At 44.0% G+C, this 72089-nt stretch overlaps 1 protein-coding gene across 1 annotated transcript; it reads left to right on the forward strand.

Moving 5' to 3' along the window:
* Nucleotides 1–7585: 7585 nt before the first annotated feature.
* On the forward strand, nucleotides 7586–49723 carry LOC147733541 (uncharacterized). The gene is made up of 4 exons (XM_086958980.1): nucleotides 7586–7655; nucleotides 19976–20040; nucleotides 34521–34671; nucleotides 48838–49723. Exons 2-4 carry the CDS (start codon nucleotides 19986–19988, stop codon nucleotides 49097–49099), a joined length of 468 nt encoding a protein of 155 aa, XP_086815106.1. The 5' UTR covers nucleotides 7586–7655; nucleotides 19976–19985; the 3' UTR covers nucleotides 49100–49723.
* The last annotated feature ends 22366 nt before the right edge of the window (nucleotides 49724–72089 follow it).

Below are 72089 nucleotides of genomic sequence, written 5' to 3' on the forward strand. Positions count from 1 at the left end.
CACTGTTGTTTGGGGGGTCTGAGAGACTCTGTACCGAAGCAGCGTACCTCATGGTCGGCGCTGTACTTTGGAATTATGCCTGTCACAACGTTGTAATAGCTTCAGGTGGGGCTATTTGTTAATACAAGTGCTATCTCTGAAAGTAATGTTTTTTATGTGCTATTTTAATATATGTATGTTGGATTTGTTTGGTTTTGATAAAGATACCTTATTTTTCTAAACTGGCGTGGTGTCCATTTGTGGTGTTTCCAATGTGTTACTGTGTGTTTTGATTACAAATACTTTATACATTGCCTTTGGGATAAGCCTGTCTGCTTGTGCCAAGCTACATAGGGTTGAGAAGGGGATATCTAAAGTGTGTATCCTCCTTACCCAGACTAGTAGCAAGGGTCCCTGCATGGACAAAGGCACACACCTCTGCCAATTAACAATGTCATTCTATGACTATATGCCTGATGGTTGCCTTGTGGGAAAGCTTACACACCGTACAGGATGACTCAGTTGGTCATGGTGATAATTCATTGATAACAGCTACTGGCCTCATTGGTTCACAAGAAAGAAATATTTATGTTGCTATGGGTCTGATGTATTATGAAAAGGTATTATAAACACACTAGACCTGACATTTTGATTGTGAAAAGCAAATGTTAAAATCAATATGCAATTAAGGGTGGATTGTTATTTCTCCATATTAAAACCTGCAAATAGTTATTTTGTTACATGAAATGTCCGAGATATTTTTTTGTAGTGAATATTTTTGTGTTGGTTACTGCCTCTGACAAACCCTATGAATCACTTAGCTGTTTGCCAGGATCCTATAAAAAATGAATAAATAATAAGTACATCCATATACATACTTATAAATTCAGAGATATATAGAGGACCTTTGGGTCACCTCTGTTCTGCTAGTGGTCTATATGAGTGTCATTTACACTCAGCCTCCATCCAAGGGTGGCGATTCACCAAAATGTTAAAAGATAGCAAAAGTGACATCATATATATGCTTTGACCTTAATGCCATCACATGAAATTACATCATATGACCCTTGAGCCTGTTTTTTCCAGGAAGCCATGTCACATGACCCTAACATCACAGCAATTCACATTGCTGTAGTTCCATCATGTTGGGAAACGAAGCAGCATCTGGAAGGCCTGCACAAATAACATGACTACATTTTTCCTTCACTCGGAACCAAGCACCCGAGTGCAGTGCCTGACTCTCAGAGGGTAGTGTTGCAGAGCAGTCTGAGGCTTACTCAAGGGAGGTGGGGTGGGCTGGTAACCACCATTACAGGTGTGCAGCAATAACAATTAATAATTGATTGTCCAGTCTGTACTTTGCTTTATAAAAGTAAGAGTACATTTATTAAACATACACACTACTCAATTCTATGCACCAATTTACAAATATACATAAGCTGTTGGAATTACTTTGTGACATTGTTACTAGACCCCACTCCCGCAGCGGGGGTGGGATCTAGTACCACCACTCTCATGTATGCACATCATCTTTTAGGAAAGATCTGAAAACATGGCTGTTTACTACCATATAGCCTTACCTGTAACTACAGGTCAAACTCCCTTTCTTCATACACCAGCGCCAAGACGCCATGGCAATCGAGCACTTTACAAACATATATCTTATTCTATCGTATCTTGCCCCCAAATGCAGTTGGTTGAACATAACCTGGAGCGAGGGCCCTGCCCACTGGCGTTATCCCAGTGGCGACTCACCCCATTACCTCAACAAGCATTTAAAATAGACACACCTTCCCTGGTGACACACAACCCTGACTGAGCATGTCCTACTGACCATGAAGTATACAACTCTACATCTTAAGGGCCAACAGTCTGGGTTCTTCACCTAAGCGCAGCAGCAAGAATACATGTTTAAGCATCACTCTAGAAACACAGTACTCATCACATTTGTGGATCATTAGAATGCGTTGCAATTACTGCCCCTACAGGCATCACAGATGAAATCACAGGATTAGGCATATACAGCCAGACACCCTAGCAGGAATGTCTGGAAACATAACCCCACTTTGCTTATGACATCACCTTACAAATGTACTTCACATTACACATGTGACCTTCAGTTCCTCTGAAAGAAATAACATTAGTAAATGCACTAGGGGTGCAATTACACCTCTTCACCTCCAGGAGATGCCCTTCTCCAGACATCCCCAACTCAGCCCTTCATCCCTTGGTGCACTTCTCAATACACCCCCAGCTGTAGAACAAAATTTCCAGCCCATGAGGTGTCAAAATGCTGGCTGAGCCCTTGAGGGGTTATTCTTTTCAAGTCCAAATGAGACTTAGGAAGGGACTCCTCTTCTTCGTGCTGGGGGAGGCTGCATTCTCCTGCAGTTCCCCCTGCACCTCGTCACACATGTGGTGGCCACCACAAGCAGAGAAAACACTGTTTGCCCTTGTAGGCCGGTTCGGGCCTGCAAAGCATTATGGGGTGCTTCCTCGTCTTCCCCGCGAATATTCTATTAGCGGCTACCCCACTGCATAGGGGAGAACCGCCTTTGTCGCCTCCTCAGCTGTTTGGGGGCACGGTCCCACCCGTACCCCCAGGTGAGGAAATCTACGGCTCGTCGGGGGTCCCGGTCCCACCCGGACCCCAGGTAAGGGTTGTCGACTCAGGGAGCAGACCCCCGGCCGCTGCTTGCTTCAGGGAGGCCCGGTCCCGCCCGGGCCCTCACGCATCACCAGACTGAAGGGCAGCTTGGGGCCCACCCCGACTGCTCCTGCTGGCTCCCCGCTCGGCCCACACCTCCGCGTGTGGCTGCGGGAGCCAGCACATCCATTCCGGTTTGCCCGCTCCGGCAGGCAGACACAGAGGCCACCTCAGCCTCGCCATACCTCAGGGGAGTGCATCGGCACTCCCCCTCCCCATCTTTTGCCTCTTCGTCGGGGGCCTGGGTGGGCTCTTGGCACCCCCTGGGGGAAATCTTCACGGGGAGCGTGACGGTGCTCCCCAGCTTTGCTTCAGGCCTGGGGATGGGGTCCCGGGTCCCTTGAGACCTCTTTGTGGGGGGGCACGATGGTGCTCCCCACTCCCTGCTCCTCACACGGGGCCTGGAGTTGGGATCCTGGGACCCTCCCCCTTCTTCATGAGGAACGTGATGATGCTCTCGGGCTTCATTTAAGGCGGGGGCCAGGGTGGGCCCCTAGTACCCCGCAGGGGCACCTTCACGGGGAGCGATGACATCCAACTTCGCCTACAGTGGTGCCCGGAGTTGGGATCCCAGGCCTTTTGGTCACCATCTTCATGGGGAGCGCCATCTTAGCTTGTGTTGGGGACAGCCCCTGGGACCTGACCCACCCTTGGGGTATATTCGAGATAGGCGGCGAAGCCCCACATGCTTTGTCATCGGTTTTCTTGGAGGTTAAAGGTCGCCTACCTTCTGGGGAGCATATCTCAGCCCCCAGGGTACCGATCTGCACCATTTTCACCTCCTCTTGCTCCTTGTGGTGCTCCCCAGCCACAATATGACTTTGGATTCTGCAGAATACTTCTTCTCAAACAAGTTACAGTGGACTTTAGTGCATGTCTGGAATTGGTAGGCCTTAGGAAAGTGAAACTGGCACATGGGCTCCACGTCCCCATAGGAGAATAATGAAGTGAAAACAGTAAAACACACTGACTTTCCCTGGCATGTTTCTTCCCAGTGCATAAAGCCTATTCTATGTCACCACCCAATTCTGCATAAGTCCTGCCATACCATTCACTTTGTAGCTGCTCCTGGGTTGGGCACGCCCATACAAGTGTGCAGCCCGTACACATGTGCACATGCATGTACACATGTGTCTGCATGTAACCAGCCCGGTGCCCCTTACTCCAGCTGCTTCGCAGCGGCCTAGACAAGCTAGGGTGACACCAGTAAAATCCAAATGCAGTCTCTTTCACCATGAATTCACTGTGGGTGAATCCCAACTTATGAGACTCTCACACAGTAAAAGCTCAACAAATAGGTGCTGAAAGGCGAAAGCTCCAGGTGGCTCAGAGTGTCAGAACCACCTTCTAACACATCATAACTGCATGATTAGTATAATAACATAACATAGATAAATGTCTATTTTAGATACCACCTATATTACGGTACAGAATTGAGCTTTGAAAGTTCTTGGGCATAATACTTGCAATGATTTGTAGTGAGCCATTGAAGCAAGTAAGCCAGCCTGAAATTTTTTTTTTTTAAAGGGGGTGAAATAGTTCATTTTCAAAGCACAATTTTCACATAAATTTGCTAGAATGCTATAGGGAGCACTCATTAACTATTCAAATCCATTAATGATGTGTCTAGCCAATGTAACCTTATGATCCCCAGGAGTTTACCCCATTTTTTAAAAATGTGGTATAAGGGCTGCCATCTGTCACAAACTACCTCTTTTGTTCCACGTCCAACATTCTGTCATGGGTGCAGTCCAAATTAGGGGTTGCCTTCTTTTTTATCAAAATGACATAAAATATGCCAGTGCCAGAATTGTGTTTTCAAAATGTGCTATGAGTCCCTCCATATGTCAATAATATCCTCTGCTGTGTCATGGCCAGCATTTTGTTACCAAAGGTCCTGTTCCAGCTAAATATGCTCTATTTTTATTACACTAATAGTGAAAATTAACATATTCTTCATTATTAGTATAATGAAAAAACTGCAGAAAATAGGAATTTCAGAGTCACCCTGTGTTATTGACACTAATTTTGCCAACTCTGAGGCCAGGGGTCGCAAAGGCAGTTCCAGGTGTCGCAATGGGTGAGCAAGGTGTCGCAACTGCGACCCCGGGTGACCCATAAATGATGTCGATGCTTCCTTGAGAGCAAACTTACTGAGATACTGGTTCAGTTCCCATCAGTCATTGTCTCTCTTGCCCAGTGAATGATTTTATTTTCTGATAACATGTGATCATCCACATGAAAATGTGTGAAATTCAGTGTTACGGCTGGTTGGCCAGTACTTTGATTTGGAATTTTCTCCTTTCCCCTTTAATTTCTTTCCTTCTCATCTTTTAATGTTTCTTAAGAGGATACTACAGGTCTAAAGACACTGCTAGCGGGTCACTTGCTTGCCGCCCATTCCATCTGCAGTGCACCACACCCCACATGGCCACTGCCTCTAAACAGATTATCCAAAGAGCATAGTTTTGCCATTCCAAGATGACAAACATTTTGGCTCTAAATGTTGCGCCATGCTTGAACTTTAAAACAATAGACTGTTTCCAATACCTTTGCTAAACAGATACCTGCTGCTATGTTTAGTTTTGTTATTGTAAGCTTATGCCTGCTGTGTTTAGACAGCAGTTTTTTTATACTTGTATTCTTTTAATTTATCTTGCCTATGTTGTTGAATTTGTGTGTGTTTTATTGCAGTGTTGTCAGAGATTTAATGTAAAAATGAGTCAGTGGATTAATGCATGAGTGTATGAATGAGAGACAAAGAGCTGGTATTGTACTGTATTATATTACATAATTTACATAGCGCTTCCTACCCCTTTTTGGGGCACTGAGGCACTTGCCTACATAAGAAGCATACTACACCTTGTAAGGTGTGTGGTTGGGAGGATATTTTCTTTGTTTTAATCCTAAGGGGGAAGTGTATCAATGTCGTGCATAATGATCACCAAGGGGCAGTTATCATGTTCTGGGATGTAGTGCATAGCAATGTAGTGGATGATGAAGTATGAGAGACAGACGCACAGCTTTATGGTTTTCAGTATGCCGTACATTCGTTTGGTGGCAATGTTACTCCATCATAATGATGACGGAGCACCCTCGCTGCCACAATGAAGGTTCACTTGCCTCATTTAGAGTTGGGTGAACCTTCAGCGTATCGACGGCGGAGACTGCACTATATCTGTCTCCGGCATACATCTCTAACAGATCGACAGAGTAAGGGGCTGTCGTAAGTTTGGCTAGTTGACTACGCACCCTATTTGACTGTGAAAACTAGTTGTCTAAACACTTTAGTCACCGCCAGGTTAAACCTGGCAGTAAGGGACAGTTAAAATTGTAAAATGGCCCCCACACCATAAGTGAAACTCCCATGGCGAGGAGGTCATTATTTACTTTATTTTCACAAATAAAATCCTAATTTGGGATTTTATTTATGAAAATGAAAAAAAAGCATTGAAAGTTTGTCACACAATTGCATCGTGTTGACTGAGTCATTCATCAAACTTTGCATGCATTCATTCACTGGAACTTTAGTGATGGCAATTACTGTAGTTGCAAGAGATGTCCACTGGGCCGGCGGACATCTAAAAAAATTGACAGGCAGGTACTCCCTGAGGGTCACAGGGTACTTTACTCTGTCACCCTGACGGAAAAAATGCCCGTCCGTTAAACTCTAAATTAGGACCATAGTCTGCTTAGCTGGTTACTGCACTGGGTTGGCCAGCCTGAGATTTTGCATACTGTTTTGGTCCAGAACTGGCATGTTTGGAGGGAGAGAGAAGTGGAGAAATCTGTTGGGATGGACATCTTTACTATCATCCCATATCTGAGTGTCTTTGTGAGATGGAAAGAAGCAGTCAGATTGTATAGATAATATTTGGGACCTGCAGTGGTGGACTATATACTGTACTATATTTGTAAACTTCTTTTTTTTAATAATAAAAAAACTTTGAATTAAAATTATCCAGCAGTGTGTGACAGATCTCTTCAGGTATTCCGTGGCCATTCATTTGATGACATTTGTTTTTTTTGGGCTGTACAGTGCTGGTGATCTACAACCTTCACAGCAGAAAGGTCTACGACACGGGTAACCTCAGACAGACTCATCCATCATTGACCGAGATGCCGTCAATGCTTCAGTCTAATAGAAATTACATTATTTACAAATAAATAGACCTAGTAGCGCAACGGAACATGCAAACATTACCCATACATGCCAACATTTTAGAAGGGGAAAATGGGAGAGTAAAAAATATCTCCCTTTGACAATTTCTGCGGAGACAGCCAAAATAAGGCAATATTTTGCTTACAAAATGGGGTGTCTCCCACCTGAATTGGGTGTATTGACATGTATGATTAATTGCATTTCAAAAGTGCACTTTCACTCCAAGGGGCCTTTTGTCCTTTGTTGCCCAGGTTAACTGTAATCATTGTATCCACTTAGGGAGGATTAAAGGTTGTTTGGACCCTCCATAGAAAACGACGTAGATATCTTCCCTTGATCCACTGCACACAATATGAGCCACAATTCAATAGGCCTTAAAATGATAAAACGGGCGAGTTATGTGGTGTGTTTCTGGTGTGCCTCTTAAAGCCACCGGACGAGGACCTAATGCAGCCCTGTCCCAAGATAGTCTCATGGGCGTGGCTTCCATTACTGCAACAGGTACTGTAACCGGGGCCCAGAGGCCGGGAGAGTCAATTGAAGTGATTGAACCCCGATATTCCCGTAATTCACAGTGTCAACAGCGGCCAGGGCCAGGGCCTTGCCCCAGGGCCTTTGACGCCACGCCCTTCTGTGCCTCGGTACGCACGCCATGCCTGGCACGCGCTGTCGTTTCGTCTCCGACAGGGGTTTGTGTACATTGCGGCTCAGTTGTATCTTAGAAACCAACAGGTAACAGGTGCCGTAGCAACGTTGAAAGCGGCGTTGAGGGCATACGGTGTCCAAACTTCAGTCCCGTGATACACAGTGAGTGAAGTTCACCTGAAGACCGTGTTAATTATTATTTCTTGCGATCGATCGTACAGAAAATTAAGCGAGTTTGTGGGAGGTTTGGGTGATAGTTTTGGCCGTTGAGTTGTTATTTGTTTGAAAAGTTGTGCTGCAGAAAATACTGTGGAAAGCCGTAATCAGCGTAGCGGGCTGGGGAGTTGAGCTCTTCGGGGAATGGAAGGCAAGGGCCTGATCTCTTGCAATGTGCCACTCCAGGTCGTGATTGCAGGTTCCGAGGCTCTTGGTGCCACCGCAGCCCTTTAGATTTGGAGATGCAGTATGTGTTTCCCTGCCAAGTTGATCCAAAAGTTGTGCAGGTCCTTTGCTCCTTGATGAAGCAGATCCATCTTTTCTGAGAGTCAAGTGCAAAAGCAGAAACACAGGAGAGAGACAGCCAATTGGAGACTGGGTGGGTAGAAGCAATATGGGGAGAGGGGGGCAGAATCACAGTGGGCATGGGTGAGGAAGCCATATGATGGCAAGGGGAAGCAACACCAATGACGGCACAGAAGCAACATGGGGCGCCGGTAATAAAAGCAGCATGGGGTGCATTGGGAGGGCCATAAACTAACAGGGAGAGAGAGCAACATAGAGCTGGGGAGGGAAAGTAAACAGGTGACAGCAACTGGAGTGGGTGAGGGAGAAGCACACAGGGGAGAGTGCTACAAAGAGCGTGGAGGGGGGAAGAGAAGCACACTAGAGAGACAGATGCAAAACACATGCACTCTTGTGGAATGCTTAAAAAATGTAGAAGAGTAACAGCTGAAAAATGAGGAGTGGAAGGACATAAGTAATTCATCCATGCTTCAGGGAGGAGCAAACACAAGAAAAGGAAGGAAAGCACAGACAAGCTAATCAATAAGAAGCAAGAAAATGATAGTGACAATGAAGCCATCCAATGGTATTTATTTCATTTATTTAAAGAGTTTTGTGTAGCGCAAACAAGACCCTTGGGTATCAGAGCGCTTTACATTACATGAGGTAGATTAGAGACAAGTCTTGTATAGTATAACTATACACAGTTATATGACGTAGGTAAGTATACAGTATACACAGTGACATGGGGTAGATTTGGGATATAACTATCTATATGGTTAAATTGGGACTTCCTGATTGCAAAAAGATTTTAAGTGTCTTTTCCTGTGCATTGGATAGATGCACAGCATTGAGTGGATTCTAAGCCCACTGTAAGCTAACAATACATCTCACAACAGACAGCGCATGCACTGTCTGGTAGGTGAGACCTGAAAAGTTGTTCGGACGATATTCCTGCATATTCTGACCACCGGTTTTAACCCTCCATCTCCTACATCCACCATTATTTCTGGCAGGCTAACTTTAAAAAAAGTGTGCATTACTTTGCAAATATGAAGGTACCAACATGTATATCGATAACATTTGAACATTTACAATATATTAAAACACTGATGCCGGAGGGCAAACTATCCCTACTACGGAAAATGAATAAACATAGCCATCTGAAACTTTCCTGACCTAAAACGATTGATTCTTGTCCCTAGCCCTCCTGGTGTAAACGCCCTTATCCTTTATTTAATGATCAAACCTCACCAGACATAACAGTCCTTCCTCCCGACTCAATGGCCCCCTTTTTTTTAGGAAAATTCACTGTATTGTGTATTCCCTGTAAATTCTGACCTACCTGTTACGGGGCTAACCTGTGAGTTGCTGGACATGGCTGCAAAATTCTACCACGTTTTCCCATATTCTAAAAATATTCTATCTCCCCACTAAAACCTGATGATGTTGTTGTCCCTAAGGACCTTTTACACATGTGAACCTTTCTTTAGGTGTTTTGTCATGTGAGCCACCCCAGCTTGATCATTAGTGTGTCCAAATACAGACAAATAATTAGGATAAAATACCACAGCTAAAAGTTGAATAGAAAAACAGGCAGGCAAGTAGAAAGGGGGAATTGCCAGCCAGACTGGCAAAAGACAATGGAGCACAGAGAGCAGGAGTATTGAAGCTAAAACGTCTCTCCTTCTACCTCCAGTCACCCAGATGTGAAGAGTACACAGTAGAAACAGGGGACATATGCTGTTCAGAAATGAACGTGCAATGAGGAGGCGGTGCTGAGAGAACCCCAACGTTGAGTGAATTCATCACTTTTGGAGAGAACTCTGGTGTACGAAAAAATTGAGGAAAATCCCAATTGTTCTCACTTACTGGGGCCGCTCTCCCTTGCCCCCTGGATTACCCAATAGAATGTTGCCAAGAAGAGATAAAGTTTCTAGGGTTCATGATCACCAGAGACAAAGCTGAGCTGATGTGCTTAAATTATGGCAAAACCATAACAGCGTTGACGGACTCCATCACAAGATGGATTACCATGCCTCTTTCCATGGCTGTTGAATATCGCTAATAAAAATGGTGATACTACCCAAATTGCTCTATCTATTTATTAAGATTCCTTATAATTCTGGAAAGCCAATCTTCATTTCCCTTAAGACACATATGGCATGATTAGTGTGTGGGGGTGAGGGGGTAAACAGCCCAGATTAAAATGGGAAATACTAACACGCCCCTTTATGTAGGGTGGGTTCAAGGTTCCTGACTTAGAATTGTACTATCTGTGCGCGCAACATACTGCGGAACATACTGGTTCTACCCCCCCACCCCCACGGCGCACTTAGTGGTGGAAATGGGCATATGGAACCAACACCATTGACAGGATTCATTACAGCCCAATCTAAAAAGAGGGAGGCTGATCCCACGACAGTTGCATGCACAGTGATGGCTTGGAGTCTTATAGCTTAAAAGCTTGACATACCGATGCTGTACTCACCCCTGCTGCCTCTTTCATGTCACCCTGATTTGAATGTGACCAAATAAACAAGCTGCAGGAAAATGCAGCAACATATCCAGGTACAGACATGGAGGGGTTTATATGTTGATGGGAAATTTCATACATACAAACAATTCTTTCAGGATACTGAGCGCACGTCACTAGAGCTGTTCTTATATGTATGGTTAAGGCACAGTGTACGAACAGTCACACCTGCATTCCCACAAGAATGGGCAATATTACCCCCACTGCACTTATTGTTACAATCCACATCTCCCTCCCACGTAGTTTCTCTACTATATCATAGCAGACAAACTTCTCTCAACGGATGCCAGATACCTGCACGCGCACATTGGGAGTGTGAGCTTGGAATAGTGCTCCAAGACAAGCAATAGGACTTCAGTTGTCGTCAAACTGGACACATTACCTCTAGTAGTTGATTACATATAATACATTTTAAATTTATACACAGGTTATATTATACACTGGCCAAAATGCATAGATTCCAATGGAGAGACACCCATCAATGTGATCGTTGTAGCTATGCACATGCAGGTTTTGTACACTTGACGTGGGAATGCAGCACAGTATATCAATATTGTCAGCAGATCGGCTTTCCAGGGATACACAGAGGAAATAGAAGCTGCATATAGAAATTGACATGGCTGCTAGCAAAGTGCCGGGGGGCTTGCAGTTGGGGTAGGAAAGAGACCCACATTTAAGGAGTGGATCCAAGATCTCACACTTTGGCAAGAACAGTCCCTAACATATGCAGAACTCCTACCAATGACGTCCCAGCTAAGGGATATCTGGGATCCATTTAGTGCCTTTTTCTTGTCTAACCCAGAGCAAGCCTAATTAACCTAGACTGGGAATGATACATGTGTAAGACGAATGACTGGGATTTAAGTCATGGACATATGATTGTCTACAATCTAGTATGAACATGGATAGTGATGCTGAATGATGGGGGTCTACAGATGTTAACAACTGTTTTCCTTGGAGTGAATATTGTCGTTTTTTAAATAATTCATATTTGTTCCAATGTAATATCAAGCCTGACAACAGACCTAATATAAGATGATATGGATTGCAGAATTCCTATGAGATGCAGGTATGTCACTATGTCATTCTTGATTGCAATGTATGTGAGTTCTTGATATTCCTGTATTCGACGTTAAATGACAATGCAAGCTGATGCCCCTGTTATTGGTAAACGTGTTACCCCAGTTTTATTATATGCAGATGATGCAGTACTAATATCTAAGACTGCAAATGGCCTCCACTTTTGATTGATCATTTTACAACCTTCATGACTGAAAATAATCTAAAAATAAACCTGAGCAAAACACTGGTCTTGACATGCGGGAAAATTAAATCAAAGAGTAGAAACCATAATGTTGGGGGAACCCTTATCAAAAGAACATTCACCTTTTCTTATCTGGGGTTACTTTTTAATGGCAAAGGACCATGGGATGCACATGTAAACTCTTCTAAACTGAAGTTTGTGAGATCTAGTGAGGCTATTTTTAGATTCTCTGAGAAAATACGGAATAAACCTATACGCGAGATATTAAAGTTATATGGGAGTAAGTGCATCACTGCTATGGTGGAGTACTTTGAGGCACGGCAGACATCTCCCCATTACAAATTCTTGAGAACAAATTCTTGAGACGGGTTTTATCGGTCCCAAACTCAACACCTACATAGTTCACAAGGAGCTAGAAGCACCGTATATAAGTGATCTGATTAATGTAGCTAAATTGTATTGTGTCATCGAATTTGGACTAAAGAAGAATCCCACTTTACCAAAGAAATAATCTTAGATTGCCTTAAATTAGATCCTCATAGGAACATACCATGGTTGCATTATATTCACAGTCTTATGGCCGAGTGCAACATGGAAACTAATCTTAAAAATCCAGTGAGCGTCCAGACATATAGTAAAATAGAGCTCAAGAGGAGATTTCTGAAATGCAGAAAAACTAAGATTTTAGCTGAATTTAGGACAAAATCAGGCATCAAATCCTGCTCTGAAAGACAGATTTTTCTTGGAACACAACCGTACCTCATTTTTACTAGAAATGTATAGCATAGATTTTACTTGACAAGATTAAGGCTGGGCACACACCACTTTCAAGTAGCATTCCCAGAGACGGGTAAGTGGAGCCGAAACCTACCTAAGTGCCCGTGTGATGGTAAAAGCCTCCAGAGTACTTTGCATTTTATACTTTTTTGTAACTTTTACAGGGACATCAGAAAATCATTTTTACAACCTCTTTTTATTAATAACAAATTGTATTCTTATAAGTCTGCTTTTTATCATGTTTGTAATTTGGAAAATGCATTGATATGTAATGCAGTCATTCTTTTTACTCAGATGTCATTTAAACGGAGAAAGGATCTTAGATATTTGGAATTGCTAAATTATGAATTTGATTAGATTGAATTTTTAATACATATTATTATTATACATTCTTGATATTAATGGTTTTATAGTTAACGTGCTGCTATTTCTTGAAGTCTGAACTAAATTTGTATGTACTCTCTTGAGACCTGTGAAGTTCTTTATAATCCATACTGTGTAAACTTTCAAACATTCAAGGATACCCTTGTACACTCATGATGAAATGTGTTCCCTTGAAAATTTGCAAAACTAACTGTACTTTTTTTTAATGTTATGATGAAATGTTATTTATATGTAGAATGCTTTCATGGTTATATACCTGTATACCGAATAAAGCTTGTTTGATTTGATTTGAAGATGGTTTTTAAATTGTGTGTTTAGAAACCATACTTTTAGAAGTGGCTGGTTTCTTGTCCTAACCATTCTGCATGCCTCTGCCTGGTTGTGTACAGACTGTCTGGGTTTGAATGTGACAGGTCTGGGGAGGTGTCCTGACACCAGGGAGGAGTAGGTAAGACAGCCACAGGCTTGCATGCATTTGGTGTGGTGGGAGGAGTAGCCTTGGATGTGAAGAGGGCGGTGCTGCTGCCACAAAAGGATGGCTCCACGTCCATACCCTCACTATCAAAGGAAGAGGGAGTGCACTGGCAGGAAGACACCCAGAACTAGTTGGACAGGGCTCAGAGCCCCCTGAACACAAAGACTTCAAAGGCATTTAGAGGTATAAATGTGATAGCTGAAACCCCTGAACTCAAGACTGAAAAAGGATTGAAACAACTTTGTAATCAAGAGGAACCTCTGCCAAAGAAGAACAGCTGAAGAGACTGAAGAGAAGAACTGCCCTTGCTGTGTGTTCTGGGGCTGTCCTGCAGTTTGCTGATTTGACTAAGGAGAGGACAAGGGACTTTGCTGTGTACTGTGTCCCCCTGCTTGAAAGAATTTTGCTGTGCGCTGAGTCCCGAAGTAACTTGTCTCCAAGGGCCAGAGAAGAGCTGGTCCCCTGTTGTGGAAACTCAGGAATATCAAAGTTTCCCACCATGGCTCAGCAACACTTGGTGAGTGTGCTTTTGCATGCCTGAGACTGCTGTGTGGTCTGTGACACTGTTTACGAAGTGCCAGGGAACCGCAGAGTGAAACATCATCCACGCTGCTGCAATGCTGTTTGTTGCCCGAGCCGACATTGTAACTGAGGCTGTGAGTAAGGATCGCCGCCGCCGGCCAGAGCCACAACGTGCTAAAGGATTTCTTGAAGCTAAGGAAGCTGCAAGGTGAAAAGGATTGTGATCGTTGTTCGCCAAGTGGAATCTGCCCAAGAACGTCAACGAAGGAGAAAGCAGCGCCGGAACCCGTCGTACAGCGTGGCCTAGCAACGAAGCTGCAACATCATCGGGACCGCCCAGCAGTACGTCCGATGAGTAGGGAGAGAGAGATGCAGCGCACCCCCCAGGTAAGGCTTGGACTCCGGTCTGGAGCCACAAGCTAGTGTGGCCTGGGGAGGCGAGCAGGAAGAGTACAGGAGTGCTCCGATCTTTCTCCCGCTGCACCGGGTTAGACACGCCGAGTCCCCGAGCGGCCCATACCTGCCCAGCAGTACAGGCCACCCCTTTAAGTTTACGACCATTGTCTCTGTTGTTGGGTCCTAATGGTGCCTGAGCTGACCGTGCAGATTGGCTTATAGCATTATTCTTGCTTCACGAACTGCATTATTCTTGCATTACGAACTGCATTATTCTTCAATCAATCAGGGAATTGTAAGCGTGCTACTCATCTGTAAGGGTCTCAAGGAGCTGAGGGGGGGTCCGCAGATCTGTTTAGCCGAAGAGCCAGGTCTTGAGGGTCTTCCTAATGCCTGCCGGTAGCTCGTTCCAGGTCTTGGCTGCAATGTGAGGGAAGTATCTTTCGCCTGCTCTGGCTCTGTGGATGCGCGGGGTTTCAGCCAGTGCGAGGTTGGAAGATCAGAGGTTTATTTTGGGTACGTGGAAGTTGATTCTATCGTTGAGGTATTTGAGTCTGTTGTTGTGTAGGCATTTGTAGGCGTGAGTGGGGATTTTGAAAGTGACTCTTTTCTCCACTGGAGCGAATCGAGACTTCTTAGGTGTTGACTGATGTGTTCGTGTCGGGGGATGCCGAGGAGGAGTCTGGCGGCGGTGTTCTGTACTGTCTGGAGTTTGCAGAGTAGGGACTTGTTGATGCCGGCGTAGAGTGCGTTTCCAATTCTTGCATTACAAACTGCATTATTCCTGCATTACGAACTGCATTAGTATTTGCATTAAGGACTGTCTTATTTCTACATTACGAACTGAATTACGAACTGCATAGAATTGCATTAGGACTGCATTAGATCATCGTGCACTTCTCATTAATACCGCAAGAGCCTAAAAGTGATTGTTGGCCTAATAACTGGCAAAGTGAAATATTACGAATACGCATATGTTGAATTTCTATCGTTTGGTCTCATTGTATTTCTTTTGATAAAGATGCCACTATTTTTATAAAAATCAGTGTGGTCTCCATTTGTGGTGTTATCACTGTGTTACTGGGAGTGTGGCTGCAAATACTTGATACACATTGCCTTGTATCTACAAACCTGGTTGCTCGTGCCAAGCTACCGGAGGGTGAGCAGGGGTTATCTAAGAGTGTGTTCCTCCTTTCCCTGACTAGAAACAAGGGTCCCTATTTGGACTAAGGTACGTACCTCAGCCAACTAGAGACCCCCAGTTCTAACAACCCTCCTAGAAAACAGTGGATGCATGCGATAAAGCTTACACTAAATTTAAAATCATGCAAAATCAGTTAAAATAATTCTAAATGTGTATATATATATATATAATGATCGATTTTAAACATGATTAAAACTAAGAAAACAAATAACTTCTTACCAAGTTTGTTACAGATTGAATAAAGATAAACATTCTTGTGCGTGTGAGTGATTTTAGTTTCAAAGTACTGATAAAAAATAATAATGAAAAATTGAGTGATATATTTAAATTAATTTACAATTTAATACAAAGTTATTTTGAGAAGATAATGTGTTGTATCTTTTTCTTTAATTATTCTTAGGTTAACATTAAATGTCTAACGTTATTTTACATTCATATTTTACATTAACTTTTTTGTATTTATTTTATTTTATGAATTTATAAACTTCATAACATGTTTCTATATTTTCCTATGGAGAGATCTCTGCCTCAGTGTCAGAGACCTCCACAAACAGGTGGAAACTTGCCAATAGAAACATTACACTAGTAAATTCATTCGTAGGAGTCTCCATTGCCTAATTTGGTGGGCTGAAGACTCTAAAGTCTATATCTAGGTGTAAATCTCCACTTGTAAATTGTGACTAGCAAACAAGTGTATGTTTACACCTAAGTGTAGGAGTACATTTACACATACATATGCAAAGTTAACTTTCTGAATCTGGCCGCAAATAATCTATGTATGGCTCCACCTGGGTTTAATCACAACAAATACAATATAAAAGAAGTATTAGGCGAGGTCGGGTAACTGTACTTTTTATATCTAGTTCAGGATGAAGTTAGAGGTTTGGCATCCCACATGGTAAAGCAAAAAAGCATTTCAAGAAACTGTATTCAAAAGACTCAGAACAGTTCAAATTCACCTGGTCCTACATCTCTGGGTTTCAATGACAAACAGGCACAGAAGGATGAAAAAGTGTTGCTTAGCAAAAGGATGCCTTATAACAGTCCTGACTTTGAGTGGGTGACTGGATTGTCAGCTGTGTCCATCCCTATGCCACCCACTGCATGCAGCAGCAGCTGAGGTACTTCGTCTCTGGTCAGACATCATGAGGGAAGAAAGAGAGGACTTTCTCCCAGACTACTTAATTATTCTCTGGCCCCAGGGGTGACTGTCAGGTACCCAGCCTACCTTGAAGAACATGTATAGTCTATGGTCCCCTGAGGGATCAAGAACATTTGGGATCCCTTCCAGGATCTATAAACTCTGAAAATCTTGGAAAGTCCTGATGAAACATCGAAACACCTGACTTCATAGGCATATAGCCTATATGGGAAAGACGGCTGGTACTCCTTTCCATGCACACGACAGTCTTTTCAGAGGCCTAGCTTTCAAAGGAAACTTTACGAAGGTAGTGTCTCAGTGCTATGATGCACTCAAGAGATGACCCTCAAGGGGAGGTCTCAGGATCAGTTGGATGGAATCAGAGGGCATAGCATCATTCTTAGTACATTTGGAAGTCCCCTAGACTTAAACCCATCGTATGGTGAAAGACAGCAGCCTCAACCCTATGAGCCTGCTCAAAACTAGAGGCACAGCACAGTCCATGCAACATGCACGTCCTACCATAAATTTTATGGCATTGATCGAATGGTGAACAAAGGCAAACTCCAGATAATCTAAGTTCTTACCCCCGCAGTCCCCTTCAGGATATTCAGTAGAATTTCTACGTTTCAACGATTTTTAAAATGGAGTTTAAAAGTTTTTCGGTGTGGCCTTTAGAACCCACCATGACAGTTCCTAAAATGACATATATTGTGCTTATTAACCCTGATATCAAACTTTCTTCCATCTCACCAAATAACAAAGGAAGTAATGGCTAGCTTTTACTCTTCAAAGGGATTTCCAATGTTCGGCACACTTGCTCCCTGTGACTTGACACTTTTGTGAAGATTTTGTTGAGCTATCCTTATTACTTTTAAGAAATCACTGTTAGTAAATGTATTTCCTTTTAATGATTGCCATTGTTTACTGATATTGAATTGATATTTTTAGCAGTATATTTCTTAATGGATAAGTTTTACTGTTTTCGTCTGAAGATGTCACTGAGGTTGTGTTTTTCCTTCAGCAAGCCCATCAATCACAGACATTTATAGAGCGCACTACTTACCCGGAGGGTCTCAAGGCGCTTGAGGGGGGGGGGTGTGCTGCTACTGCTCGAATAGCCAGGTCTTGAGCTTCTTCCTGAAGGAGAGGTGGTCTTGGGTCAGGCGCAGGTCGGTCGGGAGGGAGTTCCAGGTCTTGGCGGCCAGGTAGAAGGACCTTCCTCCTGTTGTCGTTCTTCGGATGCGGGGGACGGCGGCGAGGGCGTGGCTGGCTGATCGGAGATGACGTTTGGGAGCGTAGAAGTTGATGCGGTTGTTGAGGTAGCTCGGGCCTTGATCGTGTAGGGCTTTGTGTGCGTGGGTGAGGAGACGGAAGGTGATTCTTTTGTTGACGGGGAGCCAGTGCAGGTCTCTCAGATGTCCGGAGATGTGGCTGTGTCGTGGGATGTCGAGGATGAGTCAAGCTGAGGCGTTCTGGATCCGCTGGAGTATCTTCTGGAGCTTGGCGGTGGTTCCGGCGTAGAGGGGGTTGCCGTAGTCCAGCCGGCTGGTGACGAGGGCCTGGGTGACCGTCTTCCTGGTCTCGTGGGGATCCACCGGAAGATCTTCCGTAGCATGCGCAGGATGTTGAAGCATGACGAGGATACGGCGTTGACTTGTCTGGTCATGGTGAGGGAGGAGTCCAAGATGAAGCCCAGGTTGCATGCGTGGTCTGTCGGTTTGGGTGCGGTGCCCAGGGCGGGGGGCCACCAGGAGTCGTCCCAGGCGGAGGGCGAGGAACCCAGGATGAGGACTTCCGTCTTCCGTCTAGTCCTAGTGTTTGGGAATCCCGATCCCACTGTCTGTGGGATCAAGAGAATGGAGTAGATAGATAGATTGCTTTATAGTGTGTGTGTGTGGGGGGTGTTTAACATATTGAATGTTTTCTAAGGTTTATTGGTATATTTAGGAAGACCATGATGATGTTTTCTGATGACCCTACTAGATCCCTGACAGCTTATCTGCCTCTGCCAAACTGGATCCTTCACATCAAAGCTTCAAAGGGGCCTTCTCAAGAGTCTGGACACTGACGTTTAACTGCTCCCTATTGGGAAGGGTATGCCTAAGCTTTTCAGGCAGTATGAATGCAATTAACTCATGCAGATTCTACCCATACCAATTTTCTCATTTAGGAACAGGTTTAATCTCATTCACATGGGCTTTTTGTGTGAGGAGTCTTTTATGTACCTGCTGTCCATCAGAGTAATTAACATGGCCCAGTAGAGTAGTTCAAAGCTCAAATCATATTAAGGAGTGGCTCACAGAAATATGATCAAAACTCAACATATGGGAAGGAGTGAATCTATGGCCACAATTTAAATTTTCACTGATGACCTTTTCTTTGTGAAGTGTTAAGCGTCTTGGTGGATACCTTAAAGCAGTACAGATTTACAGTGAAGCACTGCAGAATTGCACTATAGGCAGAAATGAAGATATTTCTTTTTGAAAGCACAATTAAATTATTAGGTCTTCATAAGCCATAGTCAATGTATTAAAGGGCCCATGTGCAACAGATACCTCTAGGGAGATACTGGGCTGAGTTAGATAGGAGTCCTACTTGCTCAGCCCACACACAGGCTCTTACATTTTTTATTTAGCCTGGAATAGTCCAACTCACTCTTAGTAGAAATGCAAAACCGGCAGAGTCCTTTCAATTTGTGATAACTGTCTGTGAATATTCACTGAATATTCCCATTTTATTTCCATTTTAGTTTAGATGTTTTGAGACAAATTCCCAAGGGGAAGTAAAGGTATGTAAAAGCTCGGTCACACCAAAGTCCAAACTTGGCGGCCCCTGGGAAAATGTTTGTGAGTACCAATAGTCTAAATCATGGTAAAGCAGTCTAATCTAGTTCCATACTGCTTCAAATGTTCTCATGCACTGTTTTTGGATCATATGAATGGCATGACTGGCATCAAATCTGTGATAGCTATTTATTTGGCATGTGCAGAGTGCAAACACTGCTGAGCGGAGCGCTGAACAGAGTCTAAAGCAAAGATACAGTCAGTGTGTGACTGGAGGGGTAGCTGGAGGGGTAGCTGGAGGGGTAGCTGGTCAATAAATACATAGTCACAGTTAGAATACCCTGGAAGTACACTGTAACGGCAACAAAGCCAAGGGGGATTTGGTTCGATTATTTGGATATAAATTCCACAGCGTGTAACTGTTGACATTTGTTGAGATCGAGTTTCTTTTTCTAAAGAAAATATACAATAAACTATCACATTTTTATTTTTGCAGCTTGGAAACAATGCTGAACTCATCTCTTCGCCTGAGGACACCTACAGCATATCATCAAAGTCAAGGTAACAATGGAAGGAAACAGTAGCCTGTGCATTTTGTTAAGCAACCCTTATACTGTGAAGAATAAAGAGGTGAAAGATATATATAGATACCCAAATTTTGGGGCTGCTTAATACTCTTGCAATGTACATTGGAAAAGACAGCGAATCCTTTGCTTGAAATTGCAGTTGGCCATTTACAAATGCTTTCTACTAAATCTAGTAGGAGCATCTGGAGTTTTGCACAGTGTACTAACTATATGCCAAGAGAAAATATGGGAAATTCTACTGGTTAACCAAAAATACCAACTAAGATTAATGTACACAGCTAGACATTAATAACCAGCAGTTTATTGTAATCACATGTAACTAATTTCTCATTTCGAAGCACAAATAACATTATTATTTTGATTATATACCAAGAAGCAACAAAAAGACAAATTGTTCACCTGTAGAAGAAAGGTAGAAAGCAGACATTGCCATAGTCCACAATTGCTCATGTCTCAGAAAGTGTCAGACCAAATTAAGAATTAATGGTAGATATAAGACATCCCAGCGAATAAAATAATTATGAACATAATAATGTCTGTCAATGCTCTACTAGGCATTTTGTAACTGCACATTTATTTTTTAATACTGGACACACATAACAAGAAATCTGCAATTACTGGTAATGTCAATATATTTAATCCTGATTGTTACTTGCTGCCATTGCTTTCTCACTTTGCAGTTGGTAGGCCCGCCGGCAGGTTTTGAGACCCTGATCTTCATTTGGCCAAGCATAAGATTGCTATGACATGGGAAGTTGGAGCAACCCTCTCATTAAGGGATGGCGATTAGCACTGCAAAAGTGGACAGAGTCCAAAACTATTTTATTGCACCTAGAGGAAAGAAAGGGTCTTAGGAAAATACCAGTGTTAGACCAGTGGAATGATTTATTTGTTAAATGTGGTGAAATAAACAAGGAAGATGCATTACTGCCCAGAACACGTCAGGGCAATCTGCACGTAATAGTGTATGAGGCACTGTCAAAACTTAAATAAAAAACAGAAAAAAACTATGCATAATAATTGACTGATACCAAATGCGTTGGAAGCGTTCACCCATGTGCCAAAATGGGAAATGTATGTTGAAAGCAAAATGCGATTATATTGTGCGCCAAAATGTTACAATATTAATATTAGGTGTCTTGTCAAGATAGACTAAGTGAAACCAAGGATTGTTGGATACATTGTTAGGGCTGATACCACTGTTCTTTGTCTTGATGAAGACCCCATAGAAGTCAAAACGTTGATGAACTTCACTGTTGCCTGCTATTAAGTTATTTTTTTGTGCCGTAAACATCATTTATATGAGTTCTTTGCTTTTATTAAGTTCGCAGAAAGTCGAGTCGGCCATCCATCACAGTAAGGGTTGGAAAGCCCCAGGTCCGATGGGGCACCAATGGATTTGTTGAAATCCATGCCTGAAATTTGGGGTCCCCTCATAATGAATACATTTAACACTTCTTTATCTGCTACTATTCCCCCCTCATGGTCTACCGCAATGATAGTTCCTATATTAAAAAAAGGTGACTGTGTATCGCCCAAGTGCTAGCGACCTATCTCACTTATCAACAGCACTATTAAGATTATCGGCAGAGTTATTTATGTTCTCTTGGCCGAATGGGCAGCTGATAAGGACCTACTCTCCCCTTTTCAATTTGGATTCAGCCAAAACTAGAAACCAAAGAATAATGTCTGAACTTGGCTCTGATTATTTTAAAATATTCTATGGCCAAGCACTCCCCTATTTACTTTGCTTTCATGGATTTATCCACCACCTTTAATTCAGTGAACAGAGCCAAATTCTGGTTAATGTTGCTGGATCAAGGCGTGGACCCCCCTCTGGTGAATTTCTTGTACTCCCAGCACTCAGCTCGGTTCCGCTTAAATTCCAATGGAGAGGTGTCTCCTAAATTCCCCCTGAAGAGTGGTGTGAGGCAAGAATGTATACTGGCACCCTTATTATTTATTTTATATATCAACGGATTACCCAGCCCACTTATCCCATTCTCACACAGATATATACCTAGAATCGCATGCTCCCCACTTCCTGCTTTACTGTACACTGATGATGTGGTTTTACTAGCCCTCACCCCAAAAGCGTTGAGACATCAGGTGGACTGCTTTGTTTCTTTTATGCTAATTCTGAACCTATTTACTAATTATTCTAAGTCACACATCATGTCCTGTGGCCCAGGCAAATTAAGTCTGAGTATCCACCACTGAAAGTTTATAACTCGCAATGCATCAGTGTAGTTACCTACGGAGCTAGTGTCTGCGGTTTCAGTAAATGCTGTTCTCTTCAGGCCAAAGAAAATCACTTTCTGCGATGGTTGCTGAGTTCACCACCATCCACTTCTAGTCTTAATACCCATTTTGAGTTAAACCAGGGTTTCATAGAGAATAAGATTCAGCTGGTGCCACTTTTACTCAGGGTTAGTATTTGGTTGAACCCAGCCACTTAGCTCTGTAGTGACATCATATCTAAATGCCTGACGCTGGATAAGGCACTCTCCATACCCTGCCTGAGTAATAAACAGGATACTGTTGGTTCCCTTGGTATATCCTGGTGGTTCACTGAACCCAGTTGTATGCCTAAAAATGCAAAAAATGGAGGTGAAAACAGTATTTAAGGACCACCGTGTAAACATTAGGTTGGAACACGAGTTATCCCAACCCACGTTGTTGCATTTTTATAGTCTCTTATACACAGATGAACTCCCTCTGTAATTGTCTCTGGACCTGTCAAGATGGGAGCAGTCACTTGTTTTCTGCTTCAGACCAGAGACAATTTATTGGTCTTTATTTTTCAAACACTTTTTAGATCCAGCAGAGAATACAGTCTCCTTCTGCCCCTGGGATAATCATTCTGCACAATCTCTACTGCACTTTTTCTTCTTCTGCAAATTGCACAGCATAGCATTAAAGCACGTTTTGATACACTTGTTACAGAGGCTGGGCCTCTGCATTGTAGACCGGCCCTCTTTCATTTACAATCCCTGTGTTCACCCGAACTTGTTCTCACTGTCTGTGCCTTTTTGAAAACAGCACTTAGGGTTAGACACTCAATGATGGGCTAGTCTGTTAGAATTGTATGTGTACAGCGTCTCAGTATATGGCGGTGGCATAGATATTGGGTCAACCTTTGGGGGATAGTAGGAGTGTATGGCAGACCCTATTTGAGGATTTTGTTCTCTCTTTAGCCCCTTCTTATGCTTTTTTAACTACACCTACTGCTTGTAACATCATAATGACTTCTGAAATTTGACTTCTACTCGCACTTTTCTATTCATTCCAAGCTCGGTTATTCATTGTGACGATCAACCCTATTATTTTATACTGTTTTTAATGTATAACCATTTTTTAAACTTTTATGTGTGACTATAGCTATGTTCAATATTTCTTTGTACTTTTATGGCCTATTGTTATTTAGACCGAATAAAGTTATTGAATTGAATTGAGTTCTGTGCTAATAGAAATATGTTGTTAGTCAACAGTAGATTATCATTTGTAAACATCTTTTGCACATCAATTTTCAACTTTGTCACAAACCACTTGCACGGGACTGTTTTTTTTTTTGGAGCACTTGTAGGGACGTTTATTTCTGTGTTGTAGTACAAAAATAAAAAAAATTGAATATACAACTGATTGTGTATGGTGATATCTTTGTTTTTTAAGTTGACAAAGGAGCATAGGCTGTAAACTCTTTTTGAGGGAGTCATTTGTTTATGTTGTTAATGTACGGCCGATGTTCCCAGTGTTACGGGGCAACTCCTTATTTGTGTGCAACAGACCTGTCAAGCAGGAGTTGACAATGTTGTGTCACAGGATGCATCTAGTCCCCCACTCAGAATATTCTGTGGAGTAGTTATCTCTGCCCATTTAGGTCAGCCTATTGTTTCCTCCTGGGAGACACTTCACACCTATTTCACGCATATTCAAGGCTGAGCACAGACTGAGAGCTGTCAGAGGCATATGCTAATTAGCATTCTGAAAGTTCAGGCAGGCAAAGGGCAGCTTTCTAAAACTTACTTTTACTTAATGTTTATTTAAAATATGACTTCAGAATTGAATTAGATTTTTAATAAATAATAAAAATAGTGGTTTAATTATTTTCCTAGCTGGAAGTTTTCCAAAATTAGCAGTATTAGTATTTTAATCTGAACTCTGGTTTTCTACATAGGCAAGCTATGCTTGCCACTGTGAAAATAGTGTTTCGGGCCTTGACATGGTAATATGAATTTTATAAATGTCTCACTTTTAAATACCATGCATCCTACCTTGTGAGCTACAAAGTTTACTTGGGTCTCACTTACTGATATTTAAAAGGTGGAGGGGTGGTTACCTGACAAAACAGTTTATTGTAATATGAGGCACTGCAAGTTTTACACTGTAGCAATCAAGCTAAACATGGTAGGCCTGTAGCGAACCTTGGACAGCCACCATAGTGGGTGGCACAATAGGTGCTGCAGTCCACAAGTGAAATGTATTATCCGCGTCCTAGGTGCATGTTCTACACCATATACTAGGGACTTACAGGCAAGTTAAATGTGCTAATTAGGAATCATCCAATTTTACAATATTTAAAGGTAGAGCACAGTCACTTTGCTCCTGGTTAGCAGGGGTAAAGGGCACAGAGTTCTAAAGACAGCAAAGCAGTTAGGGCAAAAATCTTGGATGGCCATGCAGAAAAAAACAGATTTACTATAATACTTTGCAATTTATGCTAGCCCCATAAAAAAGGAAAAAAGAAACTCTTTATCTGAAAATACCTTGATTTTAAAAAACATGGGTAAATAGAATTAATGTAAAGGCTTCCTTTCAGTTTGGAGATAAGAGTCATCAAGAAGAGACGCACAAGGACTGAGAGTCACTGCGAATGTCATGGATTATATAGCCAAATTGACCTTTTCTCCGAAATTACAATATAATGAAAAATCTATTTCAGAATTTCTGAAGATTTTATTTAATGCTTGTGTAAAGAATAAACAGGCCGTGTTTGTCTCTAACCTGGTTTTTAGCATTAATAATGTAGCTGAAGGAGAGTCCTGCAGAGACACCGGCCTCATCCACGCTAGCGGGCTGGTGCGAGCGTACAGGTGCAGGGCCCGTATTTAATAAAAGCAAATCCCCACGGGCTAACAATGAGCCCCAAGGAAACCTTGCACTCCACAGCTGATTTAACACAGAAGTTTATTCCGGTGACACTTTTCACCCGACATCAGGCTTCTTCCCGGCCAAACTGTTAAACATAGTGCCCTATCACCTTATGAAACAAAATGGAAGGATAGGCATAGAAAACAGATATAACATGGCTTTTTCAATACATGTTATTTGTTATTGGACACTAAAGGCACTAGCCTCGATTTGCCTGTTTGGGGCCTTATTTTTTAAATCTGCCCAGGGTTAGGACAATTTGTGGACTGCCTTGTATTTTTTGTATGCCCACCTAAATGTATTTTATGGCTTTGGTTATTTGTTTACCCTATATTTCACTCTTTAATTATCAAATTACAAAAATACCTGGGCAATTGTGAGTAGAACAATGTTCTCTCTGTAAATATTTTATGAAAGTAGTCCGTTCTTATTTTTGTTAAGAGCCTGAAAAAGCCCTAATACATCTGTTTTCTATTCCTATAGTACACTCTTCCGTTTTTTTTATAGGGCACTACGTTTAACAGTGTATTGTATTGTATTGTAATTGCATTTATATAGCGCTTACTACCCCTGACGAGGCTGTGAAGAAGCCTGAGGTCGGGTGAAACGTGTCACCGGAATACACTTCTTGGTTAAATAAACTATGGAGTGCGAGGTTTTTAGCATTAATAATGTATCAATATGTCAGAATAAAAACTTCACCTGATTGATCGATCTGAGTTATATAACGTCCTCTAGGTAACTTCTAGGGAGCAATCACACACGAGGATCCGATTGGTCACCCCTTTCACTGGGATTAGAATAATAGCAAGAATAACATTCGCTGCTAGTATTGGGACCCCAAACCTCTCTGTTGAATACAACAAATACTGTGTTTCCTCAAAGGGCAACTATGATGGACAAATCAGTCCTTTCTCATCAGTGGTGTAGTAATGGAGCCACCCGGCCCGTTCACGTACGCACACACGCACGCATACACCTCAGGGGCGGAGTAGCCCCTGGGTATAAATAAACGGCCAGAAGACCGCTCGTGGTCTTTGGCCCTAATTAGCAGAGAGTGTCCGTGTGTTCATTGTACAGTTAATAAGGCCCCACTACGTGGCATAGGTCAACCCAACCCCTTGTGTCACAGACACCACACTGGCGACGAGGCGGGTTTCCACCCCACGCCTCGCCACGCAGCAGTGCTCCGCTTTTTGGCCCCCGCCTGGAGGGCTCGCGCCTGTTGCGCTTGAGCCCTCGGCGCCGGCGCCGTTGCGTGCACCTGTTCCGGCACACTCCGTCTGCACGGTGCCAGGTCCTGGCACCACAGGTGAGCCCGTGCCTCTGCCCATTCGAGGTAAGCGGCCCAGTGCACAACCCGGCCCTGCCTGCGGCCCTGCATCCTGCCCGCCCGCGGACGCCTCCGGGCGGCGCGCTACCTTCCTGCGCCGGCGTGTGACCCCGCAGGCTGTCAGGCGCATCTGAGGGACTGCTTCGGCCCTCGCGCCCTGTGCGCGCTTGGAGCGCCAAAGGTTTCGGCTCACGCACGTGCGGACGGCAAGAGCTCGCTAGGCCCTGCATTTTCTCACGCATTGGGCGGACGGCGGCCACAGATCGGAGGGAGTGTTCGGCCCTCATGCTAAAGTCCTGCCCTGCATGCCTTGAGCCCAGCCACTGTCCCCTGCTCTCAATACCTCACCAAGGGAGCAAGTGATACCACGCTGTTCGCACCTGCACCTGGAGGGTCCTGCACATCTCGAGGCGCGTCCGCAGACACCCCCACCGCGCCCTGACTCGCGCTCTCCCACGTGACCGTGCCGCCACCCGCCTACTCCACTGCCAAGGCCGGTCTCACGTCGTCAGCCGCAACCACGTGCCTGCGCACCACTCGCCATGAGCGTACAACAAGCAGACGGCGGAGCCGCGGCTGTGGCGCCCGCGCAAAATCAAGCACTGCTGCCGCCTGGACCCCCTGCCCCGGCGCCGTCTCAAGCAGTTGCAAATGCCGCAGGCCCCGCAGCGGCCGCCGCACTGGCTCCCCCCGGGCACGGCCTGGCTGCGCCCCTGCCCCCATTCAGTGAACTCGCAAATCCATTTACGGCTGCAGCACGATGGCACCTGTGGATTGGGAGGCTGGAACACTATTTCATTGGAGTTCGGGAGACCGATGGCAGAGTCAAACGCTCTTTGCTCATGTGCTACGGTGGCGATGAACTGTATGAGCTCTTCGAGACATTACCAGACAGGGGTGGTGACCACGACTACGACGCCGCTGTCAGGGCACTAAATCTTTACTTCGACCCCAGGGTGAACCCTGATTTTGAATGGTTCAAACTGCGCCAGGCAGGGCAAGGCGAATCAGAATCCATCGACACCTTCTACGCAAGGCTGCGGAAACTGGCTCTTGCCTACGAACTCCCGGACCAGCGTCAGGAAATTCGCGCGCAGCTCATCCAAGGTTGCAGGTCAGTGCAACTCAGACGCCTCATTCTCCGACAACCACGAATCTCCCTGGATGAGATCCTTGTCCTTGCAAGATCGCATGAGCTTTCCAACGCCAGGGCCGATGAGATGCAGGCAGCCCTTGACTGGCCTGGTGTGGCGGTAAAAGCCACGCACATCAAAGAGGAGCACGTGGACCCGATTCAACGACGGCCACAACCCCAGAGAGGGAACCTCCAAGCGACACCTCGCAACTCTTGCGGGAACTGCAGCATGGATCACCCCGCTGGGGGAAAATGCTTTGCAAAAGGCAAGGTTTGCTCAAACTGTGGAAAAATTAACCATTTTGCAAAGATGTGTCGCAGCAGCGGCAACCGCCGCCCCGGACCGAGTGGAAAGAGTCCTGCACAGGCCATGCGACAGCTCTCACTGGAGGACCCCGGACCGTGCAGTGATGCTTCGAGATCGGCGTTTCGCCTCGAAGATGATGATGACAACGTCTTCTTTGTCTCCTTTGTAGGGAGAGAGGGTTAAAAAAAAAGGCCGCCCCCAATGTGCGAAATATCCATTGCTGGTTCGCCTGTACAGGCGCTCAACGACACAGGGGCGTCGGTGAATGTGATGGACAGTACTCAATACGAACAACTGTCTCCACGCCCTCCGTTATCTCCATCAAACGCCAAGATCTATACCTACGACAGTGATGACCCGCTCCCGCTACGTGGAGTGATTGAAGTTGTAGCCGCCTGTAATGACCAAGAGGTCAAGACAAGGTTCCATGTGACTGGTGGGCGACGTGGCATGCTCCTTAGCTGCCACATGGCCGAAGATCTTCAACTGGTTTTCTTTGCACGACAGGTGCATGAGTTGCACGCGGACGCAATGCTCAAAGACTTCCCATCCCTCTTTCGAGGACTCGGCTGCCTAAAGGGCAAAACCTTCAAACTGCACAAAGACCCCACCGTCAGACCGACAGCCCTCAGACACCGTAGGGTACCTTTTCACTTGCGGCCGCTAGTTGAGGAAGAACTGCGAAAGCTTGAAGACTTGGGCGTCATAGAAAAAGTATCAGGCCCGACGCCGTGGGTATCGCCCCTGGTGATAGCCCCATAACCGAAACAACCGGGTGCTATACGCCTGTGTGTGGACATGCGCCTACCCAATAAGGCAGTGAAAAGGGAGAGGCACCTGACGCCCACCATGGACGACATTGTAGCGGACCTCAACGGAGCCCGCTGGTTCTCGAAGCTGGACCTCAATGCCGGGTACCACTAGCTTGAGCTACACCCGGACAGCCGCAACATAACTACTTTCTCCACTCATGTGGGACTTCGAAGGTACAAGCGTTTGAGTTTTGGTGTGTCGTCGGCTGCCGAAGTATTTCAAAACGCCATTAGGGGAACACTCTCAGGACTGCCCGGAGTCATAAATCTAAGCGACGACATACTCGTTTTCTCAAAGACCCTAGAGAAACACCATACGCACCTCCGAGCCACCTTGCAACGCCTGGCTGATCACGGCCTCACCCTGCATCGAGACAAGTGCTCCTTTTACAAGGAGTCCGTGGATTTCTTTGGATACATATTCTCCAGGGAAGGGCTCCAAGTTGACCCGAAGAAAGCCGAAGCCATCCGAGCAGCACTCAAACCTACGTCGGCCACGGAGGTCAGGAGCTTCCTAGGGATGGCTACCTACTGTGGACGTTTCATCCCCGGCTTAGCATCCCTTTCGGAACCACTACGCGCCCTAACCAAGTCGGGCCAACCCTGGGCATGGTCTGCCAGAGAAGATGAGGCTTTCACGGCGATCAAGAACGCGCTGATAGATGACAAAGTCATGGCCTACTTCAGACCCCACCGGCGCACAGAAGTGGTTGTTGATGCAAGCCCCGTCGGTCTAGGGGCTGTCCTCATGCAGGAAACAGAGGCTCACGAATGGGTACCGACAGCGTATGCAAGCAGGGCGCTGACAGCAACTGAAATGAGGTATGCCCAAATAGAACTGGAGGCCCTGGCCATCAAGTGGGCATGCCAGCACTTTCACCTCTACCTGTACGGCCACGAGTTCAGAGTCGTATGTGAGGATGGTGTCACAAGAGGCTTGCCCGACTGCCCTCAGTCTGGAAGTCATCGGGAAGGCCACCGATGAGGATGAGTGCCTCAACAAGGTGAAAGTTACGCTAACAAATCGAAGCTGGAAGCACTTCCTGGACGGAGCCAGTGCTCTCACAGCCGCGGAACAGCAGTCAAGACAACCGTTGTGGAGAGCACAGAGCGAACTCAGTGTCGGACCCAATGGAGTAGTCCTCCGGGGAACGGCAATAGTGATTCCCACCAAGCTACAGAAGGAGTCGTGCGCCTGGCTCACCAAAGCCACCAAGGCGTGTCGAAAACAAAAGCAAGGCTACGCAGCAAAGTATGGTTCCCCGGAATGGATGCGGCGGTGGAAGAGGAAGTAAGCACCTGCCACTCGTGCACCATCACAAGCCAGGACCCGGCTCCTCACCCAGTGATAACCGAGGACCCGTGTTGCGAACCATGGTCCAAAGTGAGCATGGATTTTGGGTCTTTCCCCGATGGACGACATACCCTGGTGCTGATTGACTCTTACTCACGATTCCCCATCGTGGAGGTGGTGCCCTCCACCGCGTTCGCACATGTGAAGAAAGCCCTGGAAAAGGTCTTCGCCATGATGGGCCTGCCGGAAGAGATGAGGTCAGACAACGGCCCGCCATTCCAGGGAAAAGATTTTCAGGCCTACCTTGCCGCACGAGGCATCCATCACCGGAAAGTCACCCCGCAATGGCCCCAGGCAAATGGGGAAGTCGAGAGATTTATGCGAACTCTGAATCGCGCACTCCAGATTGGGGTAGAGAAGAGAGAGGATGCTGAAGAATGTCTGTCTCAATTTCTAAGTGCGTACCGGCAAACGCCACACTCCACCACGCGTTGTGCCCCGGCGCATTTACTCTTTATGCCAAGGGACTGTGTACCAGCAGCACCCTGGTGGTGCCCACCTGCAATGAACCAAAGTGCCGCCCAAGATCGCCGAAGACGCACTAAGGATAAAGCCAGTCAAGCACGGAGAGCCCAAGCTCGGTCCCTGGTGGTCGGAGACAAGGTGGTCCTTAAAAACAGACATCGGAATTCGAAGTATGACCCTGCTTTTGAACCTGAAGTGTGGGAGATTGTAAATGTCCAAGGCACCATGGTATCCGCGATCAGAGGCACGAGAGCCGTAACACAAAACGTGTCGTGGTTTAAGCGCATCCCTCGAGGGCATGAAAGTGCCAGCTCGCCATCCGAAGGAGTGGAGGACGAGGATCACGAACAGTGTGGAAATGAATCACCGACAAACCCGCGAGAAGAAGAAGAAGAAACAATTCCGCCGAGGCCGGAGCTGGAAGAGATCACCGATCCAACGAATGTCCCGAATGAAGTCTGAAATCCCCCAGAACGACACGAGGAAGTCGAGGACATGGAGAGCCAGTGAAGCCAGAGATACCACCTCCGGCCAAATCCAACTCCTAACCAGAGACTGAGAGACTATGCTTGGAGAATGGGTTCGCCCAAGAGACTCCCATGACCGGGACTATTGATCCGTGAATTTGGAGGGATATAGTAACGGAGCCACCCGGCCCGTTCACGTACGCACACACGCACGCATACACCTTAGGGGCGGGGTAGCCCCTGGGTATAAATAAACGGCCGGAAGACCGCTCGTGGTCTTTGGCCCTAATTAGCAGAGAGTGCCCGTGTGTTCATTGTACAGTTAATAAGGCCCCACTACGTGGCATAGGTCAACCCAACCCCTTGTGTCACAGACACCACAAGTGGTATGAAGAACCCTTTAAACTTAATGTATGGCTGTGTTTGAGGGTCTCTAGTAAGCCGCTAGACTGTCTCAAAACAAACTGCATGTTTAACCTCTTCCAAGCTTGGTGTTGCTTTCTCGTCTATGAACACCACAGAATCAGGAAGAGAAGTGACCCAATCTATAGGGTGCAGCTACAGTATGCGGTAGATAACGCTCATGCTCCACAGTGAAGTTGAGTAGCCAGAAAGGACCTTTTCGAGCCCATGACCTCAAGATACCTGAATGAAAGGCAGTGTTTCATTACTGAGCATGTTGTTTCTTCCCTAGCACCAACTCTGTGGTATCATTAGGCCTCTAGGAGCATAAAATAAACACTCTGGAACAGGGCGCACTTTGTAACTTCTTTATTCCATCTCAGTCTAACCTCGACAGCCTCCATGTCAACACGTCCTTGCCCCCGCCCCCGCCCCGCTCTGGAGGGCGTGTGTCCTGTCCTCTGCAGTGTTAGAGGCCCCAGGGTCCTAGTGCTGTTAATACATTACAGGCCCTACTCATACTAAGCCTAGCGAGAACACTTTTTGAAACTTGCTTAGTTACACCGGACCTCATTCACCATGCGCAACTATCCTCATTTACTGATGCAAATCCATACAGTGATTCATTAAACCTGAGTTTGCACTCCTCAATGGATCTATTCACACTCAAAAGGATGCTAGCATGGGGTAATTTTAAGTGTGCACAGATTTTGTCTTATGGGAAATTTGTGGGCATTGCTGAACAAGATTACCTCCTAACAGACTTGAACAGGCTGCGGGTATTCGCAACCCTTTTCAAGTACTTACCCTCCATAAAATCAGTTTCAGATTTGTGTCTTTTCAAGGGGAATGTAACTCCTGCTCTTGACAGGAGGGAAAAGGAAGTGGACAGCCCCAAAAAATGTCAGGTGTGGAGAAAGCAGTTTCTCCACATAGTAAAATATTCTCTCTATGAAGACAAATGAGATATTGTAAATGCACTAATGCATTGCGGGATGCATAAATGTACACTTTCTACATTTCGAAGTGAGTTAATGTCTGCACATGTGAGTACTCCTGGGAAGATGAAACTGATGCATTTTCCCTTAAGTACTCCTGGAATTCTTTGTGAATTTCAAGAAAGTGAATATATTTCCCCCTGTCTTTGTATATCAAGCCCAAGGCAACCAAAATGTAAATGTAAATGTAAATGTGGCGTATTTGTATAGCGCGAACAGTGACCCGGAGGCATCCCGGCGCTTGTACTCCTACCACAAGGGAACCCCTCCTGGCTTTTCCTTGTGGGGTGTCCACTCCTGGGCATCCCATGGTGAAACCAGGCATTCCTTGTGTATCAGGGGGCCTTTGTGGAGACTAAGCAAGCTATTGCCCAGAGTTGCAGCGTGGGACCCATGCTTAGAATCGGCACTGAGGCGAGAATATCCAGTCAGAGGAATTTAAGCCCGAAACCCGCCGAGGCGGGAATCGAACCCTGGTCCCTGGCCAGCGTTCTGCATCAAGGTCTGCCGCTCTAAGCATTGAGCCACACTTCTCCACACAATGTTACAGTTTTAAACATGTTAAACATGTCTCTGTAGCAGTCAGATAGAATCGGAACTAAGCCTTCACCAATACCCATTAGGGGCCACCACATGTCAAGGGGCACACTCATTTCAGCTTCCCTCTTGCGAGGGACATTACTTACTCATTGGTCCACCTTTTCCCCAACAACAGGTCAATAGGCAAGGCCTCCAGCACTCACTGATGTAAATAACAGTATATGTGTTACTGATGTAAACGACAGTATATGTGTTACTATAGCCAATATAGCTACAAATCTTTCTCAGATATCTATTTCTCAAGCACACACAATGTAACAAACCTTTACTAGTAGAATCGATCGCAGTGTAGGCAAAAATCACAATTTAGATTGGATTAGTAACAGATTGTTCTGCCAAAACAGTGGCTACAAATTACAATTCGATAATAAGTTACTTTCAGGGAGTGGTTTAGTTATCAGTTATCAAATTTAGTAATCATTTTATTCATATTTTTCATGAATGAAAAAATACCAAATAAGCGAGCAGGCATTGAAAGTACACAACCATTTTCAAAACTCTAACGAATACAAATTTATATTTATTTAACTTGGGTTTACTGCCTTCTGAGTCATTCTAATGTACAAACAATTCGCATTTGAAATGTATGTTTGGTAAATTAAGGTAAACATAAAAATAAATGCTGTTATCAGATTAAATTACATTCACAGTCCCCAAAGATAACTCTGTTAGTTGTACATTATCAAGAGCAGCCAAGAAGATTATTAAAATATGTGGATGAATTCCGTCTGCACAAAATCACTCTACAGGTTTCCCAAGGGGGAGCAAAAATCTTATAGGAAATTTGTATGCTAAACTGTAGAACACCATACCAAGTAGGACATTGCTTAGTGATTTTCCAGTTGATGCTATTACGACCTAATGTTGTAATGCTTTTCCAATCCTACCTAGTCATACTGCTTTGCTACTGTAATTTATACAAGCAGTATATACATGAGAAAATTGGCTGAGAGCCATTTTCTAATCTCTTAAATCTATCTTCTTAGGAGCTGCATCATCCATCTATGTGTCTGTCAATATCCATTTGAGAATCCAATGACAGTGAATGGACCTCAGAAGCTTCGAGCCTCGCACCACCTAGCACTCTGAAGGGGACACAAGGCAATATGTACAAAGTTACACAAAATCTCCAAATAAATAAACAGGAATAAGAATGCTAAACAATACTTTTTTTCTTTCTGCTCACCTAAAATCACTAGGACAGAAACATACAGGATGGGGTAAATAGCTTGGTACTAAAGTTTCCAAATATAAAAACCAGAGCATGATTAGGACTAGCAGGCACACACAGTAGTTCAAGACCTTACTAACTGTAATATGCCCTGAATGATGTCACTGTTTTCCTTTACTTGCAACCTCTGTGAGTGCCATGTAGTCATATGAACATAGTGTTGCACAGTCTGATTTTCCTTTGCATAATCCTTACACAGGTCAGAGCAATGGTTGTGAGAATATACACAATTTGGAGGAGCTGAAGAGCAAGATGGAGTTCATAGAGGCAGAACTTGAGAAAGGATACAAAGAAGAAGCCGCGACTATGAGTAGAACCTTGGAGAACATAACACGAGGCTATCTTACCAGGTAAAAGATGCAGTCTGGTGCATGACCTCGTTAATATGGTGATGGTTGTTGACTACACAGACAGCTATTAATAAAAAAAAAATGAAAATCATCCTTTCTGTCAAAAACACCTGATAAAAGTTAATATACTTCAATCGGTGGGGTGGGAGAGTAAAACAGACTTTTTAGATGTGTGCAAGGCAGCACAGCTCTACTAAAAGTTCATATGTATTGCAAGTTGAATGTCAGGTAATAAATGACGCAAATAGTGGTGGATTAAAAAATGCTGATGGTATGATATGAATATTTATTGGCATTTTGAAAATGGGATGTGGGTGGTTTGTGGCACTAGCATGGGAGACGGTCTGAAATCGGAGTGTTCTACCAGTAACCTTCTCACGAAGAGACAGGCTTAAAGTGCCTCAGCCGGTAAACGAATGAATGAAAGATCGAAGCTAGAGGCGGGGAGACCATAGCAGTCATTTTTAGAAATTCATGGGACTAAAAGCTATGACAATGATAACTGAATCCCAGAAGACAGCACTGAGGACTATGTTTCCTCAGGAAGGACTCACACAATGATCATCTGCAGAGTAAAATCAATGACTCTCTCTTCATACCCTTAATATTCCTACAGGGCCCAAAGGAACTGCTAGAAGTTGTCACTGGAAAGCATAATTCATCTGCCACAGCAACTTCCTTCATTGATCCTTCATCTACCTCTCCACCTATTCTTTCTTGTAGCAGAGTTACTACACACACACACAGATGTTAAACTTAACTAACCCAAATAACTTGGAGAAAAGTCTCTCCTCTGTTAAGAAAGAGGCTGACATTACAAAAGAACATTATAATCAATGGGGTTACCCAGTTAAGTCAAAGGAGCTGGGTGTATGTAAGGCATGCCCCTTAACCAAGGAACACAAACAATGTACTTATAACACCTATACACGTACAATGAGGCAGCACACTAACTGTAACTCTGCTGGAGTCATCTACGCCATAGTATGTCCATGTAATCTCCTACCACAACAAAAGAAATACCACCGGTCTATTAGTGCGTGAACTTATGAAGAAGAGGTATGTCTGTGGTGGATCTAGTTGTGTTGCAAGAAGCCATGAAATGAATCCCATCAGCCCACCCAATGGCAGAGCTTCATCATCTGGGATTTGCAAGACAGTGGTCTAAATATAGGCAACTCACTTGTTGTAATTGTGTGTTGCCTTAATACTAAACCACCAGTGATGGAACGTACCATACAGTGTGTGTGTATAGTGGTGGGCTACTGGTTTTGCAGTGAGAAATCAGTGGAAAAAGAGAAAAAAAGTGATCTTAAAATTGGCTACCATGACATTGAAGAAAAGGTTTTATTAAGGAAAAATCATGGTGTCAAGAGTAAAAGCAGGTGCAAACAGTTTGAAATAATAACTGTTGTAAGTTGGACATAAAGAGGTCTTCGGCTTAGGATTCGCCAGGGGTACCGACGGAGAGAGCGGGGCCTCCACACCTGAGCTGTTGCTGTTGCTGTTCCAGAGGGAATAGCATAAAAAGCTGCCCCTTCTGTGGGGAGCAATTCTGGCTGCTGTACCATGCGGGGACCTGGCTGGGGTCACGGGGCCCTGGGGCTCTCCTCCACAGCCGCTAGTGTGGTGTTTGGTGGGTGCCCTGGGAGGGCACTGAGGCACCCTCCAATTATTAATGGAGGCCCGTGGCATGGGGTCCCTGGGGCCTCAGGGAGAATGGGCACACTCCCCTTTTTAATAATTTACTGTCCTGGGGGATGGGTACCCCAGTACCCAATAAGGTTGGGGGAGGGGGTCCATGTCTCCATCTCCCCTTTATAATATCATGCAGTCCTGGGAAATGGGGTCCTCTGGTCCAAAAAGGTCCCCTCTCCTAATAAAAAAATCCATGGGGCCAGCAGTTGAGGTCCTCAGGACCTAATAAGGCTGGGAGAGAGGGTGGTTCAGCCTCTCCTTCCCTTTTTTGTCGTATTAGGCCCTGGAGGATGGGTTCCCAGGGACCTATTATGGCTTGTGGAGGGGGCTGGATGCCCCCCTTAGATTTTGGCCCTGGGGGATGGGGTCCCCAGGGCCAAAGAAGGCTCGGGAGGGGGATGTGTGCCCCCTCTCGTGCTAATTATATTTGGCCCCAGGAGATGGGGTCTTCGTGGCCTTCTAACTATTGGGGAGGGTGCCACACTGCCCCTTTCACTTTTTATTCAAACTGTCCCTGGGGGATAGGTTGTCTGAGGCCAATTAAGGCATGGGGAGAGGGGCTACATGCCCCCACCCTAGTATATATATATATATATATGCTTTGGCCTCAAGGGATGGGGTCCCCGGGGCCTCAAGTTCAACCCTACTCTGCGCATGCCAAAGGCTGTGTGCAGCGTGGGGTTGGCAGCCTGCTGGAGGTTTGGAGACAGGCCTGGTGGCGAGCCAAGCCCTGTGGCCTACCCCACAGTGTGCATGCACATTGTGGGGTTAGCTGCCTGTGAGGGGGTTTGCGAGAGGCCCTACGGCAAAACCTCTGCCGTGCATGGCTAAAGGGCATGCACGGGGACGGCTTTACGTATGGTAATAAAATACTACTTTAAATTAAATAAAACATTAGAAATTCATTGAAAAAAGTAAAGGTTAAAGTAATGTTATAGTTAGGTAAATATGTCAGTGACAACATTAATGTTTTGAGCTAAAAAAAACCACAGAAATTCACCAGTTATAGTTAGCAGAGCTAACTGTAACTTGTGCCCCGCTGTTAAAAATTAAGGTCTCTTGTTGGCAATGGTTTGCACCTTTGTCCAAGTAGGCACCCTTCTTCCTAGTCAGGGTAAGGGGGATACAGTTCAAAAGTAACTCCTGCTTAACCCCTTGGTAACTTGACACAAGCAGACAGGCTTATATTGGAGGCAGTGTGTGTAAAGCATTTGTGCATACATACAGTAACACAGTGAAAACACTACAAATGGACACCACACCAGTTATAATAAGTAATCTTTATCTAAACCAAACAAGACCAAAACAACAAAAATCCAAAATACAGTAATAAAAATATGACATTCAAAACATAGAAGCAGTTCTGTCCACAGCAAACATTAGATGCAACAATTTCAATACAAAGTTCCTTGGATGCACCAAAATCCTAAACAAAAACAGGGAAGGTGATGTGTCGGTCTCTTCGTGCAGGGAAGGTGATGAGTTGGTCCCTTACTCCAGGGGAGATGATGTGTTGGTTCCCTACTGACATGCAGGGGAAGTGATATGTCGGTTCCTTGCTGAAGGGGAGGTGATGCGTCGGTTTCTTACTGTGCGGGGAGGTGATGCATCGTTTCTTACTGCGGCCACAGTGTTGATGTTGACTTGGTGCCACAGTGCGATGCGTGAGGATCGGGGATGCGTCGGTTCTCGATGCGGTGGCAGCAACGGTGCTGTGTTGATTTCTTCAGCCGCAGCCCCACGATGCGTTGATTCTTACAGCCACACAGCAGGGCATGTCTCGGAATCGGTGCCATGATCGCGGCCTTCGTAGATCAGTGCACTTGATGGGGCGTGCTGCGCTTTATGGGTTTCTTCAACAATGCATCGGAAACAGGTATGGATGCGTCGCCTCGTTGCGATACTCTTCCAGCTCCCAACAGCAGGAACAACATCCAGAGTCCCGGAATAGCAACAGGCACCTCCTGGCAGGTCAGAACTCTCAGGAAGGGAGTTCAGAGTTCAGGGGAGCTGGAGGTGAAGTCTTTGTTTCCCTGAGAGTTCAAATCAGGAGGCAAGCTCTACTTCAAGACCATTTAGATCTTCCTCAAGCAGTCCTTGTCCTTGTCCTTTCTATGGCAGAAACAGCCACTGCAGGCCAACCCCAGACAGCACACAACAAAGGGGCAGTAATTTTCGATTTCTCCAGCTCTTCTCCTTGGCACAGGTTCCTCTTGAATTCCAGAAAATGATCTTTGAAGTCTTTCCTGTCCCTGAGACTTTCAACATCAGGGAGGCAAGCCCTACTTCAAGCCGCTAGAGGAAACTCTAACAGTTGGATGATGAAAGCATTGTCCAGTTATTTCCCTGCCCAAGACAGAAACAACCACTGCAGGTCAACCCCAACAGCACACAGCACAGGGCCAGTACTCCTCCTCCAGCTTTCCTGGTTCTTCTTCCTGGCACATTCCTTAGTTCAGCACTAAACTAATATTCTGGGGTCTGGGTCCCACTTTTTATAGCACAAATTCCTTTGTTCTCTGGTGGAAGATACATTCTTTGCCCAGCCAAAACCAGTTCTGTCCTCTCTGGTGCAGACGCCGGCAGGAGGTAGAGACAGCATTGTCCAAGGCAGAACAGGCCCATTCAGGTGTGAAAAAAATCTCCTCTACCTAATCTGAATGCAGCCCAGGTCTATTCAGCCCAGCACTGACTCTATCGGGAAAGTCAGAACACACATCAAACCCCCCACCTTCAGTGGCTGTCTGAGAGAATGCATATCCCCAGCCCGTCACTCCAAAACCAGAAAATCAATACACAAACCAGCAGAGGCACAGAGGATGGCTAAGCAAGAAAATATCCACTTTCTTAAAGTGGTATTTTCAAACACACAATATAAATATCATCCTCACTAAAAGATGTATTTCTATATTCTGAAATCAGGCATAATAAACTCCTTCTTTCTATCTTGTCCCAGTGCGAAGTTATATTTATAAGATTTTATAAATAAACTCCCATTCTATCCTCTAAGACAGATAGCCTTTCAATAGTAAAAACAAAATTGGCAGTATTTCACAATCAGGACATGAATCACACATCAGGGCATGTCCCATCTTTCAAAAACACTGTGCCCTGCCCACAGGGGTACCTTGGGCCTACCTTAGGGGTGACTCACATGTTAAAATAGAGAAGGTTAGGGCTTGGCAAATGGGTGCATTTGCCAGTTCGACATGGCAGCACCAAACTGCACACAGCCATTGCCGTGGCAGGTCTGAGTTACATTTACAGGCTGCTCTTGTGAGTGGCACAATCAGTACAGCAGGCCCACTAGCAGCATTCGACTTACAGGCCCTGGGCATCCACAGTGCACTGTAAGTGATAAAACAATTGGTAGTGGTGTTCCCTGAAAGGGAGTATCCGCACATCTAAGTATATATGAATATAGGAGAACTTGCTAATCAGGGCACAGAAATATCAAAATTGCTGTAATTACAGCAGGAGTGCTAGAGAGACCACTGTCACTCACTACCAAGAGTGACTAGAGCAAATCAATATGACCTGCTGGCACAGAAGATTGAAAGGGTCAGTACAGCACTATCCAAATTACAATGTTTAGAATAACTTATAGGTCACAAGATTGTTTCAACAATACAATTGTAATATGCACGTAATACATCAATACATTATTTCAAGACAAGATGGCCAAATCGAAATCTTTATGCATGTGATTTTCTTTTATTCATGTATTCAAATTCAGGTGTCAAAAGCAGCCAACATGTGTTTTGTCAGTACAAAGTTCGTACCCAGACTTCCTCAAGACTAAGGCGGTCAAAAGTATCTTAAATTAATCAGACCGCTTGAAGTTGTGGAATTGATAACCACAAAGAATTTGTCGGTCGCTGCAGGAAGTGGATATGGTAACAAATAGGCGATATCTACGCCTGAAAGGCCCCAGTATAAGATAAGACACAGGGAGAAGGTTCCTAAGGTCCGTGTGGATTGGCTAATTTAAGGAGACCCTCTTGCGTCCTCAGAGAGTGTCTCCGGTATGGGGTACAGGTCGGAAATAGGATTCCACTTTTCTGTTTATAATAGTAAATTGAAGTGTCCCCTCCTACATCCACAATTAGTGTCCAAAATCTTAGCTAGTCTAAAGAGTGATAAAACCGATCATGGTCCTGATCCCAAATGATGAGAAAAGGAGAACAAAATATAAGGGGCGCGACCTACTAATTGTAGAAATGTGAATGTGGTTAGATCAAGAACACCGACATTCGTAATCCTGAGCGACAGCGTCCTCCACGCCTAATAATGCGACTGAAGAGTCGCGTTATCAGGCGTGGGGGACTCTGTGGAGTGCTTCTCTAATAGGTTACCGCATGTTTGCATCAATAGACGGCGTCCCAGCCGCCGAGAACGCACCACCACAGGATAGCAAGGGGGCCACAAGGACTGGATATACCTACCTCAATGTGGAGCAGACTTGCAGGATTTAGGACCGGTTCACCTGCTGGGATTCATTCCGAGCCTGCATTGGGCAATAACAGTTATTGTAGTGTGCCTAATTATCGATGGAATTGAGGGCACTACAACTCCCAGAACTGCTTAAACGCCATCTCATTCGAGCAGACCAATTTGGGGCATGTCATAACTGCAACAAATAATGGGAGTGAATGTCCACCACAGCACGTACCTTCGCCATAGCCTTTGATATAGAGACTACTTTGAAACGCGTCAGGCATCACGAAAGGCTGTTTTATTCTTGCCAGTATGTTGAACTGTGTTCGTACTTAACATAAAGGCTGGTAACCTTCATCTTTGTTGACTGCTTCTCTAATGGGTTACCGCTTGTGTGTGAGTGTGTGTATATATATATATATATATATATATATATATATATATATATATATATATATATATATATATATATATATATATATATATATATATATATATATATATATATATATATATATAATTAATCAATCCACAATCCTGAAGAGCAAGGGAACGCACAGAAATCAGGTACAGACCACAGAAGTTAGGTGCAAGATGAGTGCTTTTATTCCAAAATGGGCAGCAACATGTATATATATATATATATATCCTTCCGCAGTTTTGCTCCGTCCGTTCTCCCAGGCCCGTTCGGTAGTTGGTACGCTAAAGCTGTCAGTACACACTGGAAATAGGGATTCTGTGTAGAACCAAGATGATCAAGACTATTTTGCAATCAAAACATGTTACTGGAATAAAACAACTGCCTGAAGGATTATCCCCTGATAGAAAAAAAGATATATATATATATATATATTCAATGAAAAAAACATAGGTTTCAGGCCTTATATAGTTAGGAATTAGCATTTAAAAAACCTTTGAAATTCACTCAATAAACTATAAGTTTTAGGGGTGTTATAGTAAGCTGGACATTTCACTCATACAAAACCATTGAAATTGCTCCTATATAGTTAGTTGGACTAACTATATTTCGCGCACCCGCAATCCACTGCTGATGATGTCACATATTACATCAATCATGACATTGTCAGTGACATCACTGATGACATCTCAAATGACATCACTGATGACATCATCCAGTGAATGTGGTTTGATTCGTTATTTAAATATACATTATATATAGCAATTTGCATTGAAGAATGAGTGGATATATAAAAATAAAATGTAATTGACTGTTTACTTTAACAATGTATAGTGTCTCACTAAATATAGTGGATAGTGACTAAACTGTGTGAATATGTGTATCACTTTGTCAGTTGTTGTGTAAACTGGTTCTCCAGTTGGTTACTAGCTATGTGAAAATCTATATTACTTATTAATTAGTTAACTGAGTATTTGTATTGGAGAGTGAATGTGTGTGTGGTTCGGTGGGGGGGGGGTGTGAGTGCCCAAAGATGTGTGAATAGTTGATTCAGTAGATATATGAAGTTAAAACTACATGTTATAATAGTTGTTTGGGTGAGTGAATATCTTCTTTGAAGTGGTGATGAGCAAATATATTTCTCTTTGGTGCATGTCCAACAAAGTAGAAAAATAAAAGGCAGTGTATTTGTCAGTTTATATGTCAGTTTTTGTATAAAAATAAGTATTCATAAGATTCAACGATTCTGTAAGTGACTATATGGATGACTGTATACTTGTAATAATGATTTTATAATACAGTAAGTATGACTTACTATGTAAATGAATAGATGAATTGGTGTTTGTATAAGTGTGTAGCTAAGTAAGTATGTTAGTATGATCCATTGTTTGCATAAGTGAGTAGGGGAAGTTAATATTTTAATAGGTTGTGTGCTGGTGTGTAATGACAATATAGGTGTATAAGTATTTTTCATAGTGTTCTATTTTTCATTGACAGCATGTATGATTGAATCTACAGGTAAGTGATTAGATGTGTTTATACATCTAGGAATCACTGAGTGGGTTTTTAGATACTTGTATTGCTGTGTCAATGGATTCAAATATGATGCTCTGTATTTTACAAAGAGTGATGAAAGATTTTACTAGTGTATGAAAAGGTGTATATGATTGTCACGTGGATGATGTCATCAGTGATGTCATTTGAGATGTCATCAGTGATGTCACTGACCATGTCATGAATGATGTAATATGTGACATCATCAGCAGTGGATTGCGGGTGCGCGAAATATAGTTAGTCCAACTAACTATATAGGAGCAATTTCATTGGTTTTGTATGAGTGAAATGTCCAGCTAACTATAACACCCCTAAAACTTATAGTTTATTGATTGAATTTCAAAGTTTTTTTAAATGCTAATTCCTAACTATATAAGGCCTGAAACCTATGGTTTTTTTCAGTGAATTTCAAAGGTTTTTTAAATGCTAATTCCTAACTATATAAGGCCTGAAACCTATGGTTTTTTCATTGAATTCGCAAGGTTTTTTAAATACTAATTCTATTAGCAGATAACGTTTATATATATTCTAACATTTTTTTAATGCTAATTCCTAACTATATAAGGCCTGAAACCTATGGTTTTTTCAGTGAATTTCAAAGGTTTTTTAAATGCTAATTTCTAACTATATAAGGCCTGAAACCTAGGGTTTTTTCAGTGAATTTCAAAAGTTTTTTAAATGCTAATTTCTAACTATATAAGGCCTGAAACCTTAGGTTTTTACATTGAATTCGCAAGGTTTTTTAAATGCTAATTCTATTAGCGGATAACGTTTTTATATATTCAAACTTTTTTTAATGCTAATTCCTAACTATATAAGGCCTGAAACCTATGATTTTTTCATTGAATTTGCAAGGTTTTTTAAATGCTAATTCTATTAGCGGATAACGTTTTTATACATTCAAACGTTTTTTTAATGCTAATTCCTAACTTTATAAGGCCTGAAACCTAAGGTTTTTTCAGTGAATTTCAAAGGTTTTTTAAATGCTAATTTCTAACTATATAAGGCCATAAACATATAGTTTTTTCAGTGAATTTGCAAGGTTTTTTAAATGCTAATTCTATTAGCGGATAACGTTTAAATATATTATTATCCTATTGGGACTACCTGAACAGCCCTAGGGGGTCAGGGTGTTTCTACCCTGCCCCCTTTTTGTGTTCTACATGTTTATTTTTCTGCTTTCTTGTGCCTCAGTCTACTGAGACCCAAGATGGATGCCAACACTTCCTGGTTAAAAGTGTTGACAGCCAATGAGTATACAGCTTTATCGGGAAGGCATGCTGATTGGCTGTCACTGTCTGTCAACACTAGCACAAGATGGATGCCAACACTTCCTGGTTAGAAGTGTTGACAGCCAATGACCAAGAAGCTTTCTCGGGAAGGCATGCTTATTGGCTGCCACTGTCTGTCAACACTCCAAACCAGGAAGTGTTGGCAGCCATCTTGTGCCTTGTTAGAACCAAGGCACAAGAAAGCAGTGAAACAAAGGTGTGAAACTGGCAAAGGGGCTAGAGTAGAAGCACCCTGACCCCCTAGGCCTCTCAGGGGGTCCCACAAGGACACCCATGGCAAAAAAAAAATGTTTGCCTTGGGTGTCCTTGTGGGACCCCCTGAGCAGGCCTAGGGGGTCAGGATGCTTCTACCCTGCCCCCTTTTTGAGTTCTACACATTTGTTTTTCTGCTTTCCTGTACCTCACTCTACCGAGGCACAAGATGGCTGCCCACAATTTCTGTTTTAGAGTGTTGACAGACAGTGGCAGCAAATCAGCATGCAGCTCGTGCACGTAGGGGTACGCGCACGTACGCGTACGGTACATGTACCGGTAAGCTTAGGAGTAAGCTTAGGGTGAGCTCATATAGATATATATGTGTTTTTTAAGTTAATTTTCATAAAAACCACTGGAGCAATTTTCACCAAACATGGCAAAGGCACATCTGCGTACCAGTCCCTACAATTTTGCCAAGTTTGGTGTAATTCCGTTCAGCGGTTCGGGCTGTAGTCTTGACAGACCGTCCTATGGAAATTAACATGGGGAAAAAACGTTTTGGGACCCCCCTTTTTTCTCGGCCCCTGCTTAACAAATCCCCACGAAACTTTCAGGGAAGGAGCGGAGCGCAGCGAGGCAAGTTTAAGGAAAATTACAGGCAGATCCCTCAATCGGCGCCAAAGTTATTCCCAATAGAATGTTCGGAATTTCCTATGGTAGCCAATCCTAACTATATATACCTACTGGCTATCGCCAGTAAGTAATATATATATATATATATATATATATATATATATATATATATATATATATATATATATATATATATATATATATATATATATATATATATATATATATATATATATATATATATATATATATATATATATATATATATGACACACAACTACTTGCTGCAAAGTAATCCAGGGACACAGCGGGGTTCACTTTGGGAGACTTTATTCACAGGTAATTACAGCAGTATGCATTTCGGCACCTATGCCTTCCTCAGATGCTGTTCATTAGTGGTTGTCACCTCCTCCCTCCTTCGAACTTGCTTGGGTACTCCCATTGGTGGGAGATCAACTGACCCTGCAGTAGTCCCGGCAGATGCAGTCTAGTAGACGACTTCTTCTCCCAGCATGCACCAGATAGTGTTGGTAAAACAGCAGGATCAATATTGTTCGCATGAGCGCTGAAAATACCACGCAAAGGGGGTCCGTGTAGCCGCAGGTGACCCGGTAAATACAGTGACACAGACTACTGCGTGTTTGCACAAATATTTATAAATATATATATATATATATATCCTTCTGCAGTTTTGCTCCTCCCATTCTCCCAAGCCCGTTCGGTAGTTGGTGTGCTAAAGCCGGGGGTGCACACCGGACATAGGGATTCTGTGTAGAGCCAAGGTGATTAAGCCTGTTTTGCAGTCGAAACGCGTTACTGGAATAAAACAACTGCCTGAAGGATTATCCCCTGAGTGTGCGCCTTATTTTGTCTCTTTCCAGAAAAAAAAAAATATATATATATATATATATATATATATATATATATATATATATATATATATATATATATATATATATATATATATATATATATATATATATATATATATATGCACACACATATAGAGTCATATAAAAACTTCTATTAGATCGCACAATGCTAGTTCTATGAATGTGACATGGTGTTGACTGATTTAGTTTTGACAGGCTCTGTGAAGTTCAGCCAGGGCAAGTGCATTCTTTGTGCCATCTGCACATTTTTTAGACAAGATCTGTGTGACTTCTCCATGCTCATGCTCCATACTTCCCAAAGCTACATTTCTTTAGAATCCCTAAAACCGTGGGTCTTCACCCAAACTTCTATCATCAAGCCAGCTGCTCCAGTCTCAGACACTCTCTGCCAAGATATGCAAAGTCCTAGTAGGAACACATGGCACAAGCCAATTCGAAAAGTGGGGTATCGTTTGTATTGTTCAATTAGAATTCAGGGTTCTTCAAAGTCGGTCCTGGAGGGCCGGATCCATGGCAGATTTGTAGCAAATCCCCATTTAGATAAATGTACTTATCTTAAACATCTGCCATGGATCTGGCCCTCTAGGACTGACTATGGAGAACCTTGATTTAGAAGAGCCAGTGGGTGTGTGGGTACGTGCCTCTCTTGAAAAGAACAAGGATGAACCATGTGGTACCATGTAAGTGGGATTACTAGTAGAGGGTTCAACCAGTTGCATGTATTTGGGGACCCAGATTTTAGAGGGAATAAATGGATCCAGTCGGCTTGTGCACATGGGATTCCACTTTATCACTATTAACAGATTGTTGTGTTCCACCCTGTCATAAGATGTGATCAGGTGTGCTTTTTTCTGGGAAAATGTTCTTTCTTCTAGCACAGTCTCCTTACCTCTTGTAGGTATGAAACCAATCGATAGTAACAGAACTGTGTATTTTGTTGCATGTGTTCCTTTAGTTATCTTCTAACTTCAATTTGCAAGATTTTGGTGGATATGAGATTGGTCGGTAATTGGCCAGGGCATGTGTATTAGCCATTGGTTTCTTCAAAAGCGAGGTGACTACAGCATGTTTTATGCATCTGGGTATTACCCCTTGTGCTAGGGACGCTTTGAAGAGATATCTGGAGCCAGGGTTTGGCAAGTTCCTTGATGACTGAAGCTGAACAGAGATGCACTGATAATTTACCGGCTACAAATGTATCTGCCCATTTCATCACCTTCTCTAGCTGCACGGGTTTTTAGGCACATTTGTCACTGCTCCCCTAAACCAGGGTAATGTTTGCAAATAAAATAAAGTTAATATGAGGATTTATAACATACAAAAGTTTATATTAAATTGTTAGCATTACCTATTGCAACAGTATTGTGCAAAATGTGCCACTTTATATTCAGCACAGTTCTGTCACCATACAACCAGAGAAAGGTATATCACAGATTACAGGAAAGGTGTGACAGAGCTGTTCTACTAGTATGTGGTGAAATCGCATGTGGAAGTACTGCCATCTACAGCTGGTCATGTTTTGGGAAAATGTTGCACAATCCCTCTGTCTGTCTCTCTCTAGCTCTCTCCCTAAGCCCATTCCTATCTCTCTATCTCTCTCTTCACTGTTTTTACTGGTTCTAGGCTGAATATTCAGCACTTCCATTCTCACATCTCCTGCGTTGTGGTTCTTTCTCTAACGGTTGTTAATGGTCATGATTCGGTTTTAGCACCTGGGGACACGTAAAAATCTTTTTTTTTTTGTGAGGTTGCAAATGGCCTGATTTGCAGAATCAGTCTATTTGTGAATGCAAAAAAAGCACTTTTTAATGTGCAAAAGCCGAATCATGATTCAGTAATTTGTTACCTAATTGCTATTTGGCTATGTGATTCGGTATTTGGAAGGAGAGTGTTTAGGGTGCCCCTTGCAAATACCAATTTGCAGTAGTATGTATTAATGTTTGGCAACTGAATTACAGTCGCAAACTGAACATTTTGTGCAGACACCGCGGAGGAGGTGGTAACCATTCACAAATGGGTACGGGTCCCCATGGAGCACCTTCCCCTTTGCGTATGTTAAAAAAATATATTAATTAAGAGCAGGCAGTAGTCCCACAGACCCTTGCCAACACTTAAGAAACAAAACGTATAAGTTTCATTTGTCTTTTGAAAAGCATCCCGTTTTCCTTTAAGGAAAATGGGCTTTATTTCAAAGAAAAAATGTTTGCTTTATTAAAAAGCAATCAGAGGTCATGGTGGTTTGCTGACGCCAGCAGGTCACCGTCCAGGTAATTGCTGTGATTCCTAATGGCTCTCAAACTGCGACCTACCTCATTAATATTTATGAGGTAGGTCGATTTACACCCAATAGGAATTGCTAATTGAAACTCAACAAGTTTTCTACATTAGGAATAGAGATTTCCTAATGGTGATTCTGAAACAAATGCAATTTAGAAATCACTATCTCAAAAATGTTTTATATCTAACTCCTGGTTCGGTTTGTGGGTGAACATCATTAGAAATTCTACACGGTTTCCTCCCATATCTTATATTTTGTTATTGACGATTTATTCAGTGCAGGGCACAACTAACAGGTGTTCTACTTTGATCACTCCGCCCAGGAAAATTGTGTTTGAAATGGGACACCTGCGTCACTGTAAACATGAGACCTTGCACTGGGTAAACTCTCTCTTGGTACAGCGTATTTCACTCTATCTCATCATTTTGGTCTCCAGTAGAGCCATCAGAAAGTTGCCATTCTCACACACCAGCCTCTCCGGAGCTCCGAGTCCCTCGTTAAGTTCTGAGCAAGGTGCACAAGCAATATACACCACTGCATTCCAAGATTTTGCACTTACAATTGCACATTTATGTTCGAACTAGAGCGTTGCACTCCGAGAGGGAAGCAACAAAGTATGTGTTGAACAAAAGGTTGTTGTTTACGAGCAAAGAAAGAAAACGATGGGTGTGGGAGGATGTCAGCTGCCACCAAGCATAAAATACATCACAAGTCAATAGAACGAGTCCTTTTGTGCATCGTGTATGAGAAAATGTTTTTGTCCTCCAGACTCCAGAGTTTGCAGAAGGAGCTGACGAGTGCCAACCATGAGCGCGAGCTGGCGGAGCAGCAGCATCGAGATGCCCAGAAAGACAAGGAGCGGCTGCTCCAAGAGAACTGGCAGCTCCTGCGAGCTCTCCGGCACCTCCGCCGCTCCACAGAGGAGCACAGGAGGCTCCAGCAGCAGAGGAAGAGCAGGAAGACGACGCCTCTGCACATAACGAGCTGGAAACACGTCCACTTCCCCCGCAGCCCACAGCAACATCTGTAATCGCATGTACCGTCTTGCAGCCATATGGTATTATCTGATATCAGACAGGGCCCACAGAACAGCAAATCAACCTGTAAAGTCCAGATATGGTTCAGTTCTTAAAGTAAGGACAACTACGCAGAGAGATCATCTAATTTCCCAATGACAAGCATTAGATGCATTGAAATAGAAGAAGGGCTTTAGGGCAACATATCAGAATCACAAGCATAAAATAGCTACGATGCTTGTCCACTGTTATCAGGGTGACAGCACTTCTCACAAGTTTGCCAACTTGCCACAAGTTGAACTATGCTCAGAGCTGCTTTCTAGAAAACCCGCATCATACGCCATTGATTGGCCCGTTGGCAGCAATAGTTGGGGCTAATAGCTGTTCATCCGTAGCTTATCAGATCTTTTATCCCTAGAAGGGTTCTTTGCAAGGTTTGAGTACAACATATTTCAGAAAAATACTTTTGTGGCGTGGGTCGGCATTGTGCAGAGCTATGAGCCAGGTGTGAGGGAAGGCCAAAAATCACAAAATAAGCTTTCAAAGAGGGATGAGGAATATTCACTCATTCAATCCTTCCATGCACTCAACTAGTCATCTAGTGGACGGACCAGTCACTCCCTCATTCACTCATCCATTCTACCGTCCATCTATGGAAAATTGGTCGATTTTAATGCATATCCATCACGCTGTTTTTATAAGACAATATGAAATGATGTCACATATATGTATCCTTTTATACATTTTTTACTGATGTGTGTACTGCTAAGATTTTAATTAATCAAGCAATAAACTTACTTACTTACCGTCCATCTATGCACTCAATCATTAATTTATCCATCCATCAATCTAGTGTCACTCACCAGAGCCGGTCTGGCTACCGGACGTTTTGGTGTGCTGCCAAGCTGGGGGCTGATTTAGTTGATAGGGACGTGTGCGTGCTTAAAACCATTCGTTTTGCTTTGTTTATTTAGAAGCACACGCAGGTCCCCATCAACTCAATCAGCCACCATCACAGTGAAATCAGCCCCCAGCTTGGCAGCACACCAAAACGCCCGGTAGCCAGTCCGGCCCTCTTACTCACCCTTTCATCCATGCATCCATTCATATATTTATCCTCGCTTTGAATCATTCTTATATTTACAAACTAACTAGTCTGGACAACCACACTCCCAAAGTGGCCAATCAAAGAAGAAGCACTTTCATTTTACAAAACAACAGACCTTTTGGCTTTGTCAAATCTTGCTTTGATGCTGTTGAATTAAATCCAGCGAGTAAGTATTTCAATTGCTGAAAGGTGATTGGAAGATCTGAATCTGCTTGGGCTTCTGTCAAGTAAAATTATAAAGATATGATAACGAGTTTCGAATATGGGCTGAAAGGGCATCTCGCTGGCAGTCACTTGGATCAAGTTCATCATGTGTCTTCTACACAAGCACTTAATTTATCACGTTTTTACTAATTATTGCTAACCATTATTTTACATTCACATTCCATTATTTATTATGACCACATTTAAAAAAACAATAAACCCATGTTTCAGATAAAAATTATTAGTAATCTAGTTTCCCTCCGGTTAAGTTTGCTTATTGTTCAATTCGTCTCCTGAGTTGCCTAGAGTTATAAGATTCAAACGCAGTAAAATTATTAAAGCATCTAAAATCCTAATAAGTGTCGTTAGTGCATCGATAGGTTTCAGATTTGGAATTTTCATCTGCAAAGCAATGAAAATGTGGTATTCCTCGGGCAATCATATGTAAAGAGCTGCAACTTTGTGGGGCAATTGTGCTTCTCCAATCGAAGAGAAGAATTAAAATATTTGTAAAGACAAACTATTCTTGATTTCTGAAAAGACCAGTTTGCTCAGGCTTCTCATTGCAAACTATTTGCAGCATGGCAGTCAGGCGTGTATATGATGGTGTGAAACATCTTACAGTCAACATTTTTATTAACATTAAAGATCTACATCGGTGACTCAAATATTGGTTTTCGGAGGAATTAAAAACACGACTAACACTTGGTGTTTTTTAAAGCCATCACACTTTTCTGGTCGGGCATTAGCCAAGAACATTTTGACGTTACTAAAATATGTTTTATTATTTTACATATAGGGATTTGCAGCCACCTCTCTTCGTCCATTGGTCTGTTGTGTGATTCACATTTTGCTTCTGCAATTGCAGCGTATAGCATGGGGCAGTGGGTCAGTTTAGTTAAGCCACTGGTTAACTTCACTTTAAGTGACTGCACTTTGCTTTCTCACAAGGTGCACATCGCACACAAGATAGTTCCCTTTTTGACTGTATTTTTGTTTGACTGCACTTTGCTCTCTCATAAGGTGCACATCCGCACACAAGGTAGTTTCCTTTTTGATTGTGTTTTTGTTTTTATTTTATAATTACTTTAGAGTTGTCTTTGTGTTTAGAGTACTATGTGAGAGCATGACGGTTCTGCTGCTCATTCCTTCTTTATCATAACCCATCTCCTCCCAATGCTGTTGTAAATTCCGTTTGGAGCGTTTTGCTATTCTGACTGCTGCTATTTTACAGCATACCAGATCGTGTATATTTGTAACGCTTCATTAAGTTGTGTACATTTTACTTTTTTCTTACTCTCCTCCTTCCTTCCTTCCTTCTTTTCTAATTTCTGTCATTTCTTCTTTACTTCTTTCTTTTTTCTTATTTGTTCTTACGTCTTTCTTTCTCTCTTTCCTTCTTTCATTCATGCCTTCTTTTATTCTTTTTTCTCTTTCCTCTTCTCTCCTTTTTCACTGTCTTTCCCTTTAATTTTTTCTTTCTTTTTTTCCTTCGTTCTTTCTTTTGTCTTTTTATCCTTCTTTCTGCCTCTCTTTCTTCCTTTCTCTGTCTTTCCTACCTTTTCTCATGTGCCTTTTTTCATACTTTTCTTCCTTCAGTCCTTCTTTCCTTTTTTCTTTCTGCCCTTTCTTCTCTCTTTATTTCCTTTTTTTTCCTCCTCTCTTTCCTGATCCCTTTTATTTCTTCTTTCTTTCCTTCTATGTCCTTCTCTCTTTCCTTTCTTTGCTTCTCTTTCTTTCCTTTTCATCTTTGTTTCTCTCTTTTTTCTTTCCTATCTCATTCCTTCCATCTTTCTCACTCTTTCTTTCTCTTCATTCCTGTCTTCTTCTCTGTATTTCTTTCTTTCTTTTTTCTAAAAGAGGAGCAGTTACTGCGAACCTTGCTTCTCGTAAGCAACATCTATAACTACAAAGTGCGTGTTTACGCACCGCGTGCAGGTTTTTAAAACACATAAATAAAAGGCATTGTCATTTACAGTGCCAATAGCTCAAACTCTCGCAAACCCGAGACCTATTGTAATAAAACGAGAATCCGGAATCCATTTGAACATAAACTTTATTTTACACCCACCGGAAAGTTTATCTGTGCCAGCAGCCAACATCAAACTGACACTCAGTCTCTTCGTATTAACATTCTCCCCTGATGTCATTAACCCCTCCCATGCTCATGACAAGCTGAGCTCGTCATGGCCCGTGGAACGCTCAGGTGCGGGGAGAATTCCCCTGCTGTGCTGAGCGTTCCACGGGAGCCGGTGAACCTGTAACGAGCTCAGCTCGTCATGAGCACAGGAGCGCCATGCCTCATGACGAGCTCAGCTAGTCATGAGCATGCGGGCGCTGTGCGCGCCCCCTCCCCCCCAGCACAGCGGGGAATTACCCCCGCAGCGAAGGGGTTAACATTCTTTAAAGCGAACACAGAAGTTAAAGGGCAATTTACAACACATCTCCCTTTTATAATAATTTTAAAATATGAAAAGAAAAAAGGATACAATAGTGATAAGAGAATAAGGGATGGCGAAAGGGAGAAAAGACACATTCACAAACAATTACTGAAGATAATAATCTTGTAAGTACAATGGTGATCTCCTAGCTCTGGTGCTGCGAGCAAGGAGATGAGAACCAACCCTGTTGTCAATACGCTGAGTGAAATCATTTTGAGACTGATTGGTCTGAGATTGAAATTTACCATTCCCATCCTGCCTTGCACATTTTGTCAAACGGGACATGCTCCAAACATGCCCACCAGCAAGCATAACAACATTTATCATCACTTTAATGATGCGCCTTGGGCCAAAATATTTGGTTTCACCTTTTGGTGACCAGACTGCTTTTTTTACAAATACAAAATCACCCACTTTCTATTGAGATTTCAGTGCCCCCATTTTGGTATAAAATCTGAAGTTATAGTTGTTTTGGTATTTCCTCACTTTCCAATTGTTCATAACACAATCCCTGTCCTTTATGCTCAACCATAAGGGATTCAATTTTGAACCAGCTGTCCTACCCTTGAGTTTTTTAAATGGGGAACAACCGGTCACACTGTTGGGGTATTCCTGTACGCCCATAATGTTTCTCTGAGGATGGGTTTGAGTGGAACTCTCATCTCTAAAGCAGTCTGGGCAAAGGCTCTGACTAGTTTATTCATGCTCTCCATCAAACCGTTAGCCTGGGGGGTATAAAGGCCAGTTATGTGATGTGCAATAGATAAATCTTTTAGAGAATCTGACATCTCTTGGGAAGTGAACTGAACTCCGTTATCTGATATAAGAATATCGGCGACAACCTCACAAGTGAAAGCATCCTTGAGCAACTCAATAATATTCTTCGTCACAATAGAACTCATGCAAGAGGCAGAACCCCATTTAAACGTGTAGTCAACAAGGACAACAACAAATCTCTCTGAGGTAGCTAAAGTGTCAAATGGGCCAACAATGTCCACTGCAAGCTTAGACCAGGGACATTCAGGTATGGCAACAGGTGAAAGAGGGCTAATCCTTGTTTTTCTCTATTTATCATTCCCTGCAAAAATGATACAATCCCTGACAGTCTCCTCAACTTGTCCGTCAACCTCCGGCCACCAATATGATTTCCTGACTCTTGCCTTTGTCAAACTACGACCAAGGTGCCCTTCATGTGCAAGATTGATCATTTTATCTCTGATCTTAAGTGGAGGTATCAATCTCTCGCCCTGAAAAAGCTCCCCTTGCAAAATACTCAATTCATCCCGAACATTCCAGTAACCTTTTGCACAATCAGGCACGTCACTCAAAGAAGGTCAACCATTGACAATTAAGTCCATGACTGGTCCCCTTGCTTTGTCACTCGCATAACCATTTTTCTACTCTTTTTTTATTAAGGGCTGACTCATTCAGCCAAGAAACAAGACAGTCAGGATTGCACACAATATTCTTTTCTAAAGGCATTCTAGAAAGAAAGTTAGCCGGGATATTTTTAAGGCCAGGCAAGTACTCCACTGAAAAGTTATATTCCCAGAGCCCCTCTATCCACCTCTTAATTCTGGGAGTGGTGCTCTCGACATTCCTACAGGAAAACATGTGCCTAAGGGGTTTGTGGTCGGTCCTAACCAAAAATAGTAGACCCCATAAGTAAAATCTAAAATGATTTATGGCCCAAAAGCAGGCTAAAGCCTCTCGTTCTATCACCAAGTAATACTCTTCTGATCCTTTTAATGAGCAGGAGGCAAAACCAATGACTCTTTCGCTGCCATCCACCATCTGAGATAAAACTGACCCTAAACCTCACACACTGGCATCAGTGGTCAGGATAGTCTTTTTGTGTATATCAAAATGACCTAAGGTCGGCATGCATGCAATTTAATTTTTCACTTTGTTAAAGGCATTGTCACAATCATCATTCCAATTAAAATCAGCACCCCTTTTCAATAATAGTCTTAAAGGTTGCATTACACTAGCAAAATTAAACACAAATTTCGAGTAGTATTCAGACAGTCCAAGAAAATACTTAACTTGGTCTTTGTAGAAGGAGGTGGTGCCTTTAATATTGGTTCTGCAAGGACAATCTTAGGACTGAGTCCCTCACCGGAGATGGAGGGTCCTAGATAAGATAAAGAGTTTACCCTGAATTTACACTTCTCACTCTTTAAGGTGAGTCCATGTTCCTCCAACCTTGATAGTACAATAAATAGAACCTCATAATGTTTGACTTTATCTTGTCTGTGGACAGCTATATCATCCTGGAAAAATAATACAGAGTCGATACCTGATAAAACATTTTTCATCACCTTCTGAAAACAAGCTGCAGCTCTTGCCAAACCAAATGGCATCCTAATGAATCTGTAAGCGCCTAAAGGGGTTACAAAAGAAGTTAAAGGTCTTGAATCTTCATGAAGTAGAGTTTGATGATATGCTGCTGATAAATCCATGACACTAAATAAGCAAGCACCTCCTAACTTTGTCCAAGCTTCATTGATATTCAGCAAAGGTTGCCTGTCAACACAGATTAAGTTATTTAAGCTCCTTAAGTCCACACACATCCTTATCTTTGTTCCCTTATCCTTAGGGGCTAAATCGATTGGAGCTAGCCATTCCGAGGTTCTATTTCCTCTATCACTCCCACTTTGAGCATTCTGTCAATTTCCTCCTGAAGTGGTTTCATCATGAGGTTTGGCACTTTCCTTACTTTGTGCACAATTGGTATTGCATTATCTTTGAGAATTGTCTTATGGCTGAAACCTTTAAGGAGACCAAGCTTCGCATTGAAAACTCCAGGATATTTTTCTATGATGTCATGAACATCACTCTGTAGTGAAACAAGCATAACCTCATCAGGAGCATTCGGGTTCAAGATAATGCAAAGGTCTCTTTGATGACGCCAACCCAGGAGATTGTCACCTCGTTTGGCAACATACATTTTGCCAACTATTTCTCTTCCTTTGAACATGATGGGCTGTACAGAATAACCTATCAAGTCAATGGTCTATCCTCCATACCCTACCGGGTTGATGTCAGGTGCCGAAAGTTTTATATTAGTTGTTTCAAAAGTGGAATACCAAAATGTATCGCTTAATAAGGTATACGGAGAAACTGAATTGGCTAAAACCGGGACAATTTTATCGTCAATGCACACATCACATTTTGGCATGGTCGACCATCAGTGTCCACCATCTTTACCTCATTTACAGGGTCAGGTATGCTAACAGTGCAAAGGATTTCTTGTGAGAAAATTCTTGGTCGTCTTCAACAAAGTTTACTTTAGTGTTTCTGCACATCCGGGTATAATGTCCTTTTTCCCCGCAATTGCTACAATTTATACTTCTAGCGAAGCAATTAGGAAAGTTAGGCCCATGATTTTGACTTCCACGCCTGGGACATTTGTACTTGCCATATTTGGGATGTATGACATTACAACGCATGCTTTTACCACGCATGCCTTTACAACGCGGTTTTTACAACGCAAACCTTTACAACGCATAGCGCTTTGGGGTGCTGGATAGTGAATAGTTTAATTTACTATTCCAACTCCAGTCCCCGTGGACACTAGGGAAGGTGTTGGATAGTAAATTAAGCTTATTCTATATCCTAGAGCGCCCCCTAGCGCAATGCGTTGTAATGGTTTGCGTTGTAAAAGTTGCGTCGTAAAGCCACTGCGTGGTAAAAGTGGCGTTGTAAAGGATGTTTCCCCCATATTTGTTTTGATTAAAGTTAAACTTTTACCTGTCAACCTTGATGAAACCTTTCTCTTGTTTAGGATTTATTTTGTTAACCGTTGCAATTTGAGTATCAGATGACACATTCTCGGAATAGTCTTTGTTGATATTAGCAACAGGGTCAACATGGGTTGTGCTTTTGCGCATCTCTTTAACCCAATGAGAGGTGTGTTCAATACTTTCTAAAATGGCTATGAGCTCTTTTAAATTTGGGTTTTTCGATAGCAACTTTCCTTGAATCCTCGGATCATTTGTGCACCGCACAAGTTGATCACGAATCAGAGAGTCAGTCAACTGTTCAAACTCACACGTTTGTGCTAATGACTTTAAGGCTGTCACATAGTTGCCAACTCTCTCTCCGTTTGCTTGTGTGCGCATAAGAAATTTGTGCCTTTCCATAACTACATTTAGACGTGCTCCAAAATGTGTTTGCAGCAGTTGGATACCCATTTCATAAACATCGCTTGGTTTTCCTGCTCCTCTACCTATAGGTATGGGATCCATAATGTCGTAAATGTTCCTACCTTCAATGCCAAGATTATGTAATAGAACACCATGCTTCCTGGCAGCAGAAAATGTTTCACCACCAATAGCTATAAGATAGGAATCAAAAAGTGGTTTCCATTTCTTTCATGGAAGGACAGGCTCACCCTGCTCACTTAAAAATTGTGGAGGTTGACTCATATCACTAGCCGTCGACATGCTGAAAGTTAAAATAACTTAACAAACTAACATAACAAGCTGGTACAATAATTTAAAATACTAATTTAAGATAAAGAAGAAAAAATAACAAGCTAACTAAAACTTGTTGATAAATTTATTTTTTGTGAGCATATATTCCAATAAGGTTAATACTTGCTGCTGTCACTCTCCATTGTTAAACATAACAAAGCTTGAAATGAAAACTAACATAATAAATTAAAATAAATAACTTATCTGAAGAGGAAGTTATTCATTTTAATTCATTCGCTCGTCTTCTTATTAAATGAAGTTGCAGCAACACCGGCAATTCTTGACTTCTGTCATAAATGATGAAAAATCAGGAGTAAATGGTAAACATATGTCATCGCGTCGCACTGCGCTGCCCACACACTTCGTTTTTTTTAGTGTATCTTATATAGCGCACGGCTACCCCAACGGTGTGTCCCGGCGCTTGCATTGGGAACCCGTCCTGGCTTTTCCCTGTGAGATAACCCATACTGGGCATCCCCAAGGTGAAAGCCAGGCATCCCGCCGCGGGGGGCCATAGTGGAGATTAAGCAAGCTATTGCCCAGAGTTGCAGAGTGTGAACCCGTGATTCGAGTAGGCACCGAAGTGAGAATTATCGAGTCCGTGGACACTTGGGCTCAGACCCTGCCGCGTCGGGAATTGAACCCTGGTCCCGGGTCTGACCTCAGCTTCCGGGTATGCCTCCTCTAACCATTGAGCCACACTTCTCCACCTTGCATGAAGGAATCAAAATCCCCTTAGCGCATGCGCATGTATCATCATACGTCAGGTCACACATTCTTCTGACGCCGCTCTATTATTTCTTCTGTGAAGATGTCAAGAGTTGCGAGCTTCCACACGCGCAGTGAGTTTGTCCGCACGTCCACAGCTTGCACTCAGTTTAAACAACGCGCACATGGTCTTGTAACTGTCATCGGTAATCGTTATAAATATTTGGTTTTGTTCCGCACATCCAAATATTATGTTCCGCTTGGCTTCAATAATTGTAAGTCTTCACGATAACTTTTCACAAGAAAAACTGCGCGCTACAACAATAAAGCACGAACCGACCTTGAGTCTAGACTTCACTGAGATTTCTTTGATGGCACGCTGGGTTCTTCGGTGGGTATAATCCTCTTAAATCATCGCCAGTAATAAAACAAGGATCCGGAATCCGTTTGAAGATAACTTTTATTTGACACCTACCGGAAAGTCTGTCTGTACCAGCAGCCAACATCAAACTGACACTCAGCCTCTCTGTATTAACATTCTCCACTGATGTCATTAACATTCTTTAAAGCAAACACAGAAGCCTGTAACCAGGCGAGGTCGCCCCCACACACCCCTGCTACTGCCTCCACCAGCTGTGCCCTTGCTGTGCCCTCTTCTGCCTCGCTGCTGCCTTCGTTTTTTTCTTCCTCGTTTTTTCTTCCTTCTGCTGTGCCCTCTGTTGTGCCCTTTGCTGCCTCGCTGCTGCCTTCGTTTTTTTCTTCCTCGTTTTTTTCCTCCATCTGCTGTGCTCTCTGTTGTGCCCTTGCTGCCTCGATGCTGACTTCATTTAATATCGTTTCTCTCCCTTTTTTTACCATTTTTCCCTTTCTTCACAGGGCGACCCAGCCGCCGCTGAGCCGGCCTCTGTCCTCCTTTCACGCCGCTGCCTCCCTGCGGCCCCGCCCCCCTCCTGCCCATTCGCCGCCCCGCTCCTGCCACCCAGCTGCTCCTCCCTCCCGGCTCCTTCTTATGTCGCCCCCACGTACGTGCGGCGTTGACGTGCAGCGGGCGCGCCGATTGTGCGCCGAAGGTGCGCCAAAGGTAAGCCCGTCCGCGCCTGGACCGCGCCCAGCGCCAGGACCCCTGGCCCCCACCGCCGATGCAAGACTACACGACGGACCTACGACACCACCACTCTCACCGCACTCAATACCGGCCGGTCCCCCACCTGCTGCCGGGCCGCCCCGAAACGCTTCCACGGACCCTTCACCTGCACAACCTGCAAGTTCACCTGCCTCCAAACATGCACCGCGCCCGCCAAGCCAAACCCCAGCAGCAACCTCAAGTGCATACTGCTCAACAGCCGCTTCGTCCACAGACACGCCGTCAAACTCTGGAACCTGCTCGACACAACATCACCAGACGTCGCGTTCCTCACTGAAACATGGATGAACGCCTCCTCAGCCCCCAACATCGCCATCGCCATCCCGGATGGATACAAGATCATCAGGAGGGACCGCGTCAACCAGACTGGAGGAGGCATCGCCATCGTCCACAAGAACACCATCCGCATCACGACCGACGCCGACGACACCTACACCGCCGCCGAACACCTCCACTTCCAGATTCACACCGACCCAAAGACGACCCTCAGAGGCACCCTCATCTACAGACCCCCGGGACCAAACACACAATTCAGTGAAGACATCACGGATTTCATCAGCCCACACGCCCTCCCCTCCGCCGACTACATCCTACTAGGGGACCTCAACTTCCACCTGGAGAACAACAAAGACCGCAACACCATCACCCTGCTGGACAACCTCGCCAACCTCGGACTCAAGCAACTGGTCAACACTCCCACCCACTACGCCGGCCACACGCTTGATCCCGTCTTCTCATCCAGCAAGCACATCACCTTCAGCCACTCCACCGGACTTCACTGGACAGGCCACAGTTGCGTCCACTTCAGCTTCTGAAAAACCACTACCCACCACTACCCGCAACAGGCTCCTCACAGAAGCTGGAGCAAGATCACCGCCGACCAGCTCACCACCTCCCTCAGCCAGAACCCACCTGCCAGCACACCGGACCCCAACGAAGCAGCCCGCAACTTCACGCAGTGGCTGACCGCCTGCGCCGACCACCTCGCACCACTGAAGAACCCTCCCAGCAAACCCAGAAGCAAGAAGGCCCCCTGGTTCACCGACGAACTCAAGGACTCCAAGAAGACCTGCCGCACCCTCGAGAAAGCCTGGCTCCTCGACCAGACCACTGACAACATGACCGCCCTCAAACACGCCACCAGCAAGCACCACCAGCTCATCCGCACCACCAAGAAGAAATCACTGAAGGATCAACTGAACAACAACGCCCACGACAGCAAGGAACTCTTCAGCATCGTCAAGGAGTTCTCCAACCCCAGCACCGGCAACAACGACATCACCCCATCGCAAGATCTCTGCGACTCCCTCGCCTCGTTCTTCCACCGCAAGATTGCCGACATCCACAACAGCTTCGGCGCACCATCCTCGCACCCAACCGTCGAACCAACACACCCCACCGCCACCCTCCGCACCTAGACCGCGGTGACCACCGAAGACACAGCCCGCACGATGAACAACATCCACTCCGGATCTCCGACTGACCCCTGCCCCCACCACGTCTTCAACAAGGCCGACTCCACCATCGCACCCCAACTCCGAGACATCATCAACACCTCCTTCGACACCACCACCTTCCCGGACAGCTGGAAGCATGCCGAGCTCAGCACCCTAATGAAGAAACCTACAGCGGACCCCACCGACCTCAAAAACTTCCGCCACATCTCGCTCCTCCCTTTTCCTGCCAAAGTCATCGAGAAGATCGCCAACAGACAGCTTGCCGCCTTCCTCGAGACAAATGGATCCCTCGACCCCTCGCAGTCCGGTTTCAGAGCCAACCACAGCACCGAGACCGCCCTCATCGCAGCCACCGACGACATCCGAGCCCTTCTCGACAACGGGGAAACAGCGGCACTCATCCTCCTGGACCTCTCCGCCGCGTTCGACACTGTCTGCCACCGCACCCTAGTCCAACGCCTCAGCAACACCGGCATCCAAGAGAAGGCACTGAAGTGGATCATCTCGTTCCTCGCTGGAAGAACACAGAGAGTCTGCCTCCCCCGTTTCGTTCCGAGGCCACCGAAGTCATCTGCGGCGTCCCGCAAGGATCATCACTCAGCCCCACCCTCTTCAACGTCTACATGAGACCTCTCGCAGCCATCGCACGCCAACACAACCTCAACATCATCTCCTACGCAGACGACACCCAGCTGATCCTCTCCCTCACCAGAGACCCCGACACCGCCAGAACCAGCCTCCACGAAGGGATGAGAGACGTCGCCGAGTGGATGAAGAACAGCCGCCTGAAACTGAACTCAGACAAGACGGAAGTCCTCATCCTGGGACCATCGGCCTCCGCCTGGGACGACTCCTGGTGGCCCCCAGCCCTGGGCACCGCCCCCAAGCCAATAGATCATGCACGCAACCTGGGCTTCATCCTGGACTCCTCCCTCTCGATGACCAGACAAGTCAACGCTGTCTCCTCTTCATGCTTTCACACCCTCCGCATGCTCCGCAAGATCTTCCGATGGATCCTGATCGAAACCAGGAAGACGGTCACCCAGGCCCTCGTCACCAGCCGTCTGGACTACGGAAACACCCTCTACGCCGGAACCACAGCCAAGCTACAAAAAAGACTCCAACGCATCCAGAACGCCTCCGCCCGACTCATCCTGGACATCCCCCGATGCAGCCACATCTCCGGCCACCTGAGGGACCTGCACTGGCTCCCTGTCAACAAGAGGATCACGTTCAGGCTCCTCACCCACGCACACAAGTCTCTCCACAACCTGGGCCCCAAGTACCTCAACGACCGCCTTACCTTCCACACGCCCACCCGCCAGCTACAGTCTGCCAGCTTCGCCCTCGCCGTCGTACCACGCATCCGAAGAGCCACCGCCGGAGGCAGATCCTTCTCCTACCTGACGGCCAAGACATGGAACTCCCTCCCCATCCACCTTCGGCTGACCCAGGACCACCTCGCCTTCAGGAGACAACTCAATACCTGGCTGTTCGAGCAGTAGCGGCCCCCTTCCCCCAAGCGCCTTGAGACCCTTCCGGGTGAGTAGCGCGCTATACAAGTGCTATGATTAATTGATTGATTGAAAGGACAAGTTACAACATATTGGATTGCAAATGCTTGTTATTTCATGTTGTCTGGTACAAAGGACAGCCCACAGTTCTTCTTCATAACTTCTAACTACCCTTTTCTTGTTGATAGAAACTACATGTTATGTATGGCTGCAGTAGAGAGCTACTAGCGTCAATAACTGGAATCAAATCCAGTAACTCACTACTATGACGTAGCAACATTTATTACCAAAAGCTGTTACCCACTGTTGCTACATCATAAAGGAATTCCACCCTGCTCACGCTGCGCTCTCTGAGTACCTATCAGAGCAGCGCTGTAAACCATAGAGAACAGCTTCTGGAGGAGATGACAAAGAGAGTGGAGGGGGTGGGAGGCAGGAGTCCAGGTATTAACTTTTTGAGAATAGAAGAGAAGCCATATTATGTGGGGCTCCTCTATTACTACCATGGCCCTGTGTAGTAGTTGGAAGCAAAGGCAGCTGGTTATGGAGGACATACACAACATAAAACTATACATGACTAAAAAGTGAATTAGGATATGTTTTTCACCTAAGGGTTCTGAATGACGTCATAGACAACTTGAACTTCACTGATGTTGTCTATGTGATGTTACTCGGACCCCACCAATAAAAAACATCCCTTTAATTCACTGTTAATTATCTATAATTCTATATGGTATGAATGGCTTACATTGGAGAACAGTAATGTGAATTCTGAATTCCAAATCTGGTTATTCTCTGCTTCCCTGCTACTACATCACAGCAGGGAGAACAAAAGTTTTTTCTCAGTGTTGTGACATCACAGGGAATTTCAGGCTGCGCTGACAGGGCAGCAATGACTCTCTTCTCCAACGAAGAGCAGAGAGCACACTTTCAGAATGAGAGGGTAGAGGTGGTACATTTGGCAGAAAACCAGATACCATTATTATATTTTTGGACACGCGAGGGGGTGCATTGCATCAAGGATGGTATGGTTGGGAAGCAGGAGCTCAGGTTTTATTTTATGATTTCGGCAGTTGGATTGCAAATGAGGAGGGTGTTGTGGCTGGATGGTCATTAACCAGGCATTGTTTTCTTTTATGTATGAGCGGTGTGGGGGGGCAGTAATTGGAAAGATGGTTATGAGGTTGTGGGGTAAGGTACTAGGTGAATGACCTGCAAGTGTGTTTTACTTAATTTAAAGAATGGGGAAGGGCAGTCACAGGCAAAGGTGATGCCATGTTTTTTATGGCTTCCCCACTCCTCTAATCCTGCATTGCATTGCTGATGACATCAGTGGAAGATGAAATGTAGGGACCGTACTTAACTTAAAATTAAAGATGGAATGTTTTTTAACTTAGAATTTCAAATGACATGAGAGATATCTCAAGTTTAATTCTTGTTGCATGTTTGTGCTGATAACCTTTTGGTGAATTTTTTTTTCATTATTCACAGTTACCCATATATAGGTCTATATAGTTTTGGTAATTCACACAATTGGTATCTGGGAAGGTACCATCTTAAATTCGGAAAGATTAGGCATATTTATTTATTTATTTATTTATTTATTTATTTATTTAGAAAGTTTTATATAGCGCTGATATATCTATTATATTCATTTACTACATACATTCAACCGACAAGAGCTATCTTCACCACCACTACAGAATATATGTTTTGTGAGATACCAGTAAGTGAATGGCATTGGTTACCATGATTGGAAGAAGTATAATCAGATATACACACTGGACGTAATTGTTGCTATATCACAGTGACTGGAACACACCTGCTGTAACAAGTTTAAAAGGAGATTACAAAACTAAGAGTTCTGGAGCATTTGTTTACATTTAAACATATTGGATTGTGAAACTAATGCAGCAAAAGTATCACACACTGTTAAGGTTTGAAGGACATGCTTGAATTGAAAAGGAACTATTTACTAAACACTAGAGCACCAATTTAGAACAATCCAGCTTTATAAATTGGCTGCAAAAATCGGAACTGAAAAGATATAAAAACAGAGATTAGAATATTCAGAAATGTTTGGGCTTATAAACTGGTGAGCTTGTTCAAGCATTTGAAATTTTGTGGAAATGCACCCTACTTCATCTATATTGGTCGACAGGTTTCACAACATTAACAACAACCACAGGGAGAGTACTGGAACTACCCCTGTAACAGGCATTCTGCGTGATTGCTAAAGCCAAAAGGAAAAAGATGCAGCATAAATTCCTTAAATTGGCATTAATGCTAGCAAGGAAGCGGGAGGCAATACTTCAACTGTCTTGGTGGCACAGAGATGTCCTGGAATGGGCCCCCACAGGGGAAACCCCTATGAAAGTAACTAGGAGGGATGAAAAAGTACAGGACAACTTGAAAACATGGGAAGTGCTGTTGGATGGATTTATAGAGGGGGAAAACGCAGATGCGGAACTGGACATGATCCCCTAAATCGGGAGGAGAAGCATTAAAGGGTTAGTAACATAGATCCTCATTAGACCTCAACATGTGAAGGGGTAAGCTGAGGGGTAAAGGAGGGGAAAAGATTCCATAATCTTAGATGATTCTGTCATGCAATAATGGACTAGCTATATTTCATTACCTGTATATGCACAATCACTGTCGACAACTGTTAAACATGGATGTTTTATGGTTACTTTTGTTTACTGTAGAAACTGAAAAAACATAACTAAAGTTTATAAAAGAAGTATCTGAAGTGTAATTATACATTGAATAATAAGTGAAAAATAAGATTTGAAAATCTTGCCACCCAGTTTCATATGATTACTTATTGTAATGAATGATGATATTTCAGAACCCTCTTATATTTACTAATGATTAAAGAAAAATAGTTTCTTTGTTTGTAACATTTATGTAATGGTCTTCTTTAAAGAATCAAATGTCAGAAATATCCAAATACAAAGAATAATGAATGCTCCAAAATTAGTGTAAGATAAAAGTCAGTGCTTTATAAAATATATAAATATATATATTTTGCTAATTTAACATTTGCTCAGTATAAATACATTGTCAAGTATAACGTTCAAAATAGTTTACAATTAACATGTTTGTGCATCTGCAAAACATTAAGCTACAAATTTTACTTTACAACCCTGCATACAGGATAGATGGGACATCTTCTTTACAGGGCAAGGAGGGACAGAGACATACCACTGCATACAAGGACGGTAGTCAGGGTTTGAAGGGATGCCACAAGATGCCTGGGCTGGACCACGAGACTCACGGGCTTGATGCCACTATGGCACAGTTGTTTATTGTCTGAAGTGGGGTGGCTCAAGGGTTTTAACACCTGGGAATTGCTGGGCATAGAACACTTGGGCGATGTCTGGAGGGACAAAGCCATTATCTGATTTGAAGACCTAAGACAAGAATATGCATTAGCTATCTCCAAGCATTTTTGAAACTTGCAGTTGGATCATGTTCTTTTCAATGTCACATGCAGAAAGGTGAGCAACTGCCTCAGTCCCCCCCCCCCCCCCCACCCCCAGAGAACCAAGTTCTCATGGTGGCACTGCAAGATAAAGGGGTGTCAACAATCTATCAAAAAGTGGTCAACTTGCCCACTTGGGCCACCGAAAAAGGCATGGCAAGGGTGCGTTGGTGACCTGGACAATGAGGACTGGGCTGAGGCTCTTCAGAGTCCACAAGAAATAGTCATACGTGCCTTTTTCAGACTGGTCAAAATGAAAATACTACACTGGTCATACTACTCAGAGACGCTACTGCGTATAATTGGCAGGGTTGCGCTTCTGCAGTGTAGGAGGGGATGCAGTGTTGAAGGAACCTTTTTTCACTCCCTCTGGGAGTGCCCACTTACACAGAATTTCTGAGGTACAATGACAGAGATAATGTCCTGGGTCACGCTGATGGAGGTGCAATTGGATTCGAAATGGCTGATTCTGGGATTACCGGGGAAACAACATGGCCTAGATACACCAAGATCTGGCTAAGATTGGCAGTGGGGATGGCCTAAAGGAACATCGCAAGGGCGTGGAGTTTAGTGGTATCCCCAGCTATTGTGGTCTGGGAAACGGACCTGGACTGGTAACGGGGGCGGAACAAGTGATATACAAAGCCAGATGATGTCCCACAAAGTGGGAGAAGTGTGGGGGCTTTGCAAGAGTACAGTAGATATGGCTGAATGGGGGAAGAGAGGGAAATTAGGGAGATGCATGTGCGCATTCCAAATGACAATGGGCCATCAAAGCACCACTTTTGAAAGGATAGAAATGTTTATCCTAAAATGTACCAAACCAAAGATTTATAGAAGGATAACAATTGCTGTCTCACTCTCTACTTTATGCGGTATAGAGTTTATGTTCAATAATAAGAGTTTTAAAAAAAAGATGTATTAAATTTGATCATCAGTGAATACTCCTAATCAGTGGTTCTCTGTTCAAAAAAGAATAAATGCATTACATTGGTTGGAATGAGGCTAAGATGCAATCCATCAGATTATATCTCGGATTAGGGCATTGCAAGAACCAATGGTTTATTGTGTATTAAGTTAAAACACCTGCTTTAGCAATTATATTAGGTTTAATACAACATTTGCCATGCTTATCCATGATGAACCAGTAGAGAAGGAACCACCAAGGTGTGGCATTAGTAAAGAGTCATATACTTACTTTGCGAAAATCCAGTATTACAATGAGTTGTGAGGTTAGCAAGAAGACAAATGTGCGATTATGTCTTGAAGGCCTACACATCATGAAATTTGGCTATCTTTTAAAAGAACTATACTTGTGTTTAGCTCCACATTATCTGACATTGAGATCTGACTTTGTCTTTGTTACTCTTGTCTTCGTTTGTTAATGTGTTTTTTTTATCTTTTACTTTACACATTACAGCAAACCTAGTTTGAGTAATGAAATGTTGAAGCAGGCATTTGTGTGGTAGAAAGCTTGTACGAAATCCATAATACCTTTATATTTTATTGTAGCTTTATGTCATTTATGTAATAAAATATATATTTGTTGGGGCATACCTCTCGATACACACCAATAGGAAAGTCAAAAATATACTGAACACTTATTTAAGAGGATGAGTAATGCTGCCAGTACCATGATTTTAGTTCTTTCAACTGCCTTTGGGAGACCTGCTGTTCGGGACACTCGCTGCTGCCTGCCACATGACGGGGTGCTGACCCCGAGGGGAACCGCTGTTTGGGCTTACTAATAATAATAATAATAATAATAACAAATTTATAAAGCGCCTGGTTACACTAAAACAGTGTGTCCCAGCGCTTTGAAGACCGGACCAGGCAGCTCGTCAACAATCAGGTAAAATAAAAGCAGAAGGAGGAGCTAACCCTGCTTTGGGAAAACGTAGGTTTTCAGTTTCTGACGCAACATCAACTCCGATGGTTCCATATGGAGCTCAATTTGTAGAGCATTCCATTGTTTACTGGCCAGATATCTGAAGGATCGACCGCCCATCCGTGCACAAGATACGGGGTACCTGGAAGAGCATACTCCCTAGGGATCTCAGAAGCCGCTTGGGCCGGTGCATGGTCAACAATTTTTACTACCACCGTCCACCACGCCAGGACACAGACGGGGACTACATCCCCCAGAAGCCTTTTTTGTCGCGGATTGCCGCCTCACACACCAGCGCCAGGAGGCGCTTAAATCCAGCTAAGCCCTCCCGCAGCGCGGGATGGTTCTTTGAACTGCCTTTGGGAGACATGCTGTTCAGGACACTCGCTGCTGCCTGCCACAGGACGGGGTGCTGACCCCGAGGGGAACCGCTGTTTGGGCTTACTACCACTGCCCACCATGCCGGGGACTACATCCCCCAGAAGCCTTTTGTGTCGTGGATTGCCGCGTCACACACCAGCGCCAGGAGGCGCTTAAATCCAGCTAAGCCCTCCTGCAGTGCACAATCATTCTTTGAACTGCCTTTGGGAGACCTGCTGTTCAGGACACTTGCTGCTGCCTGCCACAGGACGGGGTGCTGACCCCGAGGGGAACCACTGTTTGGGCTTACTACCACCGCCCACCACGCCGGGACACAGACGGGGAATACATCCCCCAGAAGCCTTTTGTGTTGCGGATTGCCGCGTCACACACCAGCTCCAGGAGGCGCTTAAATCCAGCTAAGCCCTCCCGCAGCGCAGGATGTGCGCTGGTGTGCCCGGGTTAAGGGCGGGCCCGTCCGCGCCCGTCAGAGACCGAGGAGGCCGGGCTGGGCCACCCCCTTAACATCGGTGCGCAGGACACTTCAGTAAGACTATTTTTTAGCCTTTTGATTCTCCTAGTTCAGGTTCTATATCTGTGAACGATTATTGGTATATGTTATAAGATTGTGTAACCTGGTAATACACTGGAACATATAAATAGGGGAAATTAATTCCCGACCAGGGAAAGGTAGGAAAGTAACAGTAGGTGGGAGTGTTACAGGGACCCTAGACCAGTTCATAACCAGGGCCGCTTCAGTTTTAGAACATGAGATAGCGATAACTGAACGTCGCTTGTCATTAGAACCCCTTTATAATAAACGTTCCTCTTTGGGACCCATACAGTCAGCCATCACTCCAACTAAACATGGCAAAGACATACCCTACATAAATGCCAATGAGGCAATCAGTAATCGCTCAAGCACTGTTAGCATCCTCAGAATTAAACACAAGTAGGGAGGCTAACCCCATTGATTTCAGTACTGAATCTGTCCTAGAAATTATTTCCAAAGAGTCCGCTCCATGCGTTCCCCCAAAGCCTACTGCCAAAAATAATGTGTCAAATTTAGTTCAAGGGCAAGGCCCCATACTAAATAGAAAACGTGGGGGGGGGGGGGGGATCGACACAAGGGCAGGTGCTGAAAAACAGCAAAAATAATGAAAACGCCTAAAACTGTAAACGTCAAGGCCACTCCTCTGTTTCCGTGTGATGCTAAAAAGGGGTCCACCTCCAGACTCCCCCAACTCTGGATGTATTAAACTCAGAGTAGTAAGGTAGTCAGGCGAGGCAAAAAATGTGTGAGGGAAGGACCCTCGGAAGTGAGATACCTGCAACAAAAGAACACAGTTTTAATACAAATCCTGTTAACCTTACTACTCTCATATATTCTCGCTAAAGCTCACTAGTACCTGTCCACTGTCCGAGGGATTCTGTAGTATAACATACATCACGTGGGAAATCAGCTTCTGTCTTCGAAGAATTCCTACAGCGATACACCACAATATTACAGAGACCTCTCGACACACACCCACATCACCAAAATGGGAAGAGTACAACAAGCATACATACCCGGCAAACAAACATCCAAATTATATAATTTCTGCTCCAACGAATATTGCCTCTTTCCTCATCCAAAGTTAGCCTTAGAAACAAGCCCACAAGGAAATGGAATATCGAGTAGAAGTTCAAACTCGAGGTAAAGGAAAAATAATAAACTCAGGGTCCAATGCAGGGAGTGGCATACTCCATAAAGTATTCAATAATCCAATATCAGTTGTCTTTTCCTTCAGTGTGAATGAAAGCAGATCAATTCCGAAATAAACATCCAGTGGAAAATACAGTCTTTTTTTTTCCTGGCCACGGAAAGATTACCTTCCAACTCAGCCGTGGACCCTTGAACCAAAGCGCTTCCCTCAGCGCGGACAGTCAGAAAGGAAACAAAACACTGCTACCGTCGGGAGCGTTTACGTCAACGCAAAATCCCAACCAGAAATGTATTTGCCGATAAGCGCTTCCTTCAGCGCGAAGGTATCGGCATCCTCACTGAACCAGGCAAAGTTGAACGGTGAAAATAACTCACCTAACAGTCCCGAATTAGTCACCACAGGAGCTCCGAGGAACACGCAAAGGAATCTCAGGAGACGCGCTGACCCAGCGTGCCGAGAGGATCCGAAGAAGAACTCCAAGGCAGAATCAGAAAGAGAGCCTCCACGCAACCCGCGTGAGACTCGATACGAAGGAAAACTGGAGCTACAGCAGATTACGCGCACCTCCGCCCGTGCGCTGTTGGATGAAATAGATGTTGCCCCTCCCCTACAGGCATTCAGGGAGTCGTAGTTCCAAATGCTGTGATCAATTCCAGGTAGGCGCTTCAGATACTGCTGAGCCCGGTCAGCGCCTGACAAAAACAGCTAAAGGCACTTTGATACTGCCACAGCCCGAACCGGTTATAACTACCACATTGAACAACATCTGCCCCCCAAAAGAATGCCCAAGAGAACCAGAGGAAAGTTTGGCAGAGGTCTCATCATCCCTGCCTCAATTCACTGAGGATTTAATGGAGAAACTTGAACATCTAATGAAATCTCTTTTAGTACCACTTTTGGAAAGAGTAAAACGAATTGGTGAGAAATTAGGGACCTTAGAGCAAGTGACAGCGTCAAATACTGAACTATTACAGAAATTAGCAGATTGTACACAGAATCAGACTATAGCTAGACAAACTATCATGAGAGAGCCAATCAGCGAACTTAATAGTGTGATTCCTCCGTCAACATCTCCTGTGAACACAAGGTCCCGTTGAAAACTTGACCTGGCCCGCAAGTAGGGACGAGCAAGGCGTTTAGGGCTCCAGGAGCCGTAGGACAGGCCAATAAACCGGGATATCCAGTTAAGGAACTACTAGTAGATGTAAAATCAAGGAGAATGCCTCAACGTATCGATTTGCCGCCAGAGGCAGCTCCATATGTAGTAGTTCTATCTGGTGTCCCTGAGTTAAATGATGGAAAAATAGAAGGAAACTAAAGAATAAGGTAACATATTGGTTAAATAAGAACAGACCACTCCCACCAAATACACATGGTGAAATCTTACATGTGAGGAGAGTAAGTTGGGTGGGGCATAGAGCAAAGGATTCACAGGCAGATTCTATCATTGTTAACTTTAGGGATAGACGAGTGACCAGCTACATCCAAGATTGGTATCACCAGAGAGGAGATGGTGGTATATATACTCGTGACTTAAGTCACTTCTATCCCCCATCAGCATCTATGCCACCAAATAGACATTGAGCTGGGAATCTCAATGGGGGTAGTGTGGTGGGCCCTAGATTTAGTATTCCCATGTTCAATCAACTTGATATGCTCTCAGAATTAGAGGGGATGGACTGACTCAGTATAGAGGCTCCCATGGACAATCTGACATTTAATCCACATGGTAATCGAGTGTGAAGGAGTAAATGAAGGAGTGTCTAGCCTAATGAAGGTTCTGAGTGAGGGCACAGTCGAATTTAACCCTGTTGAACTGGATACCCCAAGAGAGATGCTATAGAGGAGAACCAACATAGTGACATCTTAGAGAGGAGTGATCCCGCTAACCCCATGGCCCCACCAGACAACAGGGGAAGATGGCTGATAATGTTTTGGAATGTTGCAGGCCTAAAAACAAAATTGTCTAACAAGATATGGATTAATACCATAAATAATTGCGACATTGTGAGCCTCCAAGAAACTTGGGTAACAGAGTCCTGTCATCTATGTGGATTTAAAACCTTATTTTCACCAGCAATAAATTCAACACATGGCAAGGCAAAAGGGGGTTTGTGCACATATGTATCGAACCAGCTTAAATGTGAGAGAATTGAGCTAGTGTTTAATAATAGATATTATCACATGGTTAAGAAACATATTAGTAAATCATTGTGCCTAATAATTGTTAATTTTTATAATAACATTCCTGTGGAGATAATTGAAGGAACGTTGAAAACATTGGGTGCAGATATAAAATATGTGATGGAAAGATGTTCTAAAGAAGTAATTGTTATTTGGGGAGGGGACTTTAACTGTTCCATATGCAAAAGGTGAGAAAAAGGGGCCTGTGGTATTACGTTGGACCAGGATACCAGTATAACCCATTTTGAACACACCATATGCAGAGAATTTCTAAATGAGGTTATCTTTTCCTGTGATTTGGGATTTGCTAATCAAATTTGCCAAT

Source organism: Lissotriton vulgaris, chromosome 2_1, assembly GCF_964263255.1.
Source record: "Lissotriton vulgaris chromosome 2_1, aLisVul1.2, whole genome shotgun sequence".
Taxonomy (NCBI): domain Eukaryota; kingdom Metazoa; phylum Chordata; class Amphibia; order Caudata; family Salamandridae; genus Lissotriton; species Lissotriton vulgaris.

What these genes read in the sequence shown, in the direction of transcription:
- LOC147733541 (XM_086958980.1), top strand. Translation starts at nt 19,986, where the DNA reads ATGCTGAACTCATCTCTTCGCCTGAGGACACCTACAGCATATCATCAA. An exon ending in AGCATATCATCAAAGTCAAG is followed by an intron (nt 20,041 to 34,520) that starts GTAACAATGGAA and finishes ATCCTTACACAG; the next exon opens with GTCAGAGCAATGGTTGTGAG. An exon ending in ACACGAGGCTATCTTACCAG is followed by an intron (nt 34,672 to 48,837) that starts GTAAAAGATGCA and finishes TTTGTCCTCCAG; the next exon opens with ACTCCAGAGTTTGCAGAAGG.